The sequence below is a fragment of the Barbus barbus genome (genome assembly GCF_936440315.1).
Source record: "Barbus barbus genome assembly, chromosome: 28".
NCBI lineage: Eukaryota > Metazoa > Chordata > Actinopteri > Cypriniformes > Cyprinidae > Barbus > Barbus barbus.
In genome coordinates, this window is record NC_136756.1 from 11975682 (window position 1) to 12047770 (window position 72089).

General features: G+C 36.3%; 1 protein-coding gene across 1 annotated transcript; it reads right to left on the bottom strand.

The window, feature by feature from the left end:
- Positions 1 to 1122: 1122 nt before the first annotated feature.
- Positions 1123 to 24734, bottom strand: lzts1 (leucine zipper, putative tumor suppressor 1). The gene is made up of 6 exons (XM_079382325.1): positions 24566 to 24734; positions 5391 to 5882; positions 3720 to 4568; positions 3367 to 3555; positions 2992 to 3186; positions 1123 to 2899 (listed from the first exon to the last, which is right to left on the bottom strand). Exons 2-6 carry the CDS (start codon positions 5742 to 5744, stop codon positions 2312 to 2314), a joined length of 2175 nt encoding a protein of 724 aa, XP_079238451.1. The 5' UTR covers positions 5745 to 5882; positions 24566 to 24734; the 3' UTR covers positions 1123 to 2311.
- Positions 24735 to 72089: the final 47355 nt, after the last annotated feature.

Sequence of the window (72089 nt, forward strand, 5' to 3'; positions counted from 1 at the left end):
ACAGCCTTACACCCCACAACTACCCTGCACCATCAATAATATGATTATCAGTTTGTTGTTATCAAATCAAAACTCCTGGAAGCTCCAGGGATGATAACTTACAAGGCAGCTTTTTGGGAGCTTTTGTATGATGAAACATTGGGCAACAAATTTGTGCAATGAAAAACGGAAACAGTCTCAGTGCTACCCACCTCAGTCTTTCTGTTTGCCATTTTAAGCAACATAGCTAGGAAAAGTATAGTATTGTATTACATCTAAGTGCTAAAGGAGAACACACTACTCTGTTATCGCTGTCTGGTTTCATCACCTGTTTTTCTGCAGTAGATGTAAAAAAAAAAAACGTTTTTCATAAAACATATCGTTGTACTGTCAGGCTTCTTCTAGCAAGATAAATCTTTTTGTAGATAGCATTTTGAAGTGATAACTAATTAAAATTCAGTACTCGTACTGGAGAGTAAATTCCTTTTTCAGTCAGTTTTAAGACGTATCTTTTTCCCCAGGAACGCAATTCATTCAGACAATTCCAGAACTGATCCAAATATTAGCATATTGTGAACATGTACTCGCTCTTATTTTTCTAACCAATAAATATTTTCCAAAAAACATAAAAGTAGTCCACATGAGCTATGCTCAGTGTTTTAAAAAGTCATAGTTGTTTTGCTTGAAGAATAGACCAAAATGTAAGCCTTTATTCACTGACCTGAGTGATTCACTGATTCACTCACTTTCCTTACCAGTCTCTCAAATCTCATTCATGCTTATTTCCAATTAGAAGAAAATGTCATCCTTTGACGAGTTGTGCAATGTTTGTCATCATGAAGGCCAACGGCATTTATCTCTCATGTCACATCAACAATCCTGCCAGGACAAGTTCGAGGAGAGGAAAAAGAAAACACAACTGAGATTTGACACAAGGAATATGCAAGTGAAGAACTTTTGTGGTTTGGCAGTAAAAAAACATCCACTTTTCTTGAATGGAAAACAAAGCTAGGACGTTAAGTTTTTTAGACGAAAAGATAAAATAGAGATAAATAATATTTTGTTTTAAAAGAGTGAGTTTCTTTTCAAAATGAGATATTCCTGTGGTACAAATGTGTGTGTGTGTGTTTTTTATTTTTTTTTAAATTAACTCTTGTAGTTCCACACATGAGTGAAAGTGGCTTGATTGTACTTTTAAAATTCCAACAAAAACTGTACAATGTCTAGGCCTCAAAGTTGATTGTATAGTACTGTTAAAAAGATGCAAAGGAATTGTGAAATACTTTAGATTAACAATGAAATATGTATCTGGACATTTGTGAACAGTGCATTTGCATTCAACATGACATAATCTCACTGTATGAGCTACTATATTCCTGTACACAGATTGTTTCTATGAGCCTGTCTGCCAAGACACTGCTAGTTTTGCACTCTCTCTTCCTTTTTTATATGACAAGAATCTTTATCACCAATTACAGCAAATAAAACATTCATATCACTTGAGACTGTACAACTGCTTGGGGTTTAGACATGAAGCGCTGGATTGTTTGGATTTGAGGGAGGTAAGCATTTGGTTGGATGTGCACAGATTAAAGGTGCTGTAAGCAATGTTAGCCATTCTGAAATTTCTGCAAATTTCTCTAAATTAGACTTGCACACACTTTCCATAACCCTTACCATTGTAATTAGAGATTAGTAGGAAAACCGTAGCACATCTCATTGTTGCCAAGCTAAATGCTAACAAAATAGTATCCTTGCATGACGAACCATCAACTGTCAACTGCTTATGAAACTTAATATGGTGCTGAACTGGAATTATTTAAGTTAAATTATTCAAGTCTTCAACTGCCACACTCCAAGACACCTGCTTCCTATTCACTGGCACAAAATGACTGACAAGCAGAAAATGCTTAAATGGCTAAACAAAGAATCTGACCGTGGTCAATTATTTGGAGTTTACAGAATTTACGGCTGCCACAGAGACAGATGTGATGGTTACTGATGGAACATTAATTCAATGAGATCTCTCAAGTAAGATTGTAATTCTAATAAACAAAATTGCTTACTGCACCTTCAATAGGAAATTATTCAGAAATGCACATAGATGACATCCTAAGATTTTAAGTTAAGTGGTAGATCTAAAATGAGAAAGCTTTTGGTGATATGTACAAGTGATGCAATACTCTTGAGTTTCGAGCATCTCCTGACTCCTTAAAATCTCCTGTGACATCATGTTTCTTCCCTTTAAATTTTGCTTTGTGAATTCCGCCCACTTGTACATTCACCCTTTTAAGACCATTCGGTTAATTGTGAAAACATTCATCCTCTGACCTCATATCTCTGTGGCTACAGTTTTTTCAAAGTTCAGGTCAGAGCTATGGCTGTCCAAGTCCATCTCTGTCCGACTGTCCATCTCAGCCGTTAGCTCCCTCAGAATCTTCTCCAGGTCTTTGTTCTTTCTGTACATCTGTAGGTAATTGTACTGCAACTGCTTTTGGTATCTGATTACTTTGTCTTTCTCTTTATTCCACGTTTGTCTCTCCTGTTGGAAGCTATTCATCATCTTATGTTTCTTTTGCCTTTCTTCCTTCAGTTCCCCTCTCAGCCTCTCTACCTCCTTCTGTAGGGCATCCAAGTCTGCAGTCCCTCCACTATGATTCAGTGTTTTTCTGGCACTTGTTCCATCCTGAGCTTTCGATTTGGCTTGACCAGTCCCAAAGGCCTCCATCCGGCCTTGGCTTATCTGCAGTTGCAGCTGTTGCTCCTCAACTTTGGCTCTCATGGTCATTAGTTGCTGTTGCTCCTCTTTGGCCATTGCTAAGTCCTGCTTCATGTCCTTAATGTCCGTTTCCAGCATGTTCACCTTCTCCCTGAGGAGGTCAGCTTCATTCTTCTTTCTTTGAAACTCATTTTTAGATACCTTTTTTAAAAAGAGATATTATAGTCAGGCAAATGTGATGGTAGAGCATGCAGTAGCAGCTGTAAGTTAATGTAATATCAGCTAACACCGACCTCAACCTCAGTGCTCCGCTGGTGAAGTGCTTCCTCGTACTCCTTGATCTTCTTTTCCAGTTCATCCATCTTGCATCTGGACTCCTTCAGAGAGGCTTTGAGACTGACAATCTCACTGAGTTTGTTTCCAACATCAGCCTGGGAGTCCCTAAGCTGCTGCTTTAGCAGAGAAATCTCACCTGACTTCTGGCACACCTACAAAAATAACAAAAAACCATGAATGTGAATGTGTTTTTGTAACAATTTTGATCTTTTTCCATTATTATCCCAACTGTTTAGCTTTTAAATTGACCTCTTTATCAAACACAGAGCACATTAGATTTTCATTGTATCCACATTTTTCATTACACAACGATTAAAGTCTTATAGACTGACCTCCCACTGAGTCTCTTCTAGAGTGGGTGCAAGGTTTTTCTGGCTCTCATAGATTCGGAGATGGCTTTCTGCAGTGTCCCGGTCACGATTAAGCTGGTCCACCTCCTCCTGCAGACGTTCCTTGTCTTGTTGAAGTTGTATCACCTGAAGTTGCAATAACTGTTGTCCTCTCAAAGCCCTCTGAGACACCTGCAGGTTACACAAACCATCATTAATATCTGCCTGGATAAAGGTGAATAGTGTACTTGGTTGATCATCAAAGTAAGATAAGGTAGTCTTATTGGTTTTGGAGTCACACTAAACTTTATATATTCATATTCCTTTCAAACCTATGAATATTGTAAGCAACTTACTTGACGGAGTTTTGTAGAACAGCGTTGTTTCAACCCCTCCATCTCCTCAGCACAGTACCGTTGCTTCTCCTCAAATAGATGGCATGTGTCTGACTCCTTCTCATCAAGGCTCGTTTGTAACTCCGCCAGCTCAGTTTCACGATCTAGAAGTTTCCGCTCCAGCTGCTGTATCAGTGATTCATCCATTGAAATTGGTGATCGGACGCAGCCCCCAGAAGATGATGGTTTTGTCGAGCTTTGCTCAGAAATTGTAAATCTATGTTCCAGAAGCAGTTCTTGGTTTCCAGAGAAATCCATCTTTGGCTCGGTGGATGAAATGGTCAGCGCTGCAGCAGTTATTTCTCTGTTCATACTTATTGCTGCTGCCACACTTTCGCTTAGGACACCAATAGATCTTGTATTGCCATTTGTCGACTCACTGTTTCTGTTTGTTTCACAAAATCCATTGGCCCAACTGTTTCCACCGTTAGTCCCACTACACATCCAACTGGATCCAGAGTTTCCATTCATCCCTGCTACACCCCCCTGTGGGTTCTGAAATGTGTCCATGTTTTGGGAAAGGCCTCCATGGCGTGCCATGTGGTTAGTTGAAGTGTTAAGGTTGTCCGTCTGGCTGCTGCCACTGGTGCTGTGAGTAGGCAGGCTGGACATAGAGTTCCTTCCAGAGTCAGAGAAGGTACCAGAATTTGTCTCCAGCTTGCGGTCCTGAAGATCTTTTATCTTGTCTATAGGACTAAATCTCTTGCCCAGGATAGTGCTCAAGTTGTTATGAGTCTCCACCGAGGAACTGCTGCTTCGAGGAAGAACGGGTTTGAAGGCAGTCGGTCGAATTAAAGCATTCTCTATACTCTAAAAGAGAGAAGACAAAAAAGATAGTTGAGTGTTTTTGGGATTTGAAGTGCAGTACAACCAATTGATCATTCACTCATGTTTATGGCATGCCACAATTCCATCTTAAAACCTATTGATCAGATGCTTTCAAAGTAATTACTCGCATATCTGCCCGTGCATTACAACAAAACATTTTTCATAAATGATTGATCCACAAGACAATCTCAAGAATCCTTTCCTTTTTTCTTATTCCTCTCCCTTATTCCCTTTCCCCAGTCACTTCTTACTCATGGTAGCATGTTTACCCTATGGTTTAGCATTAACTTCCTGACCTAGTGAAACTAGGCTCATTTTCCTAGCTAGATTCTTCATAAATGAGGCTATTCAGGGAAAGAGGTGCTTGCCTGCTTGCAAGTGCCACACTGCCATTGGACCGAATCTCTGGAGAGATCAAGGCATTCTTACCTCGTCAATCTGGAGCTTTAATTAAATGGAGCAGACACCGCTAAGCTCTTAGTGAAAGTGTTAGGGGCTGGTGGGGATTACTTAACATCAACTATACTTGACTGTTGTTTGATTTTGTGTGATAACAATGTCTGGGGGATGGGCCATCTTTTGGTTTTGGCTGCTATAATCTGAAATTAACATGTGTCCTAAGCAGACATTTTGCTTTGTGTACAAGTTGTACTGCTTTAAATTTGACTTTTTATAGGACTTAAATGCTACACAGCAATACAGGCAGTGAAAAAATTAAACTCTCTTAATGTTGAAAATAAAAATGAACTTTTTGTAGCCCGTGCCTTGCTTTGTTTATTCGCTGACTAACTCTAGTTCTGTTACCTTTTCTAGTTTTCCAGACAGCGGAACTAATTCTGGTGGCCCTCCTCTCCTGTCCACCTCATTGTCCATCTCAGTTGTTCTTCCTTGACTGTCTTCAGCTGAATCATTGTTAGCAGTTCGGGGCTTGTTGCTGACCTTGATGTAAAAGAAGTCGTCATTTTTGCCTGAATGATAGCTGACTTTTGAGTTGTTGTTGGTGCTGCAATGGTCCTGAGAGAAGCCATACTTCAGAAGGCCATCCAAGCTACGGCCTGTTTTCTTAGACTGAAGCCCCTTTTTGACTTTGTTTTCAGAGGCTTTGCAGTGTTTGCTGTGGAGGCTATGGCCTGATATCAAACTGCTGACACTACCCATATTTCCTGGGACATCTGGAGAAAGCAGGTGGTGGTCTTGGTGGCAGCAGGTGTGTAATTACAGAATTTTAATGATGGAGGAAGGTCTGATGGACTCATAGCCTTGTGGGGAGATCCTTCTTATTCCCATTTGGGAAACCTGGTAAAACATGGATTTTAAGAAATGTAGTGAGATGACTCCTATTGGCATTAGAGCAGTATAGTCTATGCAGAATTTTCTTAATGTTTACTTTACTTCACTTTACGTTCACTAGGTCAGCAAACAGGTCCTACAAAACCAGGAACTTTTTTTTTTGTCTTTGCCCGCATGGGATACAATGGGGTAGACCTAATTGCAGTTACCCTGAATATCCTGATTTACAATATGGAGACCATATTGAACGCATGCTTTGAACAAGTATCAAGAACACCCTCCTCTTTGACAAACAAAGGCAAATGCAAGCTTGAAATTAGTGTGACTAGGTCAAACATCCATTCATATTACGTGGTCAGTAGGTCAAAAGACCTGCCAATTACTTTTTTTCATCTTGTCAGGCTACCAAAAACAATGAGTATGTTTACATGCACTTTGAGTTTGATTTCTACTGGACTAAAACAATGTCTTTTTAAAATGTCATGTAAATGCTTTAGTCCAGTACGGGTCAAATTTTTGTGAAGTTAGACAAATAATGTGATTGAAGCTTTGCTTCATCCAGCATGTACACGCATCAGTCCATTACAGCTGACCTCTGTGTTGTGTACTTGTGCATTGCTTAATCTTTCAAATATATTAATATTTAATTCTTTAAAAATATTTGATTGGCCATATACAGTTTGACAGACTTTAGCTCAAACATAATGGTGCACTTAATGTTTTTGCATATTTCATTACATCAAACAAGCATTACTTACAAAAAATAAAAAGAAGCTAACTGTACATATTAGTTAACATATATAAGGCTCCATATGTTGGACATAATATTGGGTCCCACCAGGGAGATGGGACCTGTCTGTCACCTGACAACAGTTCAAGAGTACCAAAGGTCTGTCACCAGCAACTCAACCTTCTTTTATGATTTATATATGCCTAAAGCATATAATACACATCCATAATCAACACATCATGCCTTCCATCTGTCTTTCAGAGCAGATAGTGAGGGGCTTTACGAACAAAAGACCTGCCAAGATCATCACACGTGGCTTTGTATAACTGGCCTAATTGTGATGGCTGACATGTTAAAGACTTATTAGCTAGAAAGAACACAGCAAATATGCCAGGTGTTTCTTAATTATTAATGTTGCATTATGAATTCATGCATTCCAAAGAAATATTCTTTGTTATTTTGTTGTAACTTTGATGCTTCGCATCTGCTTTTAGATAAGCTAAATGCAACCACATCTGTGTTTGTGCCTAATCTCTCTCTACTCCATAAGTTGCTGTTTCAAAATCAAATAAAACAGACATTGTAGAGGCATACATTAATGACACCATAAACATTGATTCAGCTTGCTTGTGCTCCATTACCATTGCCAGAAGGATTATATTCCACAAACGACTCAATTATCATTCATGTGGTTTTCAAATAATTAAATAAGATTATTCAATACTACTTTTGCATTCTTATAAATAAACACATATGTTTCAGCAGAAGGACTTAATGGCTTCAGGCAGCCCTTTGGCAGTCCCTTCCAATGAAAAGCGATCTCATCAGTGTCTTTGTTTAAGAGAGTCACACATATTTTGTCCTCGAGGCATGCCAAGCAATGATGTAATGCTAATACTCTTCTTTTATGCAGCACTGCAAATGAATTAAAATGCTTGAAATTATCATCAATTCACACGTTCTGTTACAACACCTAATGCATAGTTGTCACAAATTAAAAATGCAACAAAACACATTTAAAACAACTCGCATAAATCACTGGAACAAGCAAAGTGTTTTTGTCAACCCACGGAGGGTATTTTTTGTGATGAGTTTGCACTTTTCATTTTGTATGCTAAATAATAACAAACATAAACATGAACATTCACGAAAAGCAATGTTTAGTTCACTGCATATTATTATTGCATTATTTGTTCATTTTTAAGGTACAAAACAATCAGCAAAACTCAAGTCAGACATTGCATTGTGCTTTGACACATATCACTTCCCAACATGTGCTGCAGGTAAACAATCTCAGCTGGAGCGTCTCAATGTCTGTCTGGCATCTATAACCCGAAATCACCTCTTTACTATCAAGTTCAAAGGCTTACCGGTATAAAATAAATGACAAAATGACACTTACTCTCCAAACAAATAAATCCACAGACGCAGTGTTTGTGCAATCTGAATCAAATCTCCTTCGCATGCTCTCCGTGGCGAGTCAGAATGTGTTTGTCCTTGAGTGAACCACTGAATACTCCTATAGTCTGTCTGTAGACAAGAGTCTACCATGCAAAGGGGCGGATCTTATCACCATTCACCAGTTTTTTTTTTTTTTCCTTCATATCTTTTTTTGGAATAAACGACATGCGAATGTTGCTGGGATACAGGACCCCAGTGTCCCCTGGGGTCCCTTGGGGCAAGGAGGGGGCAGAGACCATTACACCTCTTTACATAAGACGTGTGCCGCTAAAGAGATTAACTCACTGCTGCTTACAATGAGCTGCGTGCCCCCCTCTGTTACACTCACTTTCTCTCCCGCTCTTTCTTACCCTTCAACACTAACATAATTACAATACACACACATATGCACAAGTTTGAGTAGCTTTTGTGACTCTCACTCATTTTTTTCCCGGTTATCTTTTACTGTTTTCTGTACAAACTCACTTCTCCCAGTTGGCTCTCTTTGCCGCACTCCCCTTCTCTCCAAACTGCCCTGCACCCACTCTGAGCAAACACCCCTCCAGGAAAAGAAAGAAGAGCTTGATGTTCCCTCCCTCCGTCTGTGTCTTTGTCCACTGAAGTGTGCCTGTTTTGTTTGAGGTTCAGCGAGCTCGAACATTTATTTAGGCTGAGTGCTACATTTACACCATAAAATAAATGACTCTCTAACTACCTCTCAAAAAGAAGTGTGCTGCCATAAAATGCAGAAGGTGTCTTTGTGCAGATGTTCCTGTTTGTAAAAATCAACATTAAAATGCCAAAGCAGTCAAATATTTTAATAGCCTCCAAAAGCAGATGAACAAATGTTTAAATGACCCTCTTGATACTTTCTTATTGTAGTAGTCAAACACGAGTGGCCCTTCGCCTTATAGAAGCAGTCAGTGCTTCTGACACTGTAATAACACTCTCATAATCATATTTCTGTTTTGTTTTTCAGAAAAAAATAAACTACCTTAAAACAAGATACTTTGTTTACTCGTGTGTCTCTATCTATTGATCTATCGATCTGTCGAACTATCTATCTATGAAAAATAAATCTTATAAGAAATAATTGATGAAAATAGGTCTTTATATTTACAATATTAGTAAATGTATCTAGTTTTAGAAATGTGTTTTACTTTTAAAAAGGGGACAAAAACCCAAGCTTTTAGGCTTTTATAGGTTTGTGCGAAATATAAATTCAATTCAGCACATTTGTTTTAAGTCTGTTTGTAAGTGTATTTGGATACTATTTTTGTGATTGTTCAAGGATTTTCAAGAAATTGTCATAAGCAGTTTTTCCAAACAATTGTTCTAAACTCTTGTTCTAAAGTTATCACATAAGTGTCTCTGAAAACGATAAAAATATCTAAGAGTAAACTCAAAATGTCATAAAAACCACTACACCGCTATTGCTCTGCACCCAAGTTTCTGCATCTGTGTACATTCATCTGAAGCGCAAAATCAGCACTGTGGGGACCAGAACAAAGAAGGTAGACTTTCAGATAATCAATCTGGCTGTGAAACTCTATCCCAACTCTGCGGATGCATCCCTTTGTCCAAAACACCAAGGTTGGAAGAGTTGTTGTTTGTAGGGAACGTTACATTTGGAGTTAGCAAAACATTTTACATGCTGATCTTGAGGGGTGTAACGCTTTTTCAAAAGGATTTGCATGGTTCTGTCACACCACATCCCTTTCCGAGTATTAATTTCATTGCACCCTGACAAGATGTTATTTTGGGGGTGAAGTTTGATTTGGCAAGACAGCAGCAGAAGGCACGGTATTGATTCTTCAGATGCTCTTTGTAAGTGCTTAGTGGAGGGATCAATGTAATCAATATGCAAAAACAGGTCATTGCTGTGGACAATGGACTGGCACATTAGCAAGTGTGTGAGGAATCAAAGGTCGCCCAGTCTACGGCTGTGGCCCCTCGGGACAGGGCACCCAGACAGCACGTTGAATACGTCTCTTTGAATTACGAGTGTGGATTTAAGTGTCTAGGAGTTCCCAGAGGAGCTGTTGTTTAATATTGTATCTGGCTATGAAAGTGAGAGGGCAACAGGGTAATAATGAGATATGCATATATGTATAATGTCATAGGCCTTTATTGGACACTACAGAGTAGTAGTCATGTGTGCCAGATGACTGCTGTGAACAAATAAATCTCTATCTGACTAAACAGGTGGTTCTCTGTCAGGTGGGTCAATGATAAATGTTTACTAATATATGAAAAGAGTATAAAGTATGTGCCATCTCAGTAAATAGACACTTAAAAATAAAATACAAAATCTGGCATCCCTTTCAAGTGAAAAAATGTCAGCTGGAACATTTTACTACAAATCAATGTTTCCATCTCTGCTCAACTTTTGGCCTCTAATAATATTCTATCAACTATGCTCTTTTTTTTTTTGCAGCGATGCCATAAAAGATACATTTCTGTTTTTTTAAATAAACACTTATATTCTTAGTGTGAAGACCATTTAAATAAAGAACACTTTTTCCACTACACACTTAAAAATAAAGCTTTTTATTGGATTTGTTGGATCTACGAAGAACCTTCAACATCCATAGAAACTTTCCATTTATGAAAAGGATCTTTATATTGGAAAAATATTTTCTTCAGATTATTAATTTTTCTCACTCAGAACTGTTCACTAAAAGTTTTTTTTTTTTTTTTTTGGGGGGGGTGAACCCTAAATGGTTCCTCTGTGGCATCACTGTGAAAACACCCTTTTGAAACCTCTATTTTTAAAAGTGTAAAAATGTTTTTGCAAAGAAAAGGTTCCATGGATGTTGAAGGTTATTCTTCATGGTACCATAAATGCCAATAAAGAACCTTTATTGTGAGTTTAGCTGGAAATTTATGGTTTGTGAATTACATTTAATGTCTATATAATAACTGACACGTTGCCCTACTAGATTAGATCTTTTGAGTTTAACTTTCAGATTTTGGCCTTTGTAACCCTGGGGCTCGTTTAGACTCTATTGTAATCACCCAGCAGTGGGACACATGATTTACAGTTTGTTGGAGAGTAGGTAATGCAGACTTTGGCTCTTCATGCTCTCGGCTGTTGTTTCATTGTTCTCAGAGACAGATGAGAACGATATGACCTAATCATACAGTCAATGAGCTGAGCTCAGCGGGAGCACGACAGAGCAGCCGCGCGTGTGTGCGGGAGGGGCTTGCCGCTAATAGATGCTTAGTTGTTATTGAGGTGGAAAGTCGAGCTGCTTTAATTGGCCATGAAAGACCTTTATCACAGACAGTGGGCCTCTTTTGGGAGTGTATGTGTGTGTGGTTTGGTTCCCCTCACACGTTCCACTATGTCGGACAAAGACGTCCTATGAGAAGTGTGGCCAGGAGACGTTATCCAACGCATGGCCAATCCATTACTGCATGCATGTATAAAGACTCGGTTTGGGCTGTTGTACTGTAGAAGATGTACTGCAGTCTAAACAAAGCGTACACTGCTGCACTTTACCACACCTGGGACTTCCAGATGGCACACTTAAATCTGCACTGTTAAGAATCTGTTTTTTTTTTTTTTTTTACTTTTACTTTTTTATTTTACTGTGTAATTTTCCCTTTCATGTTACATGTGATAATTTTGTGTCGCGTTGGGCTGTTACTTTGTGTATGGTACTAGATTTTGTGCAGAAATTTTTTATAATGTACAGAGTGAATATTACAGGTTAAGTCTTTTATTCAGGAGACAAAGCTGTCATACATGTTTAAAAACAGAAAAAAATATGGTGGTTGGTAAGATTTTTAAATATTTATAAATATTATATGAAGTATTTTATGCTCATCAAGGCTGAATTTATTTGATAAAATACAGTGAAAACAGTAATATTGTGATATGATAAAAAAAAAATTATATATATATGTGTAATGCTCAAGAAATATTCCTTATTATTATCAATGTTGGAAAGACACATGCTGCTTAATATTTTTGTGGAGAAGTTATTGACCCCAAAGTTCTGAATGTATTTGTATATTTTTTATGATTTTTTTATAAATATTTTAAGCATAACTACACAACTATGCATAGGTTTTATTTGCATTATTTATGAATGTTCTATTACAACATTGCAGTCATTGATGCCTGTATACTCTGAGGTTTACCATAATCAAAGCTATCTCGTTAACAAAAAAACAACAACCACAACAAAAAAGCAACAAATTCATACTGATAATCAAGAAAGTTTCAAAAATCTAAAAAAAAAAAAAATTTGGAACATGACACTCACTCACTGTAACTCAGTAAAATAACACTACAGTGGCACAGTTCTGACATGTGATTTCCAGGAAATTGTGAAATCTTATTACACTTAAGGACTGATCAGACCTGTCTACAGAGTTGTTCATTGCAGGTGTGAATATAGCATCTATACTGGAGAGCAGCCAGGCCTCGGCGTATCGTGGGAATAATGTTTCTCAGTCACACAATCAGCTATGTGACAAAATCATTATATTGCTGCTTCCTCCCAGCACTCTGTATGAGCACATTTGCACATTTAATTAGCTGAACTAGTAACTTAATTTCACTATGACTTCATGTGGTTCATTTACACAATTTTGGATGATCTGTTACATCCAAAAAGAGGCTCGGTTATGTATTTACATATAAGTAATAAACAGGTTTTGAGCTGAAATCATATTATTTATTTAGTTGTTTGTTATTTGTTTCACTCTCAGTCTGACATTTATTCTCCATTTCAATCTGTGTGTGTAATAAACTAATGTCATCATGCATGTTTAAAAACATTAGATGTATGATGTTGTCTTATGGATTCATCCATCATCTAGTCAGGGAGTCTTAATCGGTGGTATATTGTGTGCAGCTGCTAAGGGTCTGTGGGGGACAGTCTTGTTAGGCCCCTCTCTCTCTTTCCCTGTCCAGCAGCAGATGTGATTTTATCATTCTTAATCAAGAAAAAAACTGAGCACAATGACCATCTGGAGCAAAGCCCGTCACAGTGTCCCAAGCTTTACACGTCAAACAATGTGCCCCTGTTAATTTTCTCTCTTTAGCTTGCAATTTGTGTGTAATCAGTAACTGGTTTTAAAGTAGGGTTTTTGTTTTTTTTAGTCTGTCTTACATATTCATGTTTTTTTTTTTTACTCCATGATGCAGCACAATGTGCATCTATTAGATAGTTTACACAAAGTTGAAAAAACTGTCATCATTTACTAACCCTCATTGTTGTTCCAAACTGGTATGACTGACTTCCTTCAATACAAAATGAAATAAGATATTTTAAGACATTTCTGGGTGTTTTTCATACAGTAGAATCAACTGTTTGGTTCCCAGCATTCTTCAAAATACCTTATTTTGGAGTGTAGGCCTATTTGTTTTCTTTTTGAACATTTCTGTCCCCTTCACTTCTGAAATGATAGCTATGCCCCTGTTCTTTGCTATCAAATTAGGCTTTTCTGTTTTTATTACATTAATGGTTTATTAACGGTTATATTTAACTTCTATATAAATTAATACATTCAAGTTGTATTAATAAACATTGGTTAATTGTATACTATGGAAGCTTGTTTCCAACACAGATATAAAAAAAATATAAAAGGTGACTGCAACTTTATCTCACAATTATTACTTTTTTCCTCAGAATTGTGAGGAATAAACTCAAAATTGCGAGATATAAACCCAAAATTGTGAGGTGTTAACTTGCAATTGTGAGGAAAGAAGTCAGAACTCTGAGAGGAAAAAGTTGCAATTAATTTGTTATTCTGTTTTGGAAACAAGCTTTGCATGTGTAAAACCATGATTTAAAAATGAACAATAGTATATTTGTTAACATCAACCTAAATTAATAAATGCTGTAAATAATTTTTATTGTTAGTTTACTTTTTCTTTAAAGGAAAAAGTTTTAACACTTTAGTGACCAATTCTAGTTGCTTATTAGCATTATTAACATATTGGCTGTTTATTAGTGCTTATAAAGCACATATTCTGCATGAACATATTCTATATTCCTAATCCTGCCCGCAGTAGCTAAACATAACAACTACATTACTAACTAATAATAAGGAGATTATTGAGCAAATTAGGAGTTTACTGAGGCAAAAGTCCTAGTTAATGGTTTGATAATACCAAGAATTGGACCTTTTAAAATAAAGTGTGACCAAAAAAAATAAAAATAACAGCAGATACAAATACTTTGCAATGTCAAACATTATTATTTCAGTTCATGTATAGAACCAATTTTGATGAGCACATTTCACTGAAAATCATGCTATTAACACAAATCTCTATTACATGGCTTAGTGGAGGCTCAGTTGGCATAAAGAAATCCACCAATAAGACCTTATTTACCATACAGAACATCTGTTAGGATTGGACAGTTTCCTTCTAAAATGCATTATGTATTCATCATGAGTCTCCATGACAACAATAAATGAAGGCTTTTGTAGGCCGTTACAGAAGGAGAAACATTTGAGCAGGATTTTTATATTAATTCTTAAATTGCACTGAGTACAATTGCTAGGCGGCAACTGCGATGGGTTGAACATGTTATCCGCATGCTCTCCCACCGCCTACCCTGGCTGGTTATCTATGGGTAGATATATGTATGCAGCTAACAGGAGACCTGGGGGTCAGAAGCGTCGCTATAGGGACCATTTTAAGGGGATCTTGAAAAGCTGCGGCATCAACCTGGGATTCCTGGAAACAACAGCCGCCAACCGGCAGGCATGGAGTTCTGCATGCGATCTGGGGGTCAAACAGATCGAATTACAGCGCACCCAACACAGAACTGTGCTACATCAGCGCAGACACCAACGCGCACAGCCACAACCACATCCATCCCCAGACTCAGCATTCACATGGTCCCGACTGTGGCAGGACATGTGGCTCCCGGATTGGGCTTTACAGCCACCTTCAATGGCACTGCCGACAGCAGCGGCTGTCTCAACATTCCAACAACGCATTCTAGAAGTGACGTCATCTTCGTAATCGATGGACTGCATAAGAAGAAGAAGAACTGAGAGCAACACCACACACACACACACACACACACACATATATATATATATATATATATATATATGTGGGAATCCCATTGGTCATATTTTTCAAACTCCCATCTGGAGCAGTAGAGAGTAAATGCACTCTTGAAATAAGAACTCTCAATGTGAAGGAGATGCATTACAGTGATGGAGTGAATAATTCAAAAAGAAGGACATCTCCTCCTCCAGCATCACTCAGAGTCCTCTCCAACACCCTCACAGCACTTTCTGACCCACTCTCTTATGCACGCCGACCACTTAGAGGCCTTAAGTGATACGCCTCCGTTTGAAAGATAGATTTTGAGTATAATTGTGCAGAGGAGTAATAAATCACAGCCATTATCTATGAGAAACAGCTCTTACTCTTTCTCTTAGTTCTAAAGACTTCAGACACTTTGTGTCTAATAGTATTTTCAAATGATCAAAAAAATAAATCACAGATATTGTGAAATCATTGAATCAGCATTACACAAAGCATTTATAATATTCAATGTGTTGTCTGTTTTATTTCCATATCATTGAACATAAGCTTATCAATAGTACTGTTCTATCCCATATAACTGTTTTTCAGTATCTCATGCGACCGGTGTAGTATTTTTATTACACCACGTCAAATGAATAGTTATTCAATTTTGAAAAACGTGTCTCAATCCTACGTTCTGCTCTGTTTTGTTCCTTTCCATTAAGCTGTCTTTACACGCAGTGTTGTCTTTTTTGTTTGTTTTGACATGTTTTTAAATAATAATAACAATAATTGTAGTAATTATTTAACTATCATGGAATGTTATTATTTAAAAATGATTAACAGCGTTAAATATTTTTTCAGCATAGTCCAGTACATTTTCATATTTTATACAGGCAACTTAAGACTTTCAAATTTTATAATATATCATGCATCAAAAAGTAAAAATAATTTGTGGCATTTTTATTTTAAAATTAGTTTGAGTCATAAGAAGTATTCATTTTAATGGGAAAAACAAACTAAATTCAAATACATTTTAGCAATGACAATGAAAATAATTAGTAAAAAACAGGTGCGGGTACCAGCAGTCTTACCACATGTTGTGTGAGAGAAAGGAAAATAATGATGTTGGGAGACCTCCACCAGTGGCCTTTGACCTTAGCTGTTTTGGATAAAGGTGTGTAGGAGACTGATTGAATAAAGACAAAGGCGGGAATGATGGAGGGGGAGTTGAATCTGGAGTGAAATGAAGGGTGTGTAGGTTGGATAAGCGAAAGCGAGAAAGTGAAAAGCGAGCTCAGCTGATTAAACAATGCAAGACTGTTGCCAGCAGCAGCACTGAAAATGAAACAGCTGTAATGATGAATCATAAGGTCATTATCATTAACTAAAGTCATTACAAAAATGAGAACTGGAATTGGAAATCGTTTAGCTAAATAAAACGGCAAAAACATGAGAAACTATACATTTGGAGTACAATATGAATGAAAACTAAATGCAGTTCAGGAGAAAGTGACTTGGGTTTTAATATTTATTTTAAATAATGCTGGACGAGCTTGTCTTCTATACATATTCTGCTCATTACAGCCAGATTCTGTAGTTATAATATCAACCAGCAGGGGCTAACAGAGCCATGGTAACCAGACGACCCTTGACCCCTTGATTTATTCTGTCAAAAAGAGCAGTCCAATTAGACAGGAAGGGAGCATCATGTAATTAGCATCGTCATCAAATTATGTTATGACACACTTGCAAAGGGTGACGGATAATTAGCTTTCTTGTAGCAGATTCCACACGGGCCTGCTGATAACTATTTTTCTGAAGTAAAAGAAGTTCCATACTACTTCTAATAAGAGTAAGAAAAGATGAAGAAATGGCCTTATTCGATTTGAATAATGCAAAGATGGGCATTAACCATTTATTTCTATTATCATATTTCTGGTTTGCTAGGCTTGGATTGTCTTTGGAAAAGAGATCGGATGTCATGAAGCATCTAGACTCTTGTCTCTGATTGATTTCTGTTGTCTGGCTCCTGGTACGTCAAAGACTCCCTGAAAGCTTAGAAGCCTCTGGAAACTGTCCAAAAGAAGTTTTAGAGCCCAGTATATCTGGGAAATATATGCTCCATGTCATTTTCATGAAATATTAACTGATATGCTCTCCTCTGTGAACGAGCCCTGACAGATAGAAACAGTACAATATAATTTCCATTTCTAGATATGCTTTAAAAGATTCTAATGGTGACCCTCTTCAACCTTTCCTCCAGAAATAACTGGTCTTAGGCCCCATCACTGGTGTATCTGAGACCTCCAGAGCACAGTGAAAGATCTGATTATATGTATAAAACTATATTGTCAAAATCAGCTTCTCAGTGGGTTTTCTGAACTGACTAATTAGGCTGGTTTAAGGTCATGTCCAGCAAACACCAATCACAAGTTTCTTTTGCAATAATTGGAGTCCTGTGCATGCAACTAGGTTTTTTTTTTTTGAAGATTTTGAAATTCCCAAGCAGGATAATGTGTGACACTCTCTTCCTAAAATATAAAGACTTCAGTGGCGCTTTATTTTACAGTCCTGTTCCTCATGTACATACTGTGTACTTATTGTAGTAATTACAATAACTAGCTAATAACTAGGTACTAACCCTGAACCTACCCCTAAACCCTACCCCATGTAGTTACCTTATATTACCAGTAATTTCTTGGGTAAGTACACTGCAAGTACATTGTAAATACATGCAATTACACATACTGCAAAATAAAGTGCAACCAAGACTTCTATATATCTATAAAGACTATCTATATTACGATTTAAAAGTTTATAAAATAAAAAATATTTTATTTTATATTTATTTTTTGAAAATAATACTTTTTTACAACAACAACACCCCTACTACTACTGCTAATACTAATGCTTTTAAAAAATGCTTTTATTAGACTATTACTTTTTTCAGAACGCATTAAATTGATCAGTTTTCTATGTAAAGGACATGCTGGTCTTTTGAACTTTCTAATTATCAAAAAATCCTGATAAAATACATATTTTGACTTCCATAAAAAATATTAAGCAGCATAACCATTTTCAACATTGATAATAAAAAATGTGTCTTGAGCATCAAAGCAGCATATTAGAATGATTTCTGAAGGATCATGTGACAATGAAGACGGGAGTAATGATGCTGAAAATTCAGCTTTGCCATCACATGTACTGTATATTAAAAATATATTAAAATAGAGAACCATTATTTTAAAATTTAAATTGTTGTGATATTTCACAATATTTTTACTGTATTTACCATATATTAATGTGTTGCTGTATTTTTCATCAAATAAAGCATTAGTGAGCATTACAGACTTGTCAAAATTAAATTATTATTATTATTTTTTTTATCGACCCTACATTTTGAATGGTCGTGTAGTGAGGGTTTATTATATTGGTCCATTATAGGTCATTATATGTAGATTTGATTTTGATTACTTACTGCTAAGAAACTTTTAAAACTTACTGTTTTCTTTCTTGTCTATTTTAGATAAATATATAAAAAATGGGTAACTGTCAGTCTTGTGTTTGTCTTGTCTTGTTTCCACATGCTCCCAGTGTTTCCATGTTTCCATGTCCCTTATTTGGTTAGTTTCCTGTTTCCTGTTCTCGTTTGGTCTCCATTTAGGTTATTAGTTTCCAGCCCTGCGTCATTATTAATCTAATTACTCCTCTAAGCCCTGTGTTTCTCTGAGTCTAGTGTCTGCTGTTATATGTCATTCGTGTGCATCATGTCTCCTGTGTTCTCCATGTTCCTGTGTTCTTTGGCATTTGGTTTCTATTAAAGACGTTGTGAACATTATCTCCTCATAGTCTCCTCGCTCTGTGCTCTTGGTGAACGTGACAGAACAGCGGACCAAATAACAGTTACCTCTGCGCCTTTCCCTCCTGTTTTTTCCCCATTTTTTTGAAGAGTTTTTTGTTTAGTTCTGTTTTCCCCCTGCAGCTATGGAAGTTGCCGCTCGCTTCATTGCCCTCGCCCGCTGAGATCTCCCCTTTGAGTATTTGTGGGAGTTATGTGGGCTTGCCGCGGCAAAGGCATTCGAAGATGCCACCATCTTCTCGCTGTCCTAGCATGGGGCCAACTACCATCGCCCCGTGGATCTCCCACACACCACCGGACTAAGCTGGAGGGAAGGGATCCTCCAGTGTCTGGAGAGTGTCCTGCCCCGAGTCAGAACCAGCCCACCGTCGTCCGCGGCTCTCTTAAGCCCACCATTTGCGGGGAAGTCAAGTCCGTCGTCCACAGGGAAATCAATGTCGCCGTCCATGGTTCCCTCAAGCACGCCGCCGTCCGCAGCTCTCTCAAGCCTGCCGGCCGCGGCTCTCTCCAGCCCAGAGCATGCTCCAGTGCCAGCCCCTTGAAAGCGCCTTGCTGGGCCTGCTCCTCCAGAGCCCGCTCCTCGACAGCGCCCTCAAGTGCCCGCTCCTCCAGAACGCCAGCTGGATCCAGCCTCTACCTTCCCCAAGGATTTTTTTGAGGGGGGTAGTATGGCTCTAGCCGCGGCCTCGGAGGCGGTCCTGCCACGGCCCCCCCGAGTCCCCGGATCCGCCATGGCCTCCCGACTCCCCTGACCCGCCATGGCGCCCCGAGTCTCCAGACCCGCCATGGCCTCATGAGTCCTCTGACCCATGGCCACCCGAGCTCCCTGCGCCACCTTGGGTCCCGGAACGGGCACCGACCTGGAGGCTGCCTGTCCTGTCTCCTTGTCCTTGGAGGCCTCCAGAGCGCCCAACCCCCCTCCCCATGGGATGTTATATGGCGCATTATTGTCAGTCTTGTTTGTATTGTGTCTTGTTTCCACGTGCTCCCAGTGTTTCCATGCCCTTATTTGGTTAGTTTCCTGTTCTAGTTTGGTCCCCATTTAGGTTATTAGTTTCCAGCCATGTGTCAAATTATTAATCTAATTACTCCTCTGTTTATAAGCCCTGTGTTTCTCTGAGTCTAGTGTCTGCTGTTATATGTCATTCGTGTGCATCGTCTTCTGCATTCTCCATGTTCCTGTGTTCCTTGGCATTTGGTTTCTATTAAAGACGTTGTGAACATTATCTCCTGAGCCTCCTCGCTCCGTGTTCCTGGTGAACGTGACTGTAACTCCATCAAAAATAATTATACATTTTAAATGACATCTTAATGTAAACTTAAGATGTCAATTAAAATGTTTAGCAGTTATTTTCAATGTATTTACCTTGTTTTATATATTTTTATATATTTTATATACATATTATACATTCTTCCTTTGTTATCAGATACAACTATAAATGTATTTAAAATGACATATTCACTGAATAATGAAGTGGGTAGACTAGTGTGTAGACATTGGATATACAGTGCCCTCCAAAAGTAATGGAACAGTAAAGACAAAATTGCTCTGTTGGCTGTGGAGTCAAGACATTTACAAATATGATTAAAAGATGAATATGAGACAAAACTACAGAATGTCACATTTTATTATTGGGTGATTCAACACATAGATGTTTTACCAGCTAAGAAGTTCAGCACTTTTAGAGTTTCATCCCTCTATCTGATGTGAGCATAAGTATTGGATCAGTTGTCTCACAGGTCTTTCTAAGTGATCAGCTGTGTCCTGTTGCATTAATTCTTCAGATATGAAATTTTTTTTGGAAGGGTACAAAACCATCTTGCCTACCAATATTCAAGAAAATGCCACCAGATTCATTGGGAAGTGCTTCATATTGCATCAAGACAATGACCCAAAACACCCTGCCAATTCAGTCAAGGAATTTATAAGGGCAAATAAATGGAAAGTCTTAGATTGCCCAAGTCAATCTCCAGATTTAAATCCGATTGAACATGAATTTCACCAGCTGAAGAGGAGAGTAAAGGCAGAAACTCCCCAAAACAAGCAACAATTGGAATTGGCTGCATTAAAGTCTGGGAAAAGTATTTCAAAGGATGAGACCAAGAGTCTGGTGATGTCTATGGGTCACAGACTCACTGCTGTGATTGTGTGCAAGGGATCTGCAACTAAATAATAGCTTTTAATCTTTTATATCTGCCTTATGTTCAACTGTCCCAATACTTATGCTCACATCAATGAGTGGGATGAACTCTAAAAGTGCTGTTTTTTTATTTTGTGACATTCTGTAGTTTTGTCTCATATTCATCTTTTAATCATACAGTTATGAAGGTGCTGGCACCAAAACAAGTGTTTATGTTGCAAAAGATCAGTGTTTTGATCCCAAAACACCTTCTAATTCTTCTCCCGAAAGAATGTCACTGCATGACACCTTGCTCAGTGCCAGTGCTCCACACCCGACTGCATCTCTCACCCACACAAGATTTCATAAGCACACATGAGTAATTTCTGGAGGCAGGAAAGAACATGTCTCTCTCTTCAAAGGATTAACTGTGTGCATATGAAAGGCCAGCTCTAATACCTCTGAATGTTTTGAATACTTAGAGGTGCCAAACTGGAACAAAATCATCTATGAGGTCATATGTTCTAACTGTCTGTCGAGTAGTCACAAGATTGTCAAAAACAGCTTAACTGGGAAGAGCTGTGCACCATCTTGAGGTATTGATCTTTTTGGAGGGAAACAGGTGTTTACAAGACCTTTTGCTGAATGTCTGGCATGAGGATAGGGGAGTGAAACGTCTTGGACTTCCTGCGAACTGGAAAATAACTGACTCTCTGTTAAAACTGGATGATAAACTTGTCTATTCAGGGTGAAGTCGTACACCAACTGTTCCTCCCACATGCAGAGACAGTGAGAGAGTGTAAAATGCAAGGAAACAGGAAGCTTCGTTTATACGGTTAGGATACAGTCTCAATTTTCACACAGCTCTTGTGTGTCAAGGGGAGTCCAAATAAAGGCAGCTTAGCACTGCCTGATGGGCCATACATTTAATAATTTTTTAATTCATAAATATCATGTTTTTGTGGAGTTGCACCACATGATATTTTACAACCGGAACTAACCTGCCTTGCCATTGCAAGGTCAAATTATCTGATATTTGAAGAGACAGTTGCTAGAATTCTATCAGGACAGTTGTATTACCTAACAGTGTTATTTTAGCATACTATTATATACTATTATAGCATTTTATTAATATTTTGAATGAGCTTTTATTTTTAAAGGACTAGTTTTAACATTTTAGTTTGAAAATTTACTCTCTGGGTTTTTTTTTCATTACAACAGATTTTTTAGCAAAGAGAAAATTTAGCATTACATCACTTGCTCACCAATGGGTCTTCTGCAGTGAATGGATGCCGTCAGAATGAGAGTGCAAACAGATGATAAAAACATCACAATAATTCACAAGTAATCCACACCACCAGTCCATCAGTTAACATCTTATGAAGTGAAAACTGTGTTTGTACGAATTAAATCCATCACGAAGGCGTTTTAACTTTAAATTGAGAAAATAATCCATAAACATTTGCTGCAGTGAAAAAGTTAATCTCCTCTCACAACAAAATCCACATATTTGTTTAGAACTTCTTTGGAATGTTTTCACTTCTAAAACAGTACTTGATCAGTGCATATTTCTCTCCTGATTCAGACAAGACAACTGCATTGGAGGAAGTGTTATAGTGGATTATAGACTATTTAAGTCATAAGTAACAGTCTGAAGTAAAACACATTTTAATTATGGATTTGTTTCGTACAAACACGCAGATTTGCACTTCACAAGACATTAATTGATGGACTGGAGTCGTGTGTGTGTGTGTGTGTATGAACACATATCTTTACACACATTCACACACCCACTCTCTAAAACTTGCCTGTTCAGATGTCCTGTTAAACCCTTATCACCGACAGTAAATCTATGTATCTGTTCCCCTGTCTTTTCTAAGCTCAAAGACTTTTAATAAATGAACTGGTTTGAAGTACAAAGATCCTGCACTCCCACATGTCTTCAAGTACTTGTGTATTATCAGTACTTGTCCTGGCATGTAACAGGCTCTTGTGTTCAGATTGTTATTCTCTTTAGACAGCATTACCTTCCCCCAGTCTGCAGGTTCTTTGAAACCCTGGAGACAGGATGAGACATGCTATTTTACCTTTTTTATGTCAAGTTATTGTCACCATCACTGACTTTTAACTTTGATAATTAACATGTGCCGAAGTTAAGCGCTATTGCCAATTGGTTCATGACATCTTTATGCATGTTTTAACAGGCAAGTTTATGCTGCAAAAAGATAATTTAGGATAAATGGTTACCTAACAATAACAGTTAATGTTGTAAGGAGATAAAAAGGGTATACATAACATGGTTAAATGAGACCAAAATAAGACAGTTTTGCAAGTATGCATTTTTAAACATAATTCATTGCAGTCTCTGTGGTCACTGTGATCATGTTTGTTTCAAGCAGTGGCATGATTGTTTAGATTTTTGTCTGTGGAGGTTTTGCTCATGAGCTCAGCGAGTTATTCATATTCCTCACAAAGAACTTTTTTTTAATCTATCATATTATGATTTTTGTTATCCTATTTTTTCCTTTTATGCTTCATTTTCCCTGTAAAAACACTCATATGATCATATTGTCACATGCATGGAAGTTCAATAGGCTCTCATTTAATTTGATCAGCAATAATAAGTCGTCATTAAAAATTATGGTCACATTAACTACGATTTTTGCCTCCGTAAACTCCTAATTTGCTGCTTATTAATAGTAAGGTAGTTGTTAAATTCTGTTATTGCGTAGGATTAGGGTTGTAGAATAAGGTCATGCAGAATATGTGCTTTAGAAGTACTAATAAACAGCCAATATGTTAATAATAAGCATGCTAATAAGCAACTAGTATATAGCATAGTGAGAATTGGTCCCTATACTAAAGTAGGTAACACTTTTTATTTTATGGTCTCTTAACTAAATGCTTATTAGCATGCATGTTACTAGAATATTAGCCATTTTATTAGTACTAATTAAGCACATATTAATGCCTTATTCTAGATGACCTTATTCTACATCCCTAATCCGACTCAATACCTAAACTTAACAACTACATTACTAACTATTTATAAGCAGCAAATTAGGAATGTATTGAGGGAAAAGTCATAGTTAATAGTGAATAAGTGTTCCCTATTCTAAAGTGTTAACCTACAGTGTTACCCAAATTATTATTACACACATAGTTTTGAACAACTGTCCTACACTGCAATAATAATAATAATAATAATAAAATAAATACAATTCTAAATAAAAATACGATTTTTATATACGACTTGTTTCCAGATAGTATATCTTAAATATATTTTTGTGCACTATTATATGAAATCATATTGTTTTTTACACAAATGACAATTTAAGTGTGTTAGATTTATGGTTAAAACATACATAGAAATTCTCAAAGGGTAAAATACTACCACTACTACTACTACTAGTAATAATAATAAGAAATAAAAGTAAGTTTTCTACGGTGAAACAGAAAAATTAAGACAACAACAACAACATTTCAAATCCTCCAAAACCCGCAATAAATATAAAATGAGTAGTGACTCACCACGTTTGACCATGTTTCCCTCAATGTGTTTTTGTTTTTGCTGTTTATGTGCTGTATTAAGTGCCCAGGGTCTGCTCGTATTTTAATGGAGAACAGGAGGTGGCAAGCATAATCTCTCTGGTCTCTCCTCTCTCGATCTTTCCTTCGTCTGTACTGTGGGTTGAGTCTCCACAGACTGCCATGATGTGGGTGTTTTGTGTAATACCCACAAGCGCGCAAACCCTCCCTCTCCTTTCCCTGCCTTTTCAGTATATCTCTTTCCACAAGTTCCTGTTTGCAAACACTGCAGCAGCATTTCTGTGTTGATATCGGCAATGAATCTTTTATAATTTTTCAGAATACCTATATCACCCCATGCACGTATGCATGCATTCGATCCTGTCCTGTCATGCCATCTACAGTATGTGGGCTGTGATCACTCATAAGGCACTATACTCAACCACATGTACATTTCTACAGGTCTGCCAGATGGTGATCGAACATAAATCAAGCTGCGTTAACATGAACCTCAGGAATCCCAGCATAAGCACTCGTTAGATGGAATCACATCCGGCCTACATAAGGACAGTGACAGTTAAGAGGGATGTGATACTTCAGACCTCCCAAGGGCCGGCTTTTAATGGGGCCATTCCGGCCCTTGAGTCCAGTGCCATCTATTACAGCTATGACCTCCAAAGGATGTGAATGGTGTAGAGGATAATCTTTCTAAAACATCTGTGTCCTTGTGCAATGATGCTTTCTTCATTAATGTGAATCGTTTTTCATCTATTACCCCATAGGTCTTTATCATTGTATATGTTGGATCACAGAAAAGAATGACATATTAATATAAAGTCAGTTTCAGCTACTATTTCCAGCCATGCAAGTGCTGCTCGTATCTTTTTTGATCAGTTTGCAAAGTATATTTCAATAACATTTCACATCAGGAATAAAATCTGACATAAAATTTTGAGATGCACAATATATTGATACCATGTCAGTTATCTTCCCATATTAGATATATTATTTTATTGTATCAGTATTGTGTATATATATATTGTATATTTTATATAAATGCTTATTTTCCCTGTTTTTTTTTTTATTAGATTTTGTTTTGTCATCTAACACTCACTTAATCTAAAATCTAATAACCCTTATGTATAATGTAATAGTATAATGTAATAGTATTCTAAAAAAATAAATAAATAAATAAAATAATTATATATATATATATAATATTGTATTGAATGTTAGAATATTATGAAGTCTACATCTCTTTTAAAATGTATTTATTTATTTATTTGGACGAAATAGAATTGTATTATTTGCCTTTTATTTTCCACAACAGGAAAAAAAGGTCTTATTAATATTGATGTATTCTTTGTACCATAAATTGTTTATTAAGCCTAAATCATAAACAAACTCTGTTTTTCAGGCCCATCCAACTAATGTACCATTAAAAAGTCTTTCTTTCTTTCTTTCTTTCTTTCTTTCTTTCTTTCTTTCTTTCTTTCTTTCTTTCTTTCTTTCTTTCTTTCTTTCTTTCTTTTTTTATTAACACTTTTACTTGGTAATGATTACAAAAGGTTTCTATTTGAAATGACTATTCACCCACAATCCTGAGAAAATGCATCATGGTTTCCACAAAAATATTAAGCAGCACAACATCAACATTGATAATAATAAGAAATGCAGCAAATCAGAATATTAGAATGATTTCTGAAAGGATGTGTGACACTGAAGACTGGAGTAATCAAATCAGCTTTGTCATCTGAAGGATCTGAGGATCCTCAAATGCTAACTGTGTGTGTTTTGCTTCAAGAGAGCAACCATTTGTGTTGTGTTTTGCTGTCTTCTATATGTTCGTTCATTCATTCATTCATAATCGTTAATCATTTAATCATTGTATTATTATTCAATTTATTCTTCTAATCATTTATAATAATCATTACAGCATATTGTATTATATTGTTGTTTTTTATAATATTTTTCCATTGTTGTTTAGTCTTATGACTGCGGTTTCAAGGGCTATTTTGTCTTCATGAATAAAAGATATGATGGAATGTTTATGGAAACTCAAGGTTTATGGGATGTTGTTTTGAAGCAGTTTTGGTATAACAATACCTGTTGAATTTATGTTGGTCAGATGAAGTCTGAGCATTGAAACATACACAACTAAGACTATCCAGTAAACTCTGCTCCTTTTTATCATCACCACTTCGTCTCCTGCTTCTGCTCCTCTCTGGTTTTTCCTCGGTCGACTTCTTGGCTGATAGAAGGCTGTTAATACCAGACTAGACTTGCTGTTAACAGTTTTTGGGTATTAGACTACTTTGCTGATGAGTTGTTCTGGTACCAGTCAAAACAGGTATTTTCTGACTGGATCTGGCATCTGGGGCTGGATCTTAATTATCTGGCATGGCGACACATCACATGAATAAATGACATTTTACTACAGTTAAAAATGTATTATTATTTCACAATACTACTGTTTATGGTATTTTTGATCAAATTAATGCAGCCTTGATGAGATACCAAACGAAAAACTTTGGTGTCTCTATTAAAAATGTGCTATTTCAACTGGAAAACAGGACTTCAGACTATATAACGATTTGTCCCATTCATAAATGTATGAGGCAACCATTACCTGTACAGTCTCTGGTTCGATTGCTGTTGAATAAGTTGAGTAAATCGGTCACATAGTGTAATCAGATGTGTGAAGCGGTGATGTTTAGCATTGAATTAAGCAGGTTAATGGTGCGTTCTACTGTGGAAGTGGAAAGGGGTGACACACATTAAACTGTATTGCACTTGACAGGCAAACACTTGTCAAAAGTCCCTCTTATGCTGCTGATAGAGGATCCATGATGTTATTTATTCATTTTCTCCTGTGTCTGTGTGCTTTATAAACCTGTAAAGTGCTTGATGTTTACCCTTGTCCTTCTGTTTCTCTTTTCTTTGTCTCCATCCTACACTTGGTTCTTGCTCCCTCAGTCTGTGGTTATGCAACAGAGCGACTGAATTAATGATCAGTGTTGATACAGGGCAACCAAAACAACATGGTCATTTCTTATGCAAACATCTGAAATGACACTGAAAAGCACAACAGGCTACAGTATGCTCAAAAGAATGACATAGAACTATGCACACTAATTCACTGTGGCATTTGAATCACTTTTAGTGCATATTGATGTATGATCATGTTTTCATGCTTTTTTAAATATAAACATGTCAGTTTGGTGAGTACTTCATTTAATCTGTAACATGATGCAATTTCAAGTTTTCCTTTCTCTTTGGAGTTACAAGCTGTTCATGCATAGATAAGATCCCTGAAGTTGCAAAGACTAAAGTCTCAAAATCAAAGAGATATTATTTTGGCACATAGTCTTAGAGTTCATACTTGACTAACTGGGGCCCACGTCAGGAAGCACACAGACCGGCTAAACCGACCGTCTGCTAGCCGCCTCACGTCACAGAAGTCAGTTAATTCTCAGGACATAGAGACTCCTTCATCTAGATATCACATTATAGAGACTGCCTGTTCCCTGAACTAGAAAATACAGAAAACGTCCCAACCAAATTAGGAGTAACAATTTAATTGATGTTCAACAAATAAAAAATGTTTACAATACAGAGAAACAATTGATAAAGCTTGGTTTACTGAATATCAGGTCTCTTTCTACAAAAGCACTTTTTGTAAATGATTTGATCAATGATAATAATCTAGATTTGCTCTGTTTGACAGCAACATGGCTAAAACCAGATAAATACATTATTTTAAATGAGTCCACCCCCCAAGATTACTGCTATAAAAATGAGCCACGTCCAAAAGGTAAAGGGGGAGGTGTTGCTACAATTTATAGCAATATTCTTAGTATTTCTCAGAGGGCAGGCTTTAAGTATAACTCATTTGAAGTTATGGTGCTGCGTATAACATTATCTAGAGAAACATGTGTTAGTGATAAATCCCCTGTGATGTTTGTATTGGCTACTGTATACAGGTCACCAGGGCACCACACAGACTTTATTAAAGAATTTGCTGATTTTCTATCTGAGTTAGTACCGGCTGCAGATAAAGTCTTAATTGTTGGCGATTTTAATATCCATGTCGATAATGAAAAGCTTTAGGATCAGCATTCATAGACATTCTGAACTCTATTGGGGTTAGACAACACGTTTCAGGACCTACTCATTGTCAAAATCATACTCTAGATTTAATACTGTCACATGGAATTAATGTCAGTGGTGTTGAAATTCTGCAGCAAAGCGATGATATCTCAGATCATTATCTAGTCTTGTGTAAACAGTCTGACTCCGTGGTATAATGAGCACACTCACACCTTAAAGAGAGCAGCCCGGAAAATGGAGCGCAGCTGGAGTAAAACAAAACGGGGTTTCGTATGGCTTGGCAGGAAAGTACCCTATTCCACAGAAAAGCATTAAAAACTGCTAGAACTGATTACTTTTCGTCTCTTCTAGAAGAAAACAAACACAACCCCCGGTATTTATTCAATACGGTCACTAAATTAACAAAAAATAAAGCATCAACAGGTGTTGGCATTTCCCAAGAGCACAGCAGTAATGACTTTATGAACTATTTTACTTCCAAGATTGATTCTATCAGAGATAAAATTGTAACCATGCAGCCGTCAGCTACAGTATCGCATCAGATGCACTATAGATCCCCTGAGGAACAATTCCACTCATTCTCTACTATAGGAGAGGAAGAATTGTATAAACTTGTTAAATCATCTAAACCAACAACATGTATGTTAGAACCTATTCCATCTAAACTACCACAGAGAACTGACCCCCTGACTGAGCCTGGTTTCTCCCAAGGTTTTTTTCTCCATTCTGTCACAGAGGGAGTTTTGGTTCCTTGCCGCTGTCGCCTCTGGCTTGCTCAGTTGGGGACACTTGATTTCTAGTGATTATCGTCAATTTGATATTACTATTTAAACTAAACTGAGCTAGACAATGACATCACTGAATTCAATAATGAAATGCCTTTAACTGAAAATTGAATGTTTAATCTTATTATTATACATTACTGACACTCTATCATCCAATTTGACACTGTTAAGTGCTTTGACACAATCTGTATTGTTAAACTTGACTTGACTTGACTATAAAAGTTAAGACTCTGCCACGCCTCCCTAAAATGTCATTTAAACACGCCCCCACATGTCTACGTCATGGTGTGGGGAGATTTTCATCATATCGGCCAAAAGTATACTCAAAGAAAGGGGGTGTGATTTTTATTCTCGCTTTAATTCTGTTGCTGCCTTCGGCGCCATGTCCTGGAGACGCTGTGTTTCATTGTGAAAGCGAAAGTACTTTGTTTTGGGCTTCCAAAAGAGGACAACTAGAAATCAGTGGTTAAGTTGTATTTACAACACTGTTCCAGAACAGTTCAACTCAAATATTAGAGTGTGTGCAGAGCATTTTATGGAGGACTATTTCCTGAACCTGGCAGGAGAGTAGACTACAATGCTGGCTTGCACAAAGGCTGTTTCTATAAAGTGGGGCAATTCCAACTTTGAAACGCTTCCAACTCACAGCCTGTAAGTACTTTTCTGCTTCTGACTATTCAAACGCTAGTTTTGAGCAGTGTAGAATAGCTCTTGTTGTTTGTCGATTCTCCGGTCACAAATGCAGACATGGTAATGTTTACGGGGCGCGATACAACGCGACCGGTAAAAACACAGTATAAGTTATTATAATCAGTAATTATGTCCCCACTGGATGCAACAAATGCCTCGTTTGTAATGGGTTTTATTGTTTAGTCTCATCGCACCGGGAAATGCCATCACAATATGGTGAGGGAAGTATCATTTCCATCTCACACTTGAGGTATTCGGCCAATCACAACGCACTGGATAGCTGGCCAATCAGAGCACACCTCGCTTCTCAGAACGATGAGCTTTGTACAAATCGACGCGTTTCAGAAAGGCGGGGCATAGAGGAGCAACAATAATGTACAGTATGTGGAAAATAATGTGTTTTTTTTACTTTAAACCACATAAACGCATTGCATTACACCAAATGCATTATATACATCTATATTTGTATTTGTGTGCATGTACAAGGTTATACCTCGAAACTGATCATTTTAAACTTTTAAACAAGATGACCTAATCAAGGCACGCGTGAAGTAAACTTCAAGAAGTACACTTGACTTTCTCCCTTCTTTTTCTGTGTCTCTCTCTGTTATTCACAGGGTTCTTTATTAGCTATTTGGCAGTGACACACACTGGCTCACCTCATTCCCATCTGTTCTCCCCTTAATGCAGTTCACAGTGTAGGGAAAGAGAGAGGGAAGTGACCCCTGCTCACCTCTACTCAATACTCTACAAACACATCCATGCTCCTGACCACATCCTCCTGCTGAACAACCCCAGGGGACGCACACGGAGCTGAAGGCCACATCAGGTCAAATAACTGCTGATCTAGAGCCAGTGTGACGCTCCCTGCCACAGATGCAAAGACCTTTAGCGCTGCCAAATTCATGTCCCTGTGCTGAGGTTAATAAACACAGCTCATTCACTGCTAGCTGAGAGAATCAACTGTGATCATGGATCAAGGATACCAATAGGAAATGTGGGGCTGATGTCAAAGATATATATATATATATATATATATATATATATATATATATATATATATGGCAGTTGTCTAAATAAACAATTTTTTTTTTTTACATTTTATATCCTAACATTCCTTTTTTTTAAGCAACGTCATATTTAAACTGATAAAAAGTGACAGTAAAAACAATTATAGTGCTATAAACGATTTATATTTCAAATAAATGCTGTTTTTTAATCTTTCAATTAATCAAAGAATTCTAAAAAAAAAAATTATCATAGTTTCCACAATATTAAGCAGCACAGCTGTTTTCAACATTGATAATAATAAATGTTTCTTGAGAGAAATCAGCATATAAGAATGATTTTTGAAGTATCACGTGACACTGAAGACAGGAGTAAATCAAATAAATGCAGTCTTGCTGAGTATAAGGGACTTCAAAAACCCCAGTAGAGAACAATAGTTTGAACCTTTTTTGTGGTGCCATCAGCCAATCAGCACCTGTGGCTCTAAAGCGGGATTTATATAACTCTTATGATTAGCTCAGAACTAATCACAAGCAGAACTGAGTGCTCATATACGGTGACATGAGTTTGAAATGGTTTTGTGGTTATAATCATGGATGATGTAAAGAGTGGCTTTAGAAATAATGTATGAAATAATTATGTCATGACAGGGTTGTTGATTCCTTAATTATTGATACATATTTTGTTTAATACAGTGAATTTCACTTTCATGCCCCAGTTCCAAACATTCAAGGTAATAAGAGAACTTGTCCTCCTCTCAGATGCTGATTATTTCATAAGAATGCCACTGTTGTCTTGCCAAGATGGAACGTCGCTTTCTTTAATTGTGTCATCTGGCTATGTGCGTGAGCTGACACTGCATGTGCTCGCCTGTACAGATGCAGATAAAGCATCAGGATGGGCAAAGATTCCCCACTGAACTCTGTGACTAGTTTTGGCTAGCAGCAGGCATTAGGATATGATCTGGATCTCTATTGATTACCTCTCTCTTTCTTTCCCCTAAGGACATATGTGGTATTGAGTTCTCCTGCGAAGGGATCAGACAGCGGGCAGAGAGTCAGCTCAGGAAGCCGTCCCTGCGAGCATATGGGTGAGTTTCTAATTACTGTACTCCATATTCACATTGTGATTGCCTAAAATCTACTGGCCTCCATGTTTCAGGTCTGCCCTTTACTCTGTTTTCTTCCAAGTACCTAGATTATCAAAAAATAAATCACAGTTAAGCTTTATCGGTTACTTTAAAGAAACAGATTTGAATATATTACAATAAGTTACTTTACTCATTACTCATTAATTAGCCAGGAAGTGCTGAATTATGTTGAAACGCTCTCCCCTTGTGGTCACACTGTGTCAACAGCACTGGCTAACCTCTGCAGCAACATTCATATTATTTAAAATATATCTTATTTTATCTAAATGTCTTAATGTTTGACAATATAACAATTTTATTTTTATTATGTGAGCGTACAGAAAATATATAATGGATTATCCATCTATTTTATTTTTGATTGCCAGGTGTCTCTTGTGAAATGTTCACTTGCAGTATACTTCAAATCTCAAATGTATTACTTGCAGAAAATATCAAATTTTAAATTAATGAAACAAAACAGGCAGAAGATTCAGTCAGCTAGTCATCTTGAGTAGTGTTACAATCAACCACATCAGATATCAATATCTGCTTCTGTCACAGCATGATGACTAACTAACTCTCAGGAAGAAACAGAGCTCCTCTTTGAAATCTTTTTTTTTTCTTCGTTATCACTACAGTTGTCTGAATCAGGGGTTTTCAAACCATTTAATGGGGAAAAACTCCCTAGAAATAGATAACACAAAAGATTCTTGATGTTTGCAAAAAACAAATGAATAGATGAAAAATGAGAAATAAATACAGTATTTTTTTTCACGGAACAATATGCATGTTTAAATACAGTATTATCGTTATATGACATAGAATATATTTTGCACTTCTTTCACAGACCCCCTAGCACCACCTTGTGGTTTCATATGGATCACTGAACCCACTTTGAAAATCCCTTGGTCTGAAAAATAGCAATGTAATGTGTTTGTGATACAATATATCAACAATGCACTGCAATAACACTGTCAAACTCTCTCTCTCTCTCTCTCTCTCTCTCTCTCTCTCTAATTCAGAAACAATTTCATTTTTATAAGTTAATAGTTAAATGATTACTAGCCAGTGAAGAAGTGAAGACTCCTATTGTGGTGTCAAGAAAATTGATAGGTATTTGGAGTTACTGTCATTATATACTAGAAAGGCAATAGTTTCACTGCCAGTGTGAACAAAATATCATTTAAAAAATGATTGATGTGGCAAACTGGACTCTCAGGTATAGATTTCACAGCATGTTTTATATAAAATATGGGTTAACCAGTGGCCTGCTGAAATATTCTGAATGTCCACTAAGAGGCGCTGTTGATCTTTTTCTGGCAAGAAAAAAAAAAAGGAAAAATCTAAATAAGAAAAATACACATCAATGCAGTTCAGCAAAGTCAACAATATGTGATTTTTAAATGGAGAGGCCATTAAAAGGCAACATGCCGTTTACTTGGGTTGTGTTAAAAGTAGCTTTATTGAAGGATAAAGACTGGTGATTGAACTTCAGATGCAGCTAGTAATTAGATGACAGCATCTAAAACCCTTTTCTTCCCACGAAAGGAGTCATTGAATGCATTGCAATTATGAAGAAATCTGCTGCAACAGGTGCCATTAAAGTCATATATGCTCACAGATGCAGAACTTCACTTCAACCTGTTTGGCCACATTTTGGATTCATGTTTAAACTTTATCCATGTTGCTGCTAAACCTGCTAAAAAGTGCTGTAAATTATGCTGTAAACCAGATTTCCCATCAGGCAGACTCTCATTCAGACTGCCCAAACAGCACACCCACGTCGTCTTCACTGAAGACATCACAGCAATCAGTAATAATAATAAAAGCACATACAATTTGAAGATTAGACAAGCCACAGACACACAATCAGCACCTTGGCCCTGAATGTCAGCAAGATAAACTGAATGCTTTCTGGCTGAAAAGGAAAGCGCTTACAGAGACAAAACGAGGCTCACATAGCAGTGCTGATGATGTAACGGTGGAAATGGCTAGCTGCTTCAGATTTCTTGGTCTACTGATCTCAAGACCACACTGAAAAAGGTGTTGTGACAGCTCCGCTTTAGGTGCTGTTTGAGAATGTGTGTGATTTTGACAAACAATTGGGAAGCACTATCACAGAAAACACTCTTACTGGCGCTTTTTGCTGTTATCTACTAACACAAGTGAGGAAGAGCACTTGTGGGTAGCTGTGACAGAACACTTAAAGGGATATTTCACCCAAAAATGACACAACTACTAGTTTACCCAGCAATGCAATTTCCATGTTCAAGGGCCAGAAAGGTAGTGAGGACATCATTAAAATAGTCCATGTGACATCAGTGGTTCAAGCCTAATTTTTGGATACTATGAGAATACTATTTGTGTGCAAAAAAAACCTAAAATGCCTTTTTTAATAACGTGGTAGTTCCGTTGCTGTCTTTGGAGGGTCAGAAAGCTCACGGATTTCATCAAAAATACCTTAATTTGTGTTCTGAAGATGAACGACGGTCTTACGGGTTTGGAACAACATGAGATTGAGTTATTAATGACAGAATATTTATATATATATTTTTAGGTGAACTATGGACTGTCCAATTTATCATATATTTGTAAATTGGCATATTTAATATTTTGGAATTTATCAGTCGAAATCTGTTCCCTACATCTAGATCAAAGAGAATATTGTGATGAAAGGAACTTTTACCTTTGTAGACAATGTGAATTAATCTTTAGTCATAACGTAATATATATTTCTGAATGAAAATTCTCTGAAAAATAAACTTCGTAAGGGCAGTAACTGATTGCACTGTCCGAGAAAGTCCTCAAAGGTACATCTTTGTATAATGCAGTGGGTGCAATGTTATTTTGGAGTTCTTTAACCCACCTTGGCTGTTCACAGTCATGCAGTGACAATATAATGATGTACTTTTGGAGTTTTTTAGGTCATTTATATCTCAATTATGTGCAAACTTCTCCCCATAGTTTTTATAAGCAAACTTCACTACAGGAAAAATCTACGCATTTTTAATATAAAGTATCAAGAAAATATGAGATTTTATCTTGTATTTGGGCCAAATTGCTGGCCCCATATCTGCTGTAAAAATGAAAAATAACAATGTCATCATGTTAGGTCAAAATCATGTTATGACAATAATGGCCAGTAGATGTGTTGAAATGTTCTATGCATCCACCCACTGCGCAAGAATTCTTGATTTTACGCTTAGAAAATAAACATTTGGATAATTATTTAGACATTATCCAACTATTATTTGTCAAAGTTTGGACATGTCTATAAATCAATTTGAGCCATTATTTGTGCAGAAATTCTTAGTCATAGACTCCCATTCTTTTTTTCATCTCGTCTGTCTGTGTAAGAGTATGTGTGCAGATGGGTGTGAATCTTTTGCACTCTGGATGTTTTCTGAGTGTGTTCATTCAAAATGACAGCAGATATGTTGCGAGACCAAAGGTTGCGAGTTCGAGTCTCAGGTCCAGCAGGAATTGTAGGTGGGAGGAGTGAATGTACAGTGCTCTCTTCCACCTTCAGTACCACGACTGAGGTGCCCTTGAGCAAGGCACCGATCCCCCAACTGCTCCCCAGGCGCCGCAGCATAAATGGCTGCCCACTGCTCCGGGTGTGTGTTCACTGCTGTATGTGTGCACTTAGGATGGGTTAAATGCAGAGCACAAATTCCGAGTATGGGTAACCATACTTGGCCACATGTAACATCACTTTCACTATATGGCCGGTTAATTTTGACTCCGAACAGCCAAGTTATGGCTTTTTTTTGTAAACCCCTACAAAGTGTGCAATAGACTCATTATGAGAGTCCAAACAGCTGATAAAAACATCACAATAATCCACAAGTAATCCACTCAACACCAGTCCATCAATTAACATCTAGTGAAGTGAAAAGCTGCTTTTTTTTACTTAAAACTGCTGCTTCTGGCTAAAATGAGAGTCCTCTATCCATAATATTGCTTTCTCCAGTGAAAAAGTCATCTTTTCTTAGTCAAGAGAGAAATATGCATGGATCAAGCATCATTTACAAGTGTAGACAAGCAATGGTTTAAAATTAAAATGCCTTAATTTTGAATTTGTTTTATTACAAACACACAGCTTTTCACTTCATAAGATTTTAATTGATGTACTGGAGTCATGTGGATTACTTTTTTTAGATTATTGTGATTTTTTTTTTTTATTAGCTGACTCTCATTCTGACGGCACCCATTCACTGCAGAGGATCGATTGATAAGCAAGTGATATAATGCTAAATTTCAAAATCTGGTCTGATGAAGAAACAAACTCAGCTCTTGAATGCCCTGAGGATAAGTACATTTTTTTTGGCAAATTTTCATTTTTTCAAGAACTATTCCTTTAGGAGTTTCAGTTGTTCCCTGTAGGCACCTTTAGGGGTAAATGAGGTACAATGGCTTTGAGGGTACCAACCCAGTGAAAAACTAAAGGTAATTTTTGCACATCTTTTTTGTAGGTTTTACAACTAGAATGGAACAAGACCCGAATACTCATTCCAAAGAGAAAGTTATTACATTTTGATTAAAGATTATAAAGAATATATGCACCAGTGAATCATTCACAATAAGACCAGGAATGTGTATTCAGAAAGCAAATAGGGTCAATTTTGATTTCCTGAATGAAAACACTATGAAAAAGCAATCAGCTACTCTAATTTTGATAAGATGACAGTCACTCAGTGTCTATTACTGTTTATGCCACCATGGGGTGGTATTGCATATAATGTACTTTGAATCTCATATGCATATTACATTTTTATGCTATTTTGATTGTACCCTGTTCTGCATAATGTGTTATTCTACATAACTCGAACTGTAATTGTAACTCTCTCACACTATTACAGGCCCCCTGAGCACTCTACAAAGATTTTATTCATTATTGGCAAACCCATGTCCTTCCCCGCAAGCATGCCATTGTGGTTTGCATTTAATAGAAGCAAACTTATCTGGCTGAATGAAATGAGCTTGTGGTAAGAGAGAGAACAGTGCATGTTTATCTGTGAAAGAGACTCCCACCAGGGACATTATGCAGAGGGGAACTCGATGAGCTAAACTCAGCTAAGTTGCTGTTGGCACTTTTAGCTGTATCTATCTATATTTTTGGTTTCAGTGCTCTGAACTCTTGCATGATTTAGTCTCACTAAGCAACTTATAAACTTTTAAAAGCTAAATAATTGTATTTTCACCTTGTAAACTGTATGTTTTAAAAAGAGAATTAATTACATATTTATACATATTTTAATAATAACATTTTTTTTAATTTAATTTTATTAACTATATAACTTTTTAATGGTTGAAGAATAAAACTACAAGTTGTTTGTAGAGGAAGATTGTTTTGTTACATTAGTTGTGCTTCGGCTCCGCTGTTCTGTGCGAATTGTCGTGTTTATGTCACTCATTGTTTAGATCGCTTCCACGCATGCGTCTACTATGCCACAGCATGTTGACGCGTCACATGCCGGTTGTTGTGAATGCGCTCAGGACAGTTGGACATTGCGGTGGATCAGAGGTAAAAAAATTATATAAATACTGTTCAGTTTCTTGCACAGACCGATTGTTTCGTGTCTTAAGACCTCAATGTATCGTCACGAGCCACAGGGTTTAATTTGGTTTTGTCTGTGTATGTTTTTTTTTTTATCTCTCAAAGCGATGGGTCCCATTGACTGCCATTATATGACTGACAGACTGCAACAGTTTGAGTTAAAAATCTTTGTTTGTGTTCTACTGACGAAACAAATGGCGCTTTTCCACTGCGTGGTACTACTCGGCTCGACACGGTTCAGAACGGCACGACATGGCTCAGTTCGGCTCGGTTTGCGTTTCCACTGCAGTTTAGTACCGCTTTAGAGTGGGCGGGATAATTCACGTGTCATTATAGTTGCGCCGCCTATTAAACGTTTTAATTCCGCGTCACTCCATCAAGCTCTTGCTGGATCCGCTCCTCAGCTATCCTCATCAGACAACGACACAGCCATTTTTTTGGTTGTTTTAAAAAGGTGTGCTCATTCAAAACAGTTGTGTTCGATCCTTCGATGGCTGTGCTGATTTAAATCTAGCGTGTCTCGTTCATAAAGTTCAATGATGCAGGCAGTGACGATTTTCTCCAGCCAATCAGTGATCAGCAGAGTTTACACGTTATGTTTTGGTAACGGTACGGCTTACTTGGAACCTCGGCCGAGGTGGTACTAAAAAAAGTACCAGGTACCAGGTACTGTTCCCAGTGGAAAACCCCCCAAAAGTGAGCTGTACTGAACCGTACCGTGCTGTACCATATAGTGGAAAAGCGCCAAAAGTCACCTACGTCTTGGATGCCCTTGGGGTAAGAAGATAAACATCAAATTTTCATTTTTGGGTGAACTATGCCTTTAAGTTACTTAGTATGAGGCTATGATCCGCACTCACGAAAACAGTTTTCTTATGTTTTATTTTACATTCATTGTTGATGGGAAAAGACACAAACGTTTCATCTCACTGCTCACAGGAAGGCTTTGAGCCGAAACGTTTGTGTCTTTTCCCATCAACGATGAATGTAAAATAAAACATAAAAAGAAAACTGTTTTTGTGAGTGCGGATCATAACCTCCTATTTAAAATAATGTTACAAATGATTAGCAACACTGACATACTAATGTTTGCTTTTCATATCAGATAAAAGTGAAAACTATAACTTGAATCATACATAATGACAGTGGATGCCTCCTCAGGGGCTGTTGTTCTCCATAACCAGCCTGTAATGCATGATTGCTTTTCATGATTGCATATATGTAGCAGACACATTATGTATAATTATTTATGCGATTTACTTCTAGTGCTTATTTCCTGTCATTTGCTTCAAACATGCCTGTGTTAAGCATAACTCCTTATGTTTCGCAAGAGCTTCTATTTCTCTTGAGAAATCTGTTTCTGCTTGCATTCAACAGCCTTATTTGAATCAGACCGACTGTAAACACGTCTGCTTGTTCTGGTGAAACGCTGCTGATTTCAGCCTCAGGCTGCGCTGCGGAGCACTGCATTTTCACAATCGAGGTGGCTCCGAATGAGTTTGATTGAATTACAGTCAGCAATACAGTGGACAAGTCCCCGAGGACTACAGTAAATCTAATCACCTGCTTGTGGAAATGAAAAGGCATGGCACTACCTGCTAGTGTCTATGTGTGTGTGAGTGGGTGGGGGGTGAAAGAGAGAGAGACCACCACTGGTATAGTGTGTGTGCAGCACAGGAACATAATAAATACAGGAAAACTATAGCAGTGGGAAGGACAGGTGTTAAATGGACATCGAGGGATTTGAGAAAGGGAAGAGAGTGACAGAACAGAAGTATAATAGACTTAGAAAACCCGAGGAAGGAAGCCTAGAATATGGCAGAACGACAGAACAAAGCTTGAGAGGGTGAATGGTCATAAAAATGAGTGGCATGATGGGCGTTGGTTGACTGTGAGAGATCACACAGACCTCACCTGTAAACAGAAAAATGCTGAAATGTAATGATTGAAGTAAGTCTTGCTTGATAGAATGGGTAAAGCAGTGAGAGGTTCATTGTCGGTACATAATGTCAAAGGGGTTGATTACATAATGATTGATCTGACTTTTCATTTATTTGGGGTTACATTCACCCCTGATTCAGTTGTGGATTGTGGTTCCACTTCTCATACAGTAGACCTTTGTCAGGTTAAACGCCACTGATTTTAACACAGATGAAAATGAGACGGTGAGGGTTAGACTTAAAGTCTTTACAATTGCCCACACTGTATAAAGGGCCTAGATCATGTAATTTTCACAAAACTGTTTTATGGAGTTTTTGTCTACTGAAAAGGGATTTCTTTTTTGTTTGGAAAGATGTTTCAATTGGTATGTTGTTAAACAACAGACCAGTCTATTGCACACATATACTTCTATGTGGGAAGATTATGGGAAGTTGTGGCCTAATGGTTAGAGAGTCGGACTTGTAATCCAAAGGTTGCGGGTTCGAGTCGCCGGCCGGCAGGAATTGTAGGTGGGGGGAATGAATGTCCAGCGCTCTCTCCACCCTCAATACCACGACTGAGGTGCCCTTGAGCAAGGCACCGAACCACCGAGCTCCCCGGGCGCTGCAGCATAAATGGCTGCCCACTGCTCCGGGTGTGTGTTCACGGTGTGTGTGTGTTCACTGCTGTGTGTGTGCACGTTGGATGGGTTAAATGCAGAGCACGAATTCCGAGTATGGGTCACCATACTTGGCTGAATGTCACTTCACTTCACTTCACTTCACTTCTTCTATCCCTCACAGCCTCGTTTTCATTCCTATAAAAAATTAAAAATGCCACTACTCTGACTAAGATCTGTTGTAACATGACAAGATAACGGGGAAAACATATAGGCCTACAGCATTAAAGAATAACAAATGTTGCTTGATGTAATCTTTTACTTTCCCCATCAAGTCCCATGCAAAGCATTCAGGGAAATGGAAGTCCCTTGCCCAGTTATATTATTTATATAGTTTGTGTAATAAATGGAATAAGTAAAATTCTGTTTTACAAATGTAAATGGCTGGCACACAATTCAATTCCATTTATGCAATTTATTTAATTAGCCTAATTAAATTGTGAAAAAATTTGATCAAAAATACAGTAGGAGCACAGTACAGTAGGATATATCTATATGATATATTATATAGATATATTTTTACAATGTAAAATAACTTTTTTTTTTTTAACGTTTCAAAATATAATTTATTCCTGTGAAGGCAAAGCTGAATTTTCAGCGTCAATACTCCAGTCTTCAGTGTCACATGATCCTTCAGAAATCATTCTAATATTCGGATTTGATGCTCAAGAAACATTTCTTCTTCTTATAACAGTTGAAAATATTTGATATCCTTAATATCGTGGAAACTGTAAAACATTTAGCTTTCAGGATTCCTTTGTGGCACTTTTTTTTCCTTAGCACTGTGCTGTTGACTCCTGGTGTCTTTCATTTGCATATTGTTTTTACTGTAATATTGTTTGATTTTCTTGTTTGTTTTGGTCAGATATGTTTATTCTTTTTTTTTTTTTTATCGTCAGAAATTTTGGCCAATTTTGGAATTTCCAAATTCACACAACATGAATGTACATTGAACTAAAGCAGAGTGAAATTGACAGTCCGAGTGTGTAGCCTGAAGAAGTGTGTGTGTGCTCAACGGACAGTTTTTGAGATAAAGCAGCTTATTATTTTGGCTTCAGTGGTTTGATTTAAATCTTGTCAATAGCGTTCTCTACTCTCTCCCCCTGTATTATTTATGCTCGGAGGCTGCATTGGCCCAGCACTGTCGTATTTTCTGCCTGTAAGTGTTTGTAGTAACCTACTCATTGAACCAGTAAATTGATCTGACAGATGCTGATGCTCTTATATTGTACGCCTTTAAGCAAAGTTTTGGCAGATAGCATCAGATTAGACTCAGGCTCTGGACTGCCAATAAGCGGAGTCTGCAGTCTAACCATCTCTCAGGAGTTCTGAGTGCTGCCGGTGGAGGCGTCATAAATCATGTGATTGATTTGTTCTTTTTGACTAGCGTAGCACCTTTACTAATCTCCAATAGCATCTACTCAATGATCAGCACAACACAAGTCTACATCTTGTTACATCTTATGCGTCAAGTGCGTTTAAAGCAAGTGCTCCTAGATCTAAATCTGATTAACACAGAAGTGCACTGTGAGACTTGTGCGAGTTATTTGAGATGTATTCATGCTGCACTTTTTTACTATGAATTTATGTTGTGGTCTCCAAAGGTTGTATAAAGGGACATTTAATAATGGTGATATATTACTAATGTGAGCAGGAATGATTATCCCAAAATGCTCATCCATAATCCAGTAATGCTTCCAAATTCAGAACATTGTGCTGAGAGACTGAGGTTTCCTTTAAAAGAAGAGTGAAATTATCCTAGTGTGCATTTTATTTATTTTTGGTTTAACTTTTAATTGCATTTATTACATTTCTTTGCATTTATGTCATCTTGTCCATTGGTTTTTAGGTAAAGATGTTTTGACTTTGTATTTTCAATATATTTTGACTGCTGATGTACACTGTAAGTGTTAGAAATGCATAAGGAAATATTCAAATTGTAATCAGGTGTAAAAAGGTTTTCAAATATTTTCAATAGTTTTAAAATAGAACCTGAAAAAAAAAAAAAAAAACAATAATAGGTAATAATAATAAAATCCATTTTAAATAAATGCTGTTACTTTACATTACAAAATTATTTCACAGTTTAACTGTATTTTGATCAAATAAATGCAGCCTTTGTGTGCACAAGGTTCTTCTTTCAAAACATTAAATAAATCATACTGACCCCAAAGTTTTGAACGGTAGTGTACACATCTAGAGTTGTGCTGTGTACCACAATCCGCTAAGCATTTATGGTAGTTTAAGAACTGCTGTAGTTTACCTAGGTTCTAAAAATATGTTATCATATATTATTCTGTAGATGTGGTTTACATAATGCTGTTGAGTACTATTTGCCTTGTGTAAATATGCACAGTGGATAACCTGTGGCAGATGACAATAGTAGCGTGCATTTCTGCAGAATGCTGGCTTAGTCATTCTGTGCTGGACAGTCAGTCAGTTTGCTTTAGCTGTCTCTCTTTATTTGACAATTTTCTGTCATGCAGTGTAAAGAATTGAAACAGATCGGAGCTGCTTTCCATTTAAAAATCAGGACCTTGGCTGAACTGTGCCTTTTCAGCAGCCCCTGGGTGTTATTATGGACTAGATAATGTCTTGAAAATTGTGTGATGGTATCACCGCCAATTGTATCTGTTTAAAGTTAATACATCCCGTGCGGCACATATTGATTTCCAGGCTGCGATTTAAACCAGTAAATGACAAACACTAATAGGGCTTTCATCGCCTTGTTTAACCATCCTCAGTCTCATAAGCTTCCATTCAGTTTTGTTCCCAATTTCAGTCTGGCCCTAATGCAAATGCAGCCCTTCTGTCTGAACAGTTTGTGTGTGGAACCATCAGTTAACTGCTGTAGGCAGCTGAGTTGATGACAACATGATGCACTAGAATTGAAGAAATAACTGGAGGATAAACGCTGAGAATGACAGCTGCCTGCTCTCAAGTAACTGATGTTGATTCTGCTTTCATATCCGTGTACACACAGCTAAAAGCTCTAAAATGTTAAATATCCTTAAATAAATCATTTTTTATTTTTCGGGGAATTGTCATGTACTCATCATGTATCTTGTTTTTGTGAAGCAAAAAGAAGATATTTCTAAAGAATGTTTCAGCTGCACCCCCCCCCCCCCCCCCTCCTCCATACACTGAAAGACAGTGGTGCCCAAAGCAAAATATCTTTAATATCTGTGTTCTTCAAAAGAAAAGAATCATGCAGGTTTGCAATAGACATGTGGTTGAGTACATGAAAGCTGTTTTTTTTTTACCTTAATTGTTTTCCAGTAATATTATAACATTTTGCATTTAATTTTTTTTTCCTGTTTTTGGCATAATTCAAATTTCAGTGTTTATGCCTACAAATAATTTGACAGAATAAAAAATAGATGTAATTCAAGTTATATTACATGTAAAACAAAACTTATAATATCTATATACTTTTGTTTCTCAACCAAATTTATCTTCAACAAAACTGCATTAATATATAAGGTTGGGAATTTTAGCATTTATTGTTTTGCATTTGCATTTATTGTTTTTGCATTTATTGTTTATTGCAATTGTTTAAACATTTTGGACAATATTGATTGAGGTGATAATCATTCACATTTTGAAGCCGATATTGGCTGTTATAAAGATATCAATTTATATTTCTTTGGACTGATTTTTTCCTGATTTATATTATATTGAATATTAAAATGCTACAACAATTTTTGTTTTAATCTAAACACATTTTATTTCATATATATTTAACAATGGGTTGGCCAAATATAAATAATGTCCCATGATCATTTATCTATAATAATACTGTAAAGTTTCTTTGACACAATCTTCATTGTAAAAAGCGCTTTATAAATAATGGTGACTTGAGTTGACTATAATTTAATGGTCTTCACTAAAAATATAATTGGACTGATAGAGATAATAAAAAAACTACATAGTCAGCCGATAGTCAAATGACCACCGATATATCGGTGCATCACTTTTTGTTTTTGTATTTTGAGGAAATTTTTTGGTAGGTTTTTCTTTTTTGGCAATGTTTTGTAAATCACTATTTTCACTCCATGTGCAGTCAGATTACAAGTTATCACGTAGCAAAGCAAACTTGGGCCCCTTGATTAGTTTTTAAATGTTAAGTGTCCCCATGGCAGTAGAGTAGATATTGAAAAACAGCATAAATTCTGAATTAACAGGCTTGCAGGGAGAATATAATAAGCATGGCTGTTGCAGTGGAGTCTGATGAGATGTTTTTTCGCTGTGCTCACACACAGTGTATTCCCCACAGCCTTTGTTGGTTTTTCGCTGTGGCTCCAGCTTCATTTGTTCTGCTGGGCCTGGCTGCCTCTCACACCTCCACCCCGCTCTCTTTCTGTTGGGAACGCTATGAATGGCTGTGAATTTTAAACGCTGGATTAGAATCCCTGTGAGAGAAAGGCAGCGGGGAGCTTTACAGGCAGCAGCGTGCTAATTTGGAATTTTCGAACACAAGACCAACATATTCTTGCTGGAGGTTGCTCCTTCAACCCCAGAATGCTGACCTGCTGAGTAAAAGCTAAAATATTTACATTTACATTTATTCATTTAGCTGACGCTTTTATCCAAAGCGACTTACAATTGCTATATATGTCAGAGGTCGCACGCCTCTGGAGCAACTAGGGGTTAAGTGTCTTGCTCAGGGACACATTGGTGTCTCACAGTGGATTCGAACCCGGGTCTCTCACACCAAAGGCATGTGTCTTATCCACTGCGCCATCACCACCCGCACCTTTGTGACAAACTACGAGTGAAAACACAAACAGATAAGTTTAAAGATATTTAGAGGAAATCGTTCATATTACGCTCCCCACGGTATGAATTCAAAGCCCTTAGATTAGTGTCAATCCTTGTTAATGTGAGGCCAGTACGTTTTGGTATTGAGGTTAAGCTTATGCATTCTAAATCCACTCTAAATCCCCTTTACAACACTGCAACTCTGGTAATGGCCGTAAGCAGGGTTTGAAAATTAGTCAGGTCTGGGTTGGGGTGGCAAGAATTGTACCAAAAGAACAAATGCAAATGTTATCTGAGACAGACATAGCTGTTTGGAAATGGTCTTTAAGATTAAAGATTGCTTTTATGTTCACAAAGGCTGCATTTATTTGATCAAAAGTAAAACATACAGTAAAACACTTATTTTATCAAATATAACTGCTGTTTAAAACAACTCTTTTTCTATCTTAATATATTTAAAAAATGTGATTTATTTCTGTTATGGCAAAGATGAATTTTCAGCATCATTACTCTAGTCTTTGTCACATGATCCAGAAATCATTATATTATGCTTTGCTGCTTAAGAAACATTTTTATTATTTATTAAAATAAACATTTATTGGTATTTTGCTTATGCTCTTAGACTTCTCCAAACATACATGCCAATTTAATATATCTATATTAGGTCTTATTGGAGCTTATTTTTACTTCATTCCTAGACTTTCTGGAACCACTGCAAGCTTCCATTTTGCAACACTTCAGACAGTCAGTGGTGCTTCTCTCTAATTGGGTAACATTTGCCAGCAGGGCCATTGTCTTAGCATACAGAGAATGAAGAATCCTTTGCTTACTCGCCAGTACATATTTAAACACAATATAGATTCATCATTTGCACTGAAAAACATAAAACATCATTATTTTAAGATTATTGACATTCCAAGTGTGTATTATGGTCTCACTTGAAACGCTTGACACACTAATTAGTTGAACCAAAGCCAGACATAATGATGGGATATGCCAGGATAAGTAGGGATCATTTTTGCTGTTTCTTTTAGTTTACACAAGGATGAGCAGGTAAAGTCATTACAGATGTCTCATTTGGGCACCAAGCTAAATCCTTTAATTCCAGCACGTTTCATTTTAGGCAGTGTTGGGGAAAGTTACTTTTAAAAGTAATGTATTGAAATATTACTTTATCTTCCTTAAAATAGTAACTAATTATGTTAATTAGTTACTTTTATGGAAAGTAATAACTTTTGCATAAAATGTTATGTTTATGTGAAGTCACTTTTGCTTATTAGGTTAAATTGGATCATTGAAGATCAGCAGCAAAGACATTGGTTTATAATGGGATAAAATACATAAAGGATATTTGTATTATTTAATATTTTTTAATTACTGCAAGTATGGGTCATATTTCGAGTTTGCATTCAACTGTTTTTAATCATGTTGAGGAACACTGAATCTGTTTTTGTGAAAGTGAGATGAGTAAATGCATGTTCACATTAACCGTCAAGTTTACACAGTGCACACAATGCCTCTGCACTTACTCTCGATGTCTTTCAACATGGGGACAATGCAGCCTAACAATCCTTTAACGGATTTGAATTATAGAAATGTGATAGTGTATTATGTGTAAGCCAGGTTAAAGAGATGGGTCTTTAATCTAGATTTAAACTGGCAGAGTGTGTCTGCTTCCCGAACAGTTTGGGCGCTAAATAGGAAAAGGATCTCCCGCCCGCAGTTGATTTTGATATTCTAGGTATTATCAAATGGCGAGAGATTTGAGATCGCAGCGGACGTGAAGGACTATAATGTGATAAGAGTTCACTCAAATACTGAGGTGCCAAACCATTCAGGGCCTTATAGGTAATTAGCAAGATCTTAAAATGTATACGATGTTTAATTAACAGGAACTAGAAGAATGAGAACAATGTCAGGAATACTGAGAACAATGTCAGGAACAAAACATGCATCTATTTTCAGTTGAATAGACATCTATCTGGGTTATGTCTACAGGTAAAGAAGAAAAAAACTCTCGGTGTCAGGGCTAGGCTAGGTTGATAAGCAAATCTTCTAGAAAATCTACACAATTTATACTTGCATATTTATTCACATCAAGGACAAGCAATTCAATCTTCTAAAAAGAGATGATTCCTAAACCTTGTTTGCACTCACAATGACATTGCTTCACAATATGGATACCGGGAGGTCCCATGTGTAGTTCATGAATATATTTCCAAAGGATTGACGTATTGTGTCTTGGTTTGGTTAACATAAGCGGGCCTTTCCAAGGTTCCTAACAAATGGCACTCTGTGTGGAGAATAATAAAAAGGAATATTACTTGATTTGCCTACCTCACTGAGCATACACCTGTAATATGAAATTATTTAACCAACATCTGATCTGAATACAAACCGCTACATGCATAAGTTATGGTGCATTGGTGCATTGAAGAGCAGATGCACAGTGGGAAATGGAGATACTAATAAAAGTCAATAGATTCAGGAATCATTGTTTAGCTTCTTCCATAAAAAAAGAAAATTAAATAAATAATCAAACTGGCCACACTAGGCAAAGAGAGGAGGCCGGAATTCTAATTACAATTAAAAAGATAAGATTTTTCATTCCTCCCTTTCTGCATTAAATGTAATTAACAGCATTGGCTCTTCGGACCTTATCTAGGTAAAGAAAATGTCAGTGGCTCTATAGATATGAAAAGTCCACATTATGATGGTGATAGAGAAAATGTCTAGAATATTATACTTTTGTATTTGCTATTACCACAGAAAGTTGCATGCATTCATCATGCACAAGTAATGAATTTGAGTATAAATAAACTAATGCAAATTTTGCTAAATAAAAGATCATTTTAGCCAGCATTAATTTATTATTTATGCATTTATTTATGTATGCATTTTTTATTTTCAAGATAGATTTTTATGGGAAATTATTAATGTGAACATGGCCAACTTTGTTAAACAGAGCTGTGGTTACTTATTTAGGGCCCTATGGAATCCGTTTTATTTTTTTCTAAATTCTGTTTATTCCGTTTGAATTTTTCTAGATTCTGCCCCCACCCCCCTTTTTTTTGAACGGTCAAATTAAATTTTATTAATCAAAAAGCATGTCTAATAAATTAAAATCATGAAACTTATATAATTTAACATTAATTTATTAAAAGTGTAACAAAAATTACATCATGTTTAGGGCCGTATGAAATGTTTAATTTTTTTTCTCACCTTATGCTTTATTGTTACCAAATTCTGTGTTTTAACATCTAAATATTTGAATGCATTATTTTTAAATTCTTATTTATTCTTACAGTAGCCTTATGAAATGTTTTTTCCCCCTCAGAAATTCTGTGTTGTGTATTCAAATTTGACTGGTTATCAGATGAAGGCACAAAACATTGATTTCATTTGTATTTTAATTAATGAAAATTAAACTTTTTTTTTTTTTTGACAAATAAAGGGATTTACTGTTAAAATTAAAATATTTTGTGATTATTTCTTAAAAAAATAAAGTTGTATTATTTTTCAACAGTAGTAGTAGTAGTAGTAGTAGTAGTAGTACGTACATTCTAATAGTATATAGCCTATTTCTGCACAATGTCTATAAATATTTAAACCGAGCTTTACCTTTAAAGTTATGTGTGTATATAATATAACGCTATAGTTTTACTTAAATCAAATGGTAAAATGCTCGTGGAGTGACTCAGTTTTGGAGATATTGTTCATGTATTTATGGCAGGCGCTGAAATCACGCGCGGTGTGTATGTAACTACTAAACAAAACCGTGCGTCTGCTCCATTCATACAGAGACGCGAGCAGAACATGCAGGATTCATATTTAAATCGACTTTTGCAGCTTAATATTTACAGATACTAGTCCATATCGCGATTTTGATTTAAGTGTAATGACCTACTTTTGATTAATTCATCCAAACGTTGTCAAATTCCGTGGCATTCCGCGTTAATGTGTAAATTCCGTTTTTATCACTGGATTCCGTCCGCGTTTTCTGCACGAAAATCATAGGACCCTACTTATTTAGGAATCATTCTCTGCTCCCCTGCATCCGGATTTGCACTTCCGCTCTTTCACCCATACACATCCTGTGCTAAGTTTGTGAACCATCCACAGACCCTTATGAAACTACCAAAACTCAGCACTGGAACAGGACTAAAGGATCTAACAGGGACCCCCTTTTAATTGAAAATTGGCGTCCGATTTCTTTACTGAATACTGATTATAAAATTATTGCGTTAGTTTTGGCAAAGAGGATAAAATCTATTCTTAATAATATAATAGATGAGTGCCAATCAGGTTTTATACCCCAGAGACGTATATCTAATAACATACGCCTGCTTTTAGATTTGGTGGATTACTCAGATCTTAGTTCAACTGATAGCTTTATCCTCTTTCTTGATTATTACAAAGCATTTGATTGTTTAGAACATGAGTTTATGTTACAGGCCCTGCACAGACTTGGTTTTGGTGATTTATTTTACAAATGTGTTAAGATGCTTTATAATAATGCAAACAGTTCTATTCGACTTTCTAATGGCACTTCTCCTAGATTTTCTTTAAAGCGAGGTGTAAGGCAAGGTTGCCCCATCTCCCCATATCTTTTTTTAATAGCTACACAATTTTTATTTTTCCATATTAAAGAGAGCCCTGTGAAAGGAATTTCTGTAGCTGGATTGGAATTAATTATTAGCCAATTGGTGACACAACATTGTTTTTAAGGGATGCCTCTCAGATCCCAAATTGCCTTAAAGTCTCTTTTATCTTTCTCAAATGCATCTGGCCTTCTGCTTAATATTAATAAATGTGAGTTACTTCCAATTAAAAAATGTGCTGCATCTTCTATCTGTAATATTCCCATTAAAGAGGATGTCACATATTTAGGAGTCAAAATAATTAAAGATTCTAAGCTAAGATGTCAGGAGAATTTTAACCCAATTATGGAAAAAACAAACAAAAAAATGTAATCTTTGGTTATTAAGAGATCTGTCATTAAAAGGAAGGACTTTGCTTACTAAAGCTGAGGGTATCTCTAGATTATCCTATGCTGCTAATTCTTTATTTGTAGATAGACCAACCTGTAAGTTAATTGATGTAATGTTATTTAAATTTCTTTGGAAAAATAAAACTCATTATATTAGAAAATCTGTTATTTTAAATTCTTACAATAAAGGTGGCTTAAATTTTATTGATTTTGATTCTCTCAATAAAACCTTAAAAATCAACTGGTTGAAACGCTTCCTCCATAATCAGTCTTGTATTTGGAATGCAATCCCTCGATATGTCTTTTCACAATTAGGTGGAATAAATTTTTTATTAATGTGTAATTTTTCCATTAGTAAACTCCCTATCAAACTTTCCAATTATCATCAGCAAATGCTTTTGGCTTGGAAACTTATTTATAAGCATAATTTCTCGCCACACAACTTTTTTATTTGGAACAACTGTAATATTTTACATAAGAGGAAATCCTTGTTTTTAGAAAATTGGTTCAGTAATGGAGTGATGTTAGTGAACCAGTTGTTTGACGATGGCAATTTGTTTAATTATTCTGATTTTATTTCAAGATATAATTTTCCTGTTTCGAGAAAAGAATTTAATACTGTTTTAAAGGCCATCTCTTTGGAAATTTGTATGCTTTTTAGAAATAATAACAGTGGCTCATTGATTTCTGTTTGTCCTCCCACTCCTGAATCCACTATGGTTGGTTCTGTTTGTTTCTCTGTTAAAAAATCCAATCACAAAATTAGGTCTTTATTTTTGGACCTTGTTACTTCTATTTCTTCCTCCATTTCTTATTGGAACAACCTTTTTGATGATATTAAGTGGGCATTTGTTTGGTCACTTCCTCAGCATTTTTTTTTAACAAATAAAGTTAAAGAAATATCTTATAAAATAATTCACATGTTTTATCCTGTCAAGCAGTTTTTACATAAATTTAAAAGTGACATTGATATATCTTGTTCTTTCTGTGAATTCTCTTCTGAAACTGTTGCCCATATGTTTTGGGAATGTCCTTGTGTTCAGTCTTTTTGGAATAATCTTAATGCTTTGATTGTCCAAAATGTTTTTTATGATTTCTCTTTGTGCTATAAACACATTCTTTTTGGGTTTTATGTTAAAGATAAGAATTTATTTAATGCAAGTTTTTGTATAAACCTTCTGTTATTTATTGGAAAGTTTTATGTCCATAAATGTAAATATACTAAATGTAAACCCCACTTTAACATCTTTAAACAAGAACTGAAATTGTATTTAAATACAATATCAATGTCTGTTAACAAGAAAGCTTTAAAAACTTCAAGAATTTGTGCTAAATTTAAGATTTTCCCTTAATATATTTGTATCTTTATTGGTATGCCTTCTATCTCTCTTTTTTTCTGCCAAATTTAAAGTACTTACATTTTCTATCTATTAATCCATGTTGATTTTTATTTTTATTTTTGTTTTTTTTATTATTATTGAAAGGTACTTTGTTCTTTGTACTGTTCTTTTCTGTTTGTTTTCCATCATACTGTATTCTTTATTATTTTTGCAATTAAAAAAAAAAAAAACAGGACTAAAGGATATTCTGTTCCTCAGCTGAACCTGAAGGTATGGCCCTCTTTCATGCAGTGCCCCTGCTGTCTAATGGGTAACAATGGACATGACAGGCAAGAAAGCAAGACAGGCACCTGCCATGTGTGCATGTGTGTCCGTATTTGCTATCATAAAGAGTTTATATCAGGTAAGAAAAAAGTAAAAGCATGAACCATGCTGAATCCATACTGTAAATCTGTTATTCTGTGTCTAATTTAAATGTAATAATGATTAAATGTTAAAAAAAACCTGTTGCTGCATGATTATCTCCCAATTCTCCTAAATAATGTAGCCTTCTTTAAAACTGTGGCACTCATAAAGTAATGTTATTTGGACTCTTTCTAAAGTCTAGTGGGTTTTAATTTGGATGCTTATTTAATATATTTTCCTGGGAAAAAAAGACAACTGAAAAATGAAAAGGACATCAAATTAGCTAATTTATTTTGACCTCCTGAGGTTGATGATTTAACATTTTGTGAAAGTTAAGTACTTAATTTCACTGAGCATTGAAATAGGAATAATTTCAGACCCACAGTGTGGCATGTTCCAGTACTGAACTGTAGCCATTTTCTCGGTTCCTAAGCCCTATAGTCATTTGTGAAATTATTTAAGGTTAAATGCAGTAAAGCTACATTGATTTGTATTTATGTAGTCTTTATATGCTATTGTTAGCATGCAGTCCTCACTCCATCTAACAATTTTGTATCTATCATCAGCAAAACCTGAGATGTTGGTAAGGTTCGAAACACTGGTGTTCAAGGTGAAGATGCTTTCAGGCAATCTGCTTACTTCTACCGTTTCAATCTCTACTATTCATCTGAAGAAGCTTTTATTATTTACATTTCAACCCTCAGATATCCTCAAATAGCGATATCCTCAAAGATTCTCTGTTTGTGGCTGAGCATGTGAGTTTAGAGAGCAATGTATGTTTTTTTTTTTTTTCTCTTTACTGTAGATCTTCACAATGAAAAAAAAATGAGTAGAAGATTTTCTTCTGGAGATGGTTCGCCTCTTATATCAGTGTGTTTAACCCTCTATATCACTGGGTGGGACACTGACATTTTAATTAAGCTTGCACATCAATGATATCTGCACAGCTAATTACATTTATAAAATAATTTTGAAGCGCTCTTAAAGAAATAGTTCAGCCAATAATTAAAATTTGCTGAAAAAGTACTCAGGCCATCTGATATGTACATAAGTTTCTTCTTCAGATTTGAAGAAATGTAGCATTACATCACGAATGGATCCTCTGCAGTGAATGGGTGATGTCAGAATGAGCATTCAAATATCAGATAAAAGCATTGTAATAATCCACAAGTGATCCACACTATCCACACAATTCAATCAGTCAACATCTTAAGTGAAATGCTGTGTGTCCATCATAAAGGTGTGGACTATTCCTTTAAGACAATTTTAAACCTAATACTTACATTATTTTAGGATGGACCAACAACTGTTTCCTAAACAAGGATGCAGATTTCTTGTTATTCAGCAGACCTGAAGCACATTGTTACAGGATCTGTGCAAAACAGAAAAACAGTCTCAGCCATCTAATAGCCTGTCTCCATTTATCAGGTAATATGCCCAGTTTTGTGCCCGGTACATCTATAACTCCCAATTTAGAGTGTTTGCTTTAAAATTAGAAGGTATTATCATACTAATGAAGTATGAATATCATTTAACAGTGAAAACAAACATATTTTGTGTTGTTTTGGAAAGATTAAGGCGGAAGTGGGTTTTGCTAGTGGAACAAATTACCTACAAATCAAGCCAAATTTGACTCCAGGCCTTTCTGGAGATAGTCAAAATGAATAATTTATGTGGAAGGACAGAAAGCTACTCATTGCTGTGCTCAGTCAAAATGAGGAGGGAAAAAACACAACCACTAGATTATTCAAGGTGGCACAAAATTGGGTTTTTAATTAAACGCTTGATTACCTCCTATTAATTGGACTTCAGTTAAAATAAATGCCTGGGACTAATGTTTTAATCTCCCCGAAAGTGGGGTTCCCTGCAAATGATCTAGAATGAAACCATTAGTATGTATGCATCATCTCTACTTAGCCTTTATGTCACAGCAGAAAACAGTTTTGTTTATAAAAAGGGAAGCTGGTATGAACATGCATTCCCTATGAATTTCAAACAATGTTCAAGTAATTCCAGATTTCAATATGTCTGAAACTAGATTGAGCTCTTGTATGATCTATATTGTATGGTATGTTAAACCTCCCTCTTTTGGTGTATTTCCTATTGAAACAGGAAATTGAGGTGATGCATATTGTAGGGCTTATGCCATTAAAAAAAAATAAAATCAAAATAGCCAATGGAGCACTACAATGCCCATCCACTTTTTAAGTAGTGGCTTAGCAGGTCTCGTTCATTTTTAACCATAGAGGTTTCTAAATGCTCTTCTTTAGAGAGTAATAAGAAATAAATGAGAAAATTCCCCTATGGAGAAAACAAGTAGGAATTTTTTTTTTTATACCTCTGGGACCCGTTGTGCCTTTATTTTACTTTCACAGCAATATATGATTATGTACTTTAATACTTGTCATAGGTGATATTAGGGGTAGGGTACATCCTCATTCTGAAGGGCATACAGTATATATTATATAAAAAATTATGAACAACTTTGACTAGTAAACTAGCATTTTATGTCTAAACGTAAAGACTAAAAGGACTAAAAGCCAAAGATCTCCCAATTTCATTACATGGGATTTTTGTAGTAGACTCGAAATAACTGGCACCTTGAAAACAGTTGAAACCCTGTATGTAACATCAAATAAGTTCATAGTTATATAAGAGGAAGCCACCTATACAGCACAAACATTCAATCTACCATTCAGATCAGCTGTTGCATATAAGATCAGTCTGAGACATTTCCGTGTGTGAATTTATCTGATTCAAAACCCGACTGTTTCCACTGAGACAGAGCTGAATTTGTAAGTGTTTGTGTGTGAATGTTAATGTGCGATGCAGAAATTTGACTGGTTCCACTGAGACAGTACTGGCGGTTTATTGAGTTGATGATTTATGTGCTTGCTGCTGCCCTTTCCACATCCTGCGCTAAGAATGCAAAGCACAGGTAGGCTGCAGCTTTTTAGGGAACTCTTGCAATGTGTTTGTGTGTGTTTCTCTGTGTGTGTGTGTGTGTTCATATCTTTGGCTGATATTCTGATGCAACATTGTGCCTCGGGCAGTCAGGACTATGTTCTCAAATCCAGGCAGTTCATCACCGGTACCTTGGTAGACATCTTACCAGAGAACTGCTCTGACACTCTGCATGTGCAGGGGCGAATGTGGCCTCGTATGTCCATCAACATAAATGTATTTATACAGCACGCATACCAAAATATGAGAGGTTTTCTGTATGTGTCTCAATGCCCATGTACAGTGGATACATGTCCTGGGTATGTAAGGTTCCTGAACATGTATTTCTGTCTAGTTTCTCTATAAAAAGATTCTCTTGCTACATTTTATTTAAAGAATCTGTATTCACATATGTTGCCCTCAACAGCAGGATTAAAAAGCAAATAAAGTTTTACCCTACCTTTAACCAAATTTGGGGTCAAGAAAAATAATACTTTTATTCAGCAAGAATGCATTGATCTAAAATGACAGTAAATATGTATAATGTTACAAAAAAAAAAAATCTATTTAGAATAAATGGTGTTCTTGTTTTTTTTTTTTACTTTCTATTCATCAAAAAATCCTAAAAATATATTCCACAAAAATATTAAGCTGTACAACTGAGACTTTAGAACCGACTTTGCTGACCACAAAACAAAATCTTGGAATCTGAAAGGAAAGGAAAGGAAAGTAAAGGGAAAAAAAGGGAGAATTAGAAATAAATGCATCCCAAAGCTACAGTACAGTATGTGCAGATTCCACATTTTATTTTCACATGGTTTAGCTTGAGATATTACACTTTTCGGAATATTGATAGTCGTGTGGTCTGTATCTGGCCATAAACTTACAGCATTTATGGGCCTTTTTTAAAATTCTTTATATTCCGAGCTGAACAGGCAATGTGTTTAGGATAGCTTCAAGACATTTTTTATTGTTATTATTATTTTAGAATAGCATTACATTATATTGCTAGGTCGTCATATTTCAAATAATTATCAGGACAAAGCCCATAATCATTCATAGCTGAATTACAATACAGCATTTGCAGAAATTAATCTGTGAATCTGATACTCGTATGATTCAGTGGCAGAACATTCCATACAGAAGGAACTTTTTTCAACTTAATCAGAACGTTTGATACTTGTTACCAAAGCCGAATGCAAACTTTTTACTTTGTGTATTAAACTCTACATTTTTTTCTTTTCCTTTTTCCTTTTGTCAGCTTGTTTTTCTATTTGTGCAGGCTGTGCTTATTGAGAGCCAGGTCTTTGATATGCCCCCACATTGAGTTGTGCAGTAAAAAAAAAATCTAATGAATACTCTGCATTTATACTGATGGAACACCTCTACCAAGGGATTTATGAAGCCTATTGAAATTAGCATAATTTGCAAGGGGCAACATTGTGAAACAATTCAGTGTCAGTGCTTCAACCTTTGGCTCTCTGTTAAAATATGGGTATATTAATTAATTGATGGTGGACAACATTGGCTAAAAGATCAAAACGTATATCTTTCAAATATTTAAGAAGTGTATGCTTCCATTACATTAATGAGTCTGTGTGAAAATGGCTGACTTAGGGAGAAAATGCTTTCTGAAATGACAGGGAAGGCAAAAAGTTTGAGTTACCAAGAGTTCTGTGCTGTTACAGCATAAAAGTGCATGTCACAAAGTCACAAAGAAGTTTCTGCACTCTTGAAAATAGGCTCATCAGTTTTAAATTTTTAATAAAATCACAGGTGTGCTGATATTCAAAACAGCAGAAATATCATTGAATGTGACTGAATCAATACATTAGGTTACAAACTAAAGTAGGTTTGGGAAACAAAAGTCATTTCAAGGGATAAATGAAGTAGAAATGGATAGGGGACCTATTGCACTTACCACGTTTTACAGTTTATGGTACACCGAAGAAACACAGATTAACGGAAGGTGTTGTCTGCAGTTTAGAGTTTAAATTAGGAGGTGGATTTAAAACAATTTACAGCATTAAGGTAACATGCTACACGATTCATGCTTCTCAGTAATGGGCTTTATGTACTTCTCAGAAATATACTTAAAATTACATTTAAGTATACTTGACATACTTAGAAAATTTTTTAATATATTTGATCAATACTTGTGCTCCTAGAAGCCGTGTTTTCATTGTTATATGGTAGGGGGCACTAGTACATATCTTCTGTACCGAATTTCCGAAAACACACAAGTGAAGAAGAAACCAAAACAACATGCTTCCACATGTAATCTAACACGATCATCAGACATAAAACAGCTTTAGAACTGTGTAATGTTATGGAATAAAATGTCAACCGTTGAAGCGGTAATGACTGTCAAGCTGTGGGGTGTTGATCGTTTTGATTATCATTCTGAATCCAATTCATCGTCTTTTTTTCAGCTTTTTGTTCAAAATGTTGTTTATTTCTTTCTTTTTTATTTATGAAAATGTAGGTCCCGAGGCCAAACCGAGCCCTTGTTTTTTTTTTTTTTTTTCAGTTTTCAAATTACATTCCTCTTTCAAATCAAATATTTAAGAATTATCTGTAATTCTCAAAGCTGGTTGGTTTCGTTCTTGAAACTCTTTTGAAATGCATATAGAGAAAATGAATGTTAAAAAATACTTGAATTTGAAAAAATACCTGAAACTAAGGCTGCTGAAATTGTGGGCAGTCACTGATGGCCTTAACAACCCTGTCAGGCACGTCTCAGTAGCTGTTGTAACACTGTGTCCTAACTATGTGCAACACGATAGATCCCATGTTCTCCATGTTATTCCAAATTGTGACTCTAACCAACCATGACAAGTAGTGATCGACAAGCCACTGTTAGTGTATTTTTATTTTGTGCTTTATTTTTTATTGTGTTGTGTGCTTTGCCCACATTTAAATGTGATTGGTCTACTCTACATAGTTGCATATTAAATCTCAAATATATTCTGATTGGCTGTGATTTTGTTGCTTTGCAGCAGTGTTTCACTTTCAGTGATCATTGTTGAAAACCTGTCCAGCTAATACACAATAGGTTTTGATTGAGGTTAAAAATGGTCATGTAAACTTAAATTACAGTTATTGCATAGTGAAAAATACCTGGGTTTAAAAATGACCTTCATATTATAAGGATTTGGATGATTTTTATTTCACCCACTATTGTAGCACTGAATTAATATCAAAGATGTGTCAACATCAAGATACTTAGTAAAATTATTTGGCTTTTTCCTGTCAGTGGTGTCCTTGAATATCAGTGGCACATTTCCAGAGTGACAGGAAAATGAACAGTCCTATTTGACCGCATTTCAGTTTCTTATTTTCTGAGGATTCTTCAGTAAAATTTCAACAAATGATAAGTGATGGGGGGAAAAAAACCTTTTGTATGTAATTGAAAATGCTGTATATTTAACAGCTTAGCTGTCAAGAGTTGAGTGGATACTGAAATAGTCTTTATGCTGCAGTAATGGCGTTTACACTGAAATTTCATTTGCAAAAATAATAATGATATGACATTATAGAAGCATGAAATGATGCATGAAAAAATTACAATTTAAATGCAAAACAATAAATTAAGTTAAAAATATACTCTTTTTATTTACACATGCGCAAAGCAACAAAATCACTTGTAACATTAAATTTTGAAGTGATAAGAATTTATCACAAATTTACCACATTTAATCAGCCACATTAAATGCATACATAAGCAGTTAAGCGATGACATTCACTCAAACACATTTTTAAACTTATATTTCTGCCTTATTTGCCGTCTTGCAAATAAGTTGTCATCCAAACAAGATCCAATTATTTAATACCAATCCTCACACTATTTATTTAAATAAATACATGAAATGCATGTTTACAAACTAGCAGGGATTTCACTCACTACCTTTTCCTACATATACCATATGCTAATTTTACACTCATCTGTTCAACAATTGAATGTACACATATTTCAGTAGAATGCTTTCCCCCAAGGTAATTTGTTATGTTATGCCACTGTTTTAACATGATAAGGCACATGTAACAATATTCAGACTTTTTGGTTTGTCAATGGGTTTGTTTAATTCAGTGGAAATGAATGTGCTTGTGCTAACAAACATTGTTGTTGCTAGCACTCAAATGGAACACCACTAGCCCACGTTTGTATAGAGGTAATCATTCATGCTGAAGTTCTGTCAGTAGACAAACAAATAATTGGGTCCATTCTAGAGCTCTGTGTCACATGGGTGAAACATGATTTAGAATGAATACTTGCTGCTTTCTGTTTAGTTCCGTTAACATCCTGCTGTGCCAGAATGCACATATTCTACATTTGGTATATTCACAAAAACAAGCATGAAAACGCTAACTTAGAAAATACAGAAATGGAACATGCTGGTTCGTCATTGTATTTAACCAAAGAAATATTATGCACTACATATTCATTGTAAGAATTTAGTCTAATTAGAATGAGGTAATGAGATCTATTTTATAAAAGTGATGAAGAAAAATCATTTTGTGATCATTTATCTTACAAAATAAGTTTGTTTTTATATTGCAACAGCATGAAAATGTTCTTCATATTGAGGGATGATAGTACTAGTGTATGCTTATAAATTGTATGTTATAGAAACCAAACAGTTACAATGGGCTTAACTCTAATCTATAATCGTTGGTTCAGCACCATCAATTTCCCTGCTGTGGCTATTCAATGCAATCCATTGTTAATTCACACAGAAGGAGACTTCTGATTAACAGAGTCCTTGTGGACCACCAAGCTCCTCATACACTCATGTAGCTCTTTTTAATTAGGACACAACACTCAATGATACATTTCTCAGAAATTCATTAGAATTCAAGTGGCCTTGAGCCTGTGTCCCTATTCATTTCCAATAGGTGGCTTTAAACCAGGGCAATCAATCGATTCAGAAGTAGGGAGACTCTCCTGTGGCCAAACGCTGAGTTGTTAAGTGTGTGTAAAATGACAAATTGAACAGGGTCCTTTTGTGGTCAGTCGTTGTGTAATTTACAATATTTTAAAGCAGAGTTGTCCCAGTGTCAGTTTGCCTTAAAATATCAACTGTACAGCAGTGCAATTCACTCAGGCTGAGCTGTTTATTTGTGATTTTATGATGTTCTTTATGGTTTTTCTTTAAAACCATAATTGTGGTTCCTTGTTAGAATGATTTTCTCAGTATTTTTGTTTTGAAATGTAAAGCTACATTTTATATATATATGTGTATATATATGTGTACACACATGGTCAGAATTGTTGGTACCCTTGGTAAATATGATCAAAGAAGGCTGTGGAAATAAATCTGCATTGTTAATCCTTTTGATCTGTTATTTACAAAATTCACAAAAATCTAGCCTTTCATTGAAGAATAAGAATTTAAAATGGGGGGAAATGGGGAAGAAAAGTTTTTTTCTTGAGACCCATTTGAGCAACATTTGGTGATGTAAGGGGCTGTTTGATATATACATTTTTAGGCTTTCTGACCCCAAGATTCAACCACTCTCTGCCATTCTCCAGCTGTGATCCTTGGAGAGTCTTTGGCCACTCAAACTCTCCTCCTCACCATGCATTAGGATGATATAGACACATGTCCTCTTCCAGACAGATTTGTAACATCTTTTGTTGATTGGAATTTCTTAATTATTGCCCTGATGGTGGAAATGGGGATTTTCAATGTTTTAGCTATTTTCTTACAGCCACTTACTATTTTGTAAAGCTCAACAATCTTGCACATCAGAACTATATTCTTGGGTTTTACTCCTTGTGATAGAGGATTAAGGGAATTTGGCTTTTGTGTTGCTCCTATTTATAATCCTGTGGAACAGGAAGTCATGGCTGGACAATGTCGTGTTCATAATCACATTGGCGTGCTAAAAAATGTTAATATGAGTAGAAATATACTTCAGAGATATTTTACTCATAAGAATTTCTAGGGGTGCCAATAATGGTAGCCAACATGCATTTGAGAAAAAAACATTTATTTCATAATGCGAGTTACCCCCCCCCCCCCACTTTCAGTTGTTTTACTTCAATGAAAGTTTAGACTTTTGTGAATTTTTTTGAATGAAAGATCAAAAAGATAAATGATGCAGATTTATTTTCACAGCCGCCTTTGCTCATATTTACCAAGGGTGCCAATATTAGTGGGCGGCAGATATAAATGATGAGGCTTTTTTAGTAAGTTAATTATTTTGATTGTTATTTTAAAATGCCACAGCCATATCACCCTGCAGCCCAAGACCGGTTGCTCACTGAAGCTAAGCAGGGTTGAGCCTGGTCAGTACCTGGATGGGAGAAAACTAGGTTGCTGTTGGAAGAGGTGTTAGTGAGGCCAGCAGGGGGTGCTCACCCTGTGTGGGTCCTAACGCCCCGGTATAGTGACGGGGACACTATACTGTAAAAAGCACCATCTTTCGGATGAGATGTTAAACCGAGGTCCTGACTCTCTGTGGTCATTAAAAATCCCATGGCACTTCTCGTAAAGTGTAGGGGTGTAACCCCGGTGTCCTGGCCAAATTCCCTCTACTGGCCCTTGTCTATCATGGCCTCCTAATAATCCCCATACACTTGATTGGCTCTATCTCTCTCTCCTCTCCACCTGTAGCTGGTGTGTGGTGAGCGCACTGGCGCCGTTGTCCTGTGGCTGCCGTCGCATCATTCAGGTGGATGCTGCACACTGGTGGTGGTTGAGGAGAGACCCCCCCACATGATTGTAAAGCGCTTTGGGTGTACAGCAATACACAACAAAGCACTATATAAATGCATCATTCATTCATTCATTCATTCATTTTAAAATGATTAATTTTAATTTTACATTTGTATGATTTAATACAATTTTTGCCTTTCATTAAACTCACAAACCCAATGCAGTTCCTTTACAAACCCCAGTTTGGGAAACCTTGATGTAATATAATATTTAATGCACTTCATGTTGTTAATTACAATGAAAGGAATATATTTTCTCCCTCTTTGTATTTTTACATCATCATGGTAAAACATTATCTGTTATTATGATTATATGATATCTGTTTAAATCAATGCAATAAACTAGTTAGGTCAAAAGGAATCTGATTATATTACCTAAAATGTGTAATGTAATGGATTACGTTACTGACTACAATTTTTGTCATGTAATTTGGAATCAGTGACGGATCACAATCTGTAAGTAATCTACCAAGCTCTCTCTCTCTCTCTCTCTCTATATATATGTGTATATATATCTCTATACTATATACTATTTACTATCTGTATAGTATACTGTTAAAGTATTTTTCTTACGCCATTGGTAGATATTTTTTTCCCCGCTTATTTCAAGCAAAAAGTCACTTTATTTTAATACTTGTTTTCCCTTTCAGAAATCATATCAAGTCATTTGACTTCTCAGGAAAATGCATCTTGATTTAAGAATGTTTGGAAATTTGTACTAAATAACAAGACAGCAAATACTGAGAAATACTTAAAAAAATTAATTCATTAGAATTTTAAGGCTTCTGTTGAACACAAAGATATTTAAAAAATATATGAAGTGTTTGGTTCCAAAACACGATAAACACCATTAAAAAAAAAAGTTTCCACCAAAATCAGTATTGTGATATCCGCCGTGTTATTCTGTCATGTTTTCTACCCATCTTTCCAAACCGCGACAAACGCCAGTCATGCGATAGATTCGCTCAACCAATCACAGCTCACCATTTCGCACTGTAGACAGTAATGGCGGTGCTTTGAATACAACCGGCATCCTAGTTTTCCTCATCTACTTTGTGATCACAAACAAACAAACAAATTAGGGCTGCATGATAAAGCGCATGTGATTGTCATGCACATCTCATCAGTAAAGCCGGTTCTGTGATTAGTAGTAAATCTCCATCACGTGCTTTCAGATGGTTTAATGCACATTTAATACACAGAGCTGTAGATCACTGACAAGCTATGCAATATCATATTCATAATCGTAGATGAATCGCATTCGATTATGAACGCGATATTGCGTAGCTTGTCAGTGTAAGTGTTTTTATTAATGCCATTAATGTTTTTGTTAATACAGCATATTGCACTAGTCAACTAAATGAATGTAACGTGGCAAAGATGAATGCACTTTTGAAAGTTGAATGTAAGGGAAATGTCATTTTGGAATTTCTGTGGTCTACTGTGATGTTTATGTTTTTGTTCATGATGAAATTGTCTTTTATTATTGTAATTAATTTATAGCATTAACAAGAAGACCCGTTGAATTCATTTTGGGAGCGCTGACTGATTGAATGTATTTTTATCCAGTGCCTGTATATGCTATTAGTATTGTCATGTGTTGATCAACTTACTTTGTTGTGTATTTTCAACAGTTTCAATATGAAAAATAACTTTTATATTGATTCAATTGATTTATTGCATAAAAAAAGTGTCATGGATTTATTTGCATTTTGGGAAAATAAATAAACGTTTTTTATAATAGATCTTTGAAAATCAAAATCTGGATTTGAAGTTTTAATGTCATTATAACCTAAATATTCAATGTGAAAGTTTGAAACAGAAAATAGTGGTTTTCATTTTGCCACTTTCTTGGTAAAGAAAACTAATTTTTACTCTAATTAATCAAAATTGATTTATAGCCTTTTGGAACCAAACTCTTCATATATAACCTCCTTTTTTCCATACAATGAAAGTCAGGGGAATCCAAGATGTGGTTTTGGATCCCATTGGCTTTCATTGTTTGTACAAAACCTTTCGGAATGTTCTTCAGCCGTCTCTTTGTCTGTCAGTCAATCAGTCAGTCATAACCATGTCAGTTCAGAAAATTGAGTTGTTTCACAGAAGAAAGAAAGCCTCACAGGTTTGGAAAGACATGAGGATACATGTGATTCTGTCCTTTTTGGGTGACCTATTGCTACTATTTCTCTTTTTGGGTGAACTAGGAAGTAGCTGCTGTAGGAAAATGTGGCCTTGAAATTCTGGAAATGTCCTCCTGCACCTGTATAGTCGAGTGTATCCTCGGGATGTTGTCTCCTGCAATAGGACTGCTCCTTAAGGATAGTCCTTAGATGTCTGTCTTCTGTGAACAGTTTTGGCTAAAAGGGATTAAATTCAGAAGTATTAAGTGGAAAAGGCTGTTGAGAAGTGATATGCAGGTGTTATAGGCTACTTGCTGCTATCCAACATCAAAGACATCCTTCAATCCTTACCTTTTAGACAAGAATGTCTACATATTTACCTGACACGCAAGAGTAATGTGAGGCAGCTTTGATATTATTCCAACACAAATTGCGCATTTCTGTTTGTTGACATCAGCCAGTGGCAGGTATCTTCAGCGTTTAGTCAGGTCCAAAAGTCGTGACCACTAATGGGAAAAAAAGTGCTTCTATCTGGGATTTCTTGTAATTTAATGCACCTTATTTCATGTTATTACCATAAAATATGAGTGAAAATTTGACTGACAAATTAAGATGAATTTCATAATGCTTTTGAATTTGGTTTGTCAACAGTCAAGCTGCATGAACGCCACAAGTTTGTGTCAAACCTGGGGTCAGATTTGTGAAACATTAAGTTAGGAAATAATTCCTTCTTAACTGACATTTCATAACGTAAGAATAAAGAATAGTTAATAATAATAATAAATAATATTTTGCATTTCAAAAAACATTTCTTAAGACTATATTTTTTTTCTAAAAATAAAAATAAATAGAATAAAACTGTCAGTTAGGATAACCTTCAACATACATAAATAAATAAATTAATAATACATAAAATTAATATAATATATAAATGATACACAGACACATACAACATTGTATCTATCTATACACACACACACATATACACATATGTATTATACACGTGTATAATTTCTTAAGACTGGTTTTATCTTTTTTTCCAAAAAACTTAGGATAACTTCCAATTTATTATAAATCAATTTAAAACAGAGCAAAATCTGACATTTCTTTTTAATTTTATACATAATATTTCTTAGTTCAAAGTTTTTTCATAATAAGGCTTTGAGTTTATTTTCAGATTTAAATTGAATTGTATTCCCTGAGTTCCAATATTGTTTCAGCTATTTGGATTCCACCATCCTCATTACACAATATCTTCCTCTTCTTAATGCATTTGAGTCTTTCCTCAGCAAGTCAGTAAAAACAATATGGGATGAAGCCAATCCTCTCCACATAGCCATCCATACGTGGACATTTAATCTGCCCGTGTTGAGGCTTTCAGTATTGTACAAACACCAGAACATACTCACAGCTTACCAAGAAGACAATGAAAAATATGAGCTTATAGAGTTTTGGCTCAGTGAGTGATGAAACGGAGGGAAAAGTGTGTGCGTGCACAGGTTGTCAGATGTCTGCGAGAGAAATCTGTCCACAGCATGGGATCAAAAAGAGTGAGAGAAAAAAGGGGAAAGGTGAAAAAGCATAGGATGAATCTATCTCTCCAGTACACAGAGGAGATTAAACAATCGATCCTTTGCTCTTGAGCAGAGCATGTTGATGATGATGAACCTTTACAGAACTTTCCTGCTGGCCACAGCACTGCGGCCCTGTTCATCCCAGTCCCCAAACCCAGTCGACTGCAACCCATCATTCTCTGACAGCCTGCATATACGCTGCTTACAGTCCACTCTCGCCTCTCGCTGCACTCTGATATACAGGGCTGGAGAGAAACTGCAGGAGATGACTTTGCAATATGCTTCTTAAAAGGGACTGTTTGGCCAGAAATGAAAATCTGTCTTCGATTATTCACCCTCAAAAGGAAGTGGAAAGGTCAAGTGTTGTTACTGTAGGGTAATGCTGATTTTCAGTCACAGTGTCAAAGCTGAAAGCAGTAGTAAACATTTTGGATGCGATCGGTCACATTTGGTCTTGCTTCACTCGCCCAGAGAGATCATCTGATAAGATAACGACATAAATTGCGAATCAGTGGAGCCTGCATGGCTGATATCGTATAAGTGTCCATTACTTTTCAAGTGTATGTCATAATTTTCTCAGAGGACGGTGTGAAATGAAAGGCTGCGCATGGCCAATAAAATGTAATCATCTTTTTGTAGCATTTAAACGATTTTCGTCCTTGTCATTTTAAAAGAATGTCTGCTTTTGAACCAGTAGGCCTTGTTGCTCAGTATGTTCTGCAAGTTTTTCTTCTCTCTTCAAATCACATTTATATTTCATTTTCAGTTTCTGCAGGTGTGCACCCTGACAAATTTATTCCCTTCAGCTAAACTTTAATATATGCTTTTTGTGAGACACCCTCAAGGAACAAATACACAATCGCACAGATTCACAAAGTTATTCCATGAATCACATTCTTGCAATAGTTTGTTTGTTCAGTGCTCCTGCTCTTATTTTGCCGAGCTTTTGCGTGACAGGGAATAGAAGTGTATTTATTCGGCTGACATTTAATCTGTCATGCACATTGCACGGACATTTAAATGTTGTCAAACAGAAGTAAACACCTCAGCTTAAACAACGTGGTTATTCAAAACATTTATATGAGTATCACAGGCCACTTTATTACTGTAGGTACACCTTGTTTGTACCTGCTTGGACCCCTTTTTGTCTTCAGAACTGTCTTAATATATGTTAAAATGCAATTTATATTTGTGATGGGAAAGCTGAATTTTCAGCATCATTACCCCAGTCTACAGTGTCACATGATCCTTCAGAAATCATTCTAATATTCTGATTTGCTGCTCAATAAATATTTCTCATTATTATCACTGTTGAAAACAATTATACTGCTTAATATTTTTGTGAAAACTGACTTTTTTTTTCAGGATTCATTGATGAATAAAGCGTTTTGAAAGAGGCTTTCTATTTAATTTCATGCATGTGTGTGTGACGTATGAAAAACTTCAGCACCAGGCAGCATTTATTTTATTTATTTTGTTGGTATTTGCACCATTATTTAATGCTCCAAAAAATCATGTCTTAAAGCAGGTGGTAATTTGCGCTGTTCGTGGTAGATTATGCCAGATTGCGCTGGTTATTATGGAAATTATCTGGCTGCGTCTGTGTTCTTTAATGCGCATTGTTAGTAAATCACCTGCAGAAATTTCCCCTCCAATCTGCACTTATATGGAATTGCACTCTAACGCTAATTTGCCCTGTTTAGTACATCTGGCCCTAAATCTAGATATCATTTAATTACATATAAAAGAAACTGACTGACACATTAAGTCTGTTAGGTGTTAATGCTTGATGACAAAGATGACTTATGCTGTATTAAAGAATTATAAGTCATATCGATACTATACATTGTCCATTTACACAGTGTTCATAAAAGCACTTGTATGTATTCAGCAGATCTGTCTTATCTTTCAGGTCAGTGAAGCTGTGTCTTGTCAGAGTCAAGTCACTGCGTGCATGTCTGATAACCCTTTTGTGTCACAGCTGATGAATCCCAGCCAGAGAACTATATCAGAGTCAGGGCCTGTCAGATATTGATTGCAAATTATTGAAGCCCAATAGGCTTCCCGAACTACACCAGAGAGAAATTGGAGCCTAAAGATTAATTTATTTTTCTTGTCAGTTTGGCAAGAGCAAACATGTTTTATGAAACCTGACATGTTGCGCTACAGAAAACACTTTATTGGTTGACAACAGCTCACATCTCGTCAAGAATCCGAGTGCCAAACCCTACTTTTGATTACATTGGGCGACAGCAAAACGAACCAGGCAAGAAACCCCACAACAGTATATTTTTAGACAAGACTAACCTTACAAAATTCATGAGGTATATCACAGCTGAACAACCCACTGTTGACATATTTTTTTTCTGTACAGCTTGTCATCAATTTCTGTCAGTCAACATTCAAACGTGTTGTTTGACAAATAGCATAAGCTCATAGGTAATTAAAGCTGTATTCTAAATACAGTTTGACGGTTGACATGTCTGAAAATGAAACATTTTATTCAGCTAGCATTTTACTTTAGGCAAAGACAGCCTAGCCACCAGTCTCTTATGTCCCATTTTTTTATTTGCAAATATTTTGTCAAACATGCATTGTTTAGGTAGGTGCCAAAACCTTCAGGAAACACATTTGAGTTTACAGTCAAATTTTGCTGCTTGCTTTCTGTAAGGTAGTTGGATGTGAAATAAAGTGCCATTTAATCCACACTTGAACATACTAATCCACCACAACACTCTTTTCAGCCCACACCCAGACAATCAGACGTGAGGTCAAGACACACACACACACACACACAGACAGACACACACACAAACACAGACACACACAGACACAGACAGAGACAGAGACAGACAGAGAGAGTAATCCCAGGCACAGTGCTGAGGAAGGCTTTGATAAAGGTAAACTGGGAAGCAGAGATAAAAGAAAGTCCACAGTAAAGCTCGTTCTAACAAAACGCGAAAACACAGACATCTATTTGAAGATGAAAAAGCACTGAAGAGAAAAAAATTATTTGACCCTAAGAATAGAACACAGTGCACCTCTCTTGTGATGGCTAGGTGAACCCCCTTCAACTAGACATTAACGCAATCTGTTGAAGTTCAATCCGAGCATCAGAATGGGGAAGAAAGGTGATTTGAGTGATTTAGTATGTGGCGTTGTTGTTGTTGCCAGACGGGCTGGTCGGAGTATTTCAGAAACTGCTGATCTACTGAGATTTTCATGCACTACCATCTCTAGGGTTTACAGAGAATGGTCCTAAAAGACAGAATATCCAGTGGATGTCCTTGTTGATACCAGAGGTCAGAGGAGAATGTTGAGACTTTTTCAAGCTAATAGAAAGGCAACAGTAACTCAAATAACCACTCTGGTTATAAGAGATCTCTGAACGCACAACACATTGAACCTTGAAGCAGAGCAGCAGAAGTCCTCCTGTCAGCTAAGAACAGAATACTGAGGCGACAATTCGCCCAGGCTGACCGAAATTGGACAACTGAAGATTGGAAAAAGGTTGCCTGGTCTGATGAGTCTTGATTTCTGCTGCAACATTCGGATGGTAAGGTCAGAATTTGGTGCAAACAACATGAAAGCATGAATCCATCCTGCCTTGTGTCAGTGGTTCTGCTGGTGATGTAATGGTGTGGACATTTTCTTGCCACACTTTGGGCCCCTTAGTAGTTGAGCATTGTTTAAACACTGCAGCTTCAGTATTGTTGCTGACCATGTCCATCCTTTTATGACCACAGTGCACCCTATTTTCTGCAGGATAATGCACCATGTCACAATGCTCAAATCTTCTCAAATTGGTTTCTTGAACATGCCAGTGAGTTCACAAGACTCAGATGACCTCCACACTCACCAGAAGTCAATCAAAAAGAGTTTCTTTGGTATGTGGAGGAACGAGAGATTCGCATCATGGATGTTCAGCTCACAAATCTGCAATATGGTCACTGTCCATATGGACCAAAATCTACGCCACAAAGAATTAAAATAGAATGTAGTTATTTTAAACTGTAATAATATTTCACAATGTTCTGAGTATAAGATACTTTGAAAACTTCTGTATGGTAGTGCACATTCTTTTAAAAGTTTCTTTATTTCTGGGGCTTTTTTCATCAAATATTAATAATGTTATTAAATTCAGATAAATTTTGTTCAACATTTAATTAATGAATGAATCAAGGAGCATATCATGTAATTAATTCAATTCAATTTTTGAATCAATTAAAAGCCCTACTATTTTGTAATTTCACCCCAACCTTTAAAAATGCAGTTTTGAGAATGTTTCATTGATTTCTTAATGTCAATTTCCGACTCCACATTAATCCATTACTAATGAGCTGGAATGGCAGCAGTAAAGATGAGATTAGTTAACAAACCAGTCTAAGTAACACCTGGAGGTGTTAATTTGTTCATTTAAACATTCACAAGACCAGGGTTAAATTATTTTAGTACACCATCAGTAAGATAAGGTGAATGCGGCTGGGCTACTTCCTCATTACTTCCCCCTCAAGAAAGTTTTGCTCTCCTCTGTGAATGAATGCACATGCACCTCCACTCCTCTCATTAATCAGAATTCAGCCCCTCTTCTCCAATCCAATTACAGGCTCTTACAGGAGGGCCTGATCAGGGATGAAATCAGGCACAGATTTGTTGAGTTTCATTATCAGAAGTTTTCCCAGGCTTAATTTATTTATTGCCAGGAGAAACTGTTCTTCAAACTTCTTCAATCATCCCTTCATATTTATCTATAGGTGCCTATGGGTTATCACACTTTTTCACGTCGTTTTTCTGTGAGAGATCAAATCATTGCAGGCTTGACTGTGCTCGACTATGTTGTAATTCTGTAGAAGTTCTTCTACCGTTTTCAGATATTTTCACCAGACAGTAAGAAATAGTTCCTTCTCCTAGTGCTTCCATAAATCACACACAGACTCCAATACCAAATACCAATAGTATTAAAAATACCTCTCGACCTCACAGCCATGAAACAATGAACAGCTGACAAATGACTAACCTTGAGGAGAGTGAAGCACTAAGATGTGCGATAAGGGGCTTCTTTTTCTATTTTAATTATTTTAATTTGAGAAGAACCTGTATGAGAGGTGAATCTGACAGGGTGGCATTTAAACTCTGTTCAACCGAGTGTTTGGTCTGCTCTTGAGCTTCTGCTGCTGCAGTGTCTTCACTTATTTAGCTGAGCCATTCATTATGTATCAGCTCAGCATGGGCTAATGCAAACCTCTGGATCTACCTGTGAAGAGCACAGCCTGCTGCTGTTTGAGGCATAACAACAGTGAGATTCCTCGTTTAGATGCAGGATGCTCTTCAATGAGAACAAGACTGAAGTCATTCTATTTGGCTCCCCTCATTTGGTTAAAGTGAAGTGACATACGGTCAAGTATGGTGACCCATACTTGGAATTCGTGCTCTGCATTTAACCCATCCAACGTACACACACACAGCAGTGAACACACACACACACCGTGAACACACACGGAGCAGTTGGGGGTTCGGTGCCTTGCTCAAGGGCACCTCAGTCATGGTATTGAGGGTGGAGAGAGCGCTGGACATTCACTCCCCCCACCTACAATCCCTGCCGGCCCGAGACTCGAACACGCAACCTTTGGATTACGAGTTTTTTAAGTGAAGTAACGCCCTGTCCTCTAGTTTAGGACCCTTGCAAGCACATATCTGTACTCATGTAAAGAACCTGGGTGTTGTTTTTGATTCAGAGTTAAAATTCAACAAGCAAATAAACTGTTGTGAGTGCTAGTTTTTTCCAGTTTAGGGGTTTACGTAAACTGAAATCTCTTCTTGTCTGGCTCCAGTTTACATCTCAGACCTTATTTGTCCATACTCACCTCGGAGATCTCTTAGATCATCCTCTGAAAATCTATTAACTGTCCCATTGTCTCGCTTGATTCAATAGATTCAAGATTTTTATTTGTCACATACACAATTATACAGAGTATAACCAGCAGTGAAATGTAGGCTTGAAATCTAAAGGTGATAGAGCCTTTTCTGTTTTAGCCCCTAAGCTGTGGAATTCGTTACCTCAATCTGTTAGGTTATCATCTTCCTTATCTGTATTTAAATCATCATTGAAAACGTATCTCTTTTCTCAGGCCTATTCATAGTTGCTGGATATGTTGGTCTTAGTGAGTTAATTTCTTATTCCTGTTTTTATTTGGTTTTATGTTGCTCATTTAATTTTGATACCTTGTATTTTTTATCATTGTATTATGTGAAGCACCTTGGTCAGCATTAATGTTGTTTAAAGGTGGTATATAAATAAAAATTACCTTGACCTTGTATAATGTCATGTGGTGCGACTCCCCAAAAATATAATATTTATGAATTAAAGAAATAAATACTGTTTACTTCAAAAAATATATTTTAAAACTTGATTGATATTGTACATTCATATCACATACGCAATGTTGTGTAAAAAATCCAGTTGATGGTTACACCACATTATATTTTTAGTCATTAATTGAGATCCACAAAATCAGAACTAACCTTTGACTTTTCAATAAATTGTATAAACCTTTTTATGACAGGGCAAGCTTTGTTCAGGTTTTAGTATGTCATGTGGTGTGACTCTCCAAAAATGTTATTATAATTACCAAAAAATTGAAATTCCTAATATTTGTAAAATAAATTAATCTTTATCAAATAATATTTAAAAAACTTTTTTTTTTCAAAATAATGTTTAAAACTGTACACTCACGTATATATAAAGTATATTGTATTCAGTATTTAATGGTTACACCACATGACATTTTTAGG

Bases quoted from the DNA above. Each gene is read 5' to 3' on its own strand.
- lzts1 (XM_079382325.1), bottom strand. From the start codon at position 5,744: ATGGGTAGTGTCAGCAGTTTGATATCAGGCCATAGCCTCCACAGCAAA. The intron at 3,187-3,366 runs GTCAGTCTATAA...TTATTTTTGTAG, and splicing joins TAGAAGAGACTCAGTGGGAG to GTGTGCCAGAAGTCAGGTGA. The intron at 2,900-2,991 runs GTCGGTGTTAGC...TTTTTAAAAAAG, and splicing joins AGCGGAGCACTGAGGTTGAG to GTATCTAAAAATGAGTTTCA.